This window comes from Juglans regia, chromosome 7 (assembly GCF_001411555.2).
Source record: "Juglans regia cultivar Chandler chromosome 7, Walnut 2.0, whole genome shotgun sequence".
Taxonomy (NCBI): domain Eukaryota; kingdom Viridiplantae; phylum Streptophyta; class Magnoliopsida; order Fagales; family Juglandaceae; genus Juglans; species Juglans regia.
In genome coordinates, this window is record NC_049907.1 from 14703717 (window position 1) to 14775805 (window position 72089).

The 72089-nt window shown below is 38.0% G+C and overlaps 2 protein-coding genes across 4 annotated transcripts; one reads left to right on the plus strand and one right to left on the minus strand.

The window, feature by feature from the left end:
• Positions 1–16913: 16913 nt before the first annotated feature.
• LOC109004244 (mediator of RNA polymerase II transcription subunit 8) lies at positions 16914–55712 on the plus strand. 3 transcript variants are annotated; one of them, XM_018982727.2, is made up of 12 exons: positions 16914–17336; positions 21127–21251; positions 24063–24187; positions 24291–24474; positions 35117–35224; positions 35324–35388; positions 43750–44028; positions 45070–45126; positions 45689–45895; positions 50792–50845; positions 54968–55028; positions 55128–55712. In XM_018982727.2, exons 1-12 carry the CDS (start codon positions 17122–17124, stop codon positions 55331–55333), a joined length of 1686 nt encoding a protein of 561 aa, XP_018838272.1. In that variant the 5' UTR covers positions 16914–17121; the 3' UTR covers positions 55334–55712. The 3 variants fall into 3 exon arrangements, with proteins under 3 accessions (XP_018838272.1, XP_018838273.1, XP_018838275.1); XM_018982728.2 differs by having other exon boundaries at positions 16951–17336; positions 45707–45895; XM_018982730.2 differs by lacking the exon at positions 54968–55028 and having other exon boundaries at positions 16951–17336; positions 55128–55282.
• A 375-nt stretch (positions 55713–56087) lies between these two features.
• On the minus strand, positions 56088–57298 carry LOC109004245. Its single transcript, XM_018982732.2, has 2 exons — positions 56905–57298; positions 56088–56409 (listed from the first exon to the last, which is right to left on the minus strand). The coding sequence occupies exons 1-2, from the start codon at positions 57198–57200 to the stop codon at positions 56358–56360; spliced, it is 348 nt and encodes a 115-aa protein (XP_018838277.1). The 5' UTR covers positions 57201–57298; the 3' UTR covers positions 56088–56357.
• Between the last annotated feature and the right edge of the window lie 14791 nt (positions 57299–72089).

A 72089-nucleotide genomic window follows, 5' to 3' on the forward strand; every position in this document is an offset into this window, starting at 1 on the left:
TCTTATCTATCTATCAATGTTTATCGAAAACACATAATCGAATCACAAATTACAACGTCTCAATTTTAATTTTTCTTAAAAATATTTACTTAAGTTCTTTTACTGAAAATAAGAAATAAAATTCTATTATAAAAATTTGTTTCTATCTAAAAATGTTAATGAAAAAAAAAAGTTAATGCTTTCAATGGTGGTTGCCCAAACAACCACCAATATTGTGGACGGGTTCTGGCCACCACAAGTGGCCTAGTTTAAGTCATCATGTGCTCTAAGAATTTTGATCACTTATGGTGGCAACACCACCACGATGGCCACACCACCACGGTGGCCTTTGACTGATTTATTGTTTTTCATGTTCTTTATTTTTTAACATAAAAGCAATTTTATTATAAATATCAATATTTTTAAAAAGCATTTTAATTAAAGGTAGAGAATAAAAGATAAAATTGACGAGATTGTATATGATTCAACATTTTTTAGTTAATGTTAAATAGATTGAAGAATTAAACAGAGGATCCTGTTTACGACAAGCTCATACTATAAAAGAAATTATTAATAAAAAATGAATAATTGGCCAACAACCCTATTGTGCTTTACCTTATTTCAAATTCGCCCTTACACATTTTTTTAAAGGAATAACGCCTCATGCGATTTGTTATTTTGAATTAGATTATTTTCTTCACTGACTAACGAATTGCTGATGTGGCCTATGACATGTGGATGTACTTATGCCATATATATCAATGTACACCGTGGATTTGATCCTCAATATAAAAAATATCCTGATGTATCATTAACACGTACAACATAACTAGAGTTGAACAATTAAATTGAGCTTCGTACCTTGCTTGACTTTTTGAACCGACCCGACCCAATTTAGCCGACCTGAAACAAAAAACCGGTGAAGGGTTCCGCTTCCAATTTGTTCTATTTGAAAGGGGTTCAGGATCGGGTAATTGCAAGATACCCGTAAAATGGTAAATATACGGTATACCTATTTGCAACGGCGCCGTTTTGGATGTTTCTTTGAACTTAACCTTCATTTTTTCATAATCGGGTCTCCTTTTGGTGTCTCTCAACTCTCAAGTCCAATGTTTGTTTTTCAATTCTTCACTGTCTCCCAAGTCCCAACTCCGTTGCTCTCTCAAACTCAGTCTCAACTCTCGCAGCTCCAACTTTGGCCGTTGTAACACCTTGCCTAAAAGGACCCTTAAGACCTAGCCATTAGCTCCCTTAATCTTGATTAGTGTTTTGGGTTATATATATATATATATATTTTGAATTATTCTTAGCATTAGAGTCATACTTCAAACTTAATTAGAAGTGTTTGAAAGGTTTTTAATACGTTATTATGGTTTAATTACCATAGGACCACAAGTGAAGTGACATTTGACATTAATTTTGGGCTAAAAAAGAGGTTACATATAGGCGGTTTTAGTAATAAGCTCAGAGTGTCTTAGGAGTTGTACTTGGGTCGAGAGTAGGAGCCTTAAAGCCTAGACCCATTAGAATTTATGATATAAGAGGCCTTTCTTGAGGAGAATTAGGATTTGGGCCCAAGTGTGAGAAGGACTTGAAGCCTTTAGGCCTAAGTTGGTGTTAGTAAAGACCTTAGGCCCAACCTTAGAAAGACATACTTTTTTGGCCCATTCTTGGTTAATCCTTGAAACCTTATTAAGATCTCAAATCTGGACCTAAGACCCATACTTTAACCCACACCAAAATTCCACATCAAAGTATTTACACAAAAAGGCCCTTCAAGCCCAACAAGGCCCAAAAACCTTTTCTTCCAATTTTTACACTTCTATTTGAAACCCACATACACCACATCATTGGCTTACCTCAAGCGTATATTGTACTTCACGCCCTTAAGAATTTCTTTGGACCTAAATAAGTTTTGAACTTGAGTTAAGAGCATTAATCAACTTACACATGATTAGTGATCTCTAAACCATCTTTTAACCTTAATTTCATTTTTAATTATTTCTCACTTTTTTCTATCCGAATCCTATTATTTTTATTATTTTTTTCATCACTAGAAGTTTAGTCTTGATCCAATACATGTCATTAGAGACAAAGACATGTGATGAGTGTAAGAAAGTGCACTCTAAATACCCTATTATATGACTAAAATGCTAAAATGTTAATAAAAATCATTGGAATTAATGTATATTCTTGAATAGAGTTACTTTGGAATACTCCTAAGCAGATTTTTATGTTTAATTTTAGAGTCTATAAAAGAGCAAATCCAAACCCATTTAAATTCAAAAGACTTTCAAGTGGGCAAGACGTTGGAACAACCTAAGAACTTTCAACGAGTGTAGGACTCTTCAAATAAGGATAATGATGGGATTTGAGAGTAAATCGGATCAGAGTCTAAAATGCGCTAGGAGACTGAATGGACATATTTTAGTATTTTAATAATAATTTTCTGCTCAGATTTCGGATTGTTGCAAGTATTAATGCGTTGAAAAGCTATTTTAAATGACTACAAATTTTTCTCTAATAAGGATTTGCAAATTCGAATTCTTGAAGAGCGTACTTGGCTGCCAAGTTAAGTCCTAAAATTTAGGCGATTTTGTATGCGAGAATATGAAGGCATTGTGATTTCTTTCCTACCCTATTTAAGCACATTATTAGCACGAAATTGAGGAGTTCAGAGGAGGGGAGACGACTCAGTTTGAAGGAGGGAGATCTGAAATTAATTTCTATGGCCGCCGCTTGCTCTATTTTTCTCTTGAGATTTTTATTGTCCATTATATTTATGGGTAACTAAATTCTTAAGTAGGGCTAGAGATGAACTTGCACATTAGATGGTATTTTTAATTTATTTTTTATTTATGTATTTGATTTTCAATTACTAAAACTCTTTTTGTTTTATCATTCTCAATTCATTGTTGATATTTTCTTCTCTGAATAATTATATAATTTATTATGTTTATGGATTCAGTCATGCTTTTTTTATTGAATGGATTAGCTCTTTGATTATGTTTGGATAAATTATTTATCTATATTGATTTAATTCTTTGCTGCAATATCACTTCCTGAGTATATTGTCGTCGTTGGATTTTTTTAATAGTGCTAATAATTTACGTATTTTAAAAATGGTGAATGATTTTTCATAGGGTTACATTTGGTTTAATCTTGGTTTATAAATCTATACATTCCGATTGAGAATTGAGTTCCTAATTGAGTTATTAAATGAATTGAGCATAATTAAAATATCAGATTTGTGCAAGGGATTCCCGACGTTTTACTATTTGTCAAACTTGAGTACTTTTTTTGTTGATCACTTTAATTTACTTTAATTTACATTTAAAATTAATGTTTGTCCTCCATTAATCATATAATATTTTTCTTTAGTTATTTGTTCTTTATACTATTCTTTTAATTTGTCTCTTTGTGAAATCAACACCCTAAAGTTATACTACAACTACCGCGTTATTCTTTGGGTGTAATCAACATGTCATTACCCAAAAATCACAATTGGCACTTTGATACATCACTTGGTACATTATACAAATTCAACTCATTGCCCATGCCAATTACACCATTTTTCTCAATGGCATATTTGTCTTTTAACCCCTCACATTAGCTCCTTTAGTTTAGTTGGAGTGTTGGTCATTGTGGCTCCAATGAACCAAACCACAAAGACTCAATCGGTTCCATTGGAAGTCTAGATGAAGTCAAACCAAATGGCTTGTGTTTAGTTGCATTTCTGCACTTGGCCGAACCACTACCACACGCCACCTCCCTCCTCCTCCAATCCTCAATAGCCCCTCCAGTCATCATGGTGAGTCTTGACTCAAGCCACCCTAAGTGGAGCCAAAAATCTATTGGCTTTTGTGCAATGCATCACTCCACCACCCCACATCACCCTCTTCCATGGATTGCATACTCATCATCAATTGGCAGCCAATCCCTCTACCTTCCACCACCTAAAAATGACATTAAAGAGTGTCATTATATGTGACAACCTGGACTTAGTCAAGTCCTCGCTTATTACTTTCATTATGTTTAGTCTTAGCCCACTTAGTTATCTGTCCAAGTTTTGCAACAGGGGCTTTGCCCATCTTAGAGAAGATGCACTCAGGCCCACTAAGAAGCCCATCATGGGCTAGGGAAAGTCGGCCACTAAGGGCCTTGGGCTTAGGGAAAAATCCTAATTAGGGTTTTGGCATGAGAGACATCTATTTGGAAGAGGAAAACACTTTTAGCTTTCCCTAAAATTCTCATCATTAGAAACCTAGGGAAGAAGCACATTGGTTAGCACATTGATGCCACATGGCAAACATACTTGAAGATTTCTAAAATAAGCTAAGGAGATGGAAGATGATGTAGGGTTCGGCACACACCTAGGGCACACGCATATTTTACCTACCCACATGTCACATGCACATCTCACCTCTGGACACATTGAACCCAAATGTAAAAATGGATGAGGAAAATGAGGGGACATAGGGATTTCGGTAACCCCAATAGACTACACAAGCCGCCCACAAGAATTTTGTGAGTTCCAAGGAGTTGTGCATGCCAACCATGAAAAGGTCACATACTTTTTACACTTGTCACACACAAGAATAGGTGTGAGACTTTCTAGAAGAAACCAATCATGGGTAATAGGAAGGGACACCCAGAACCAAAACAATTCTTAGTCTCTAGATGCCTTGGATAACACCCTCACCACACACAATCACCATTTTCCTTTGCCACTTGTCATGGATTGAGAGTTTCTAGATGGAGAGGCACATGAGAGATGTTAAGAGTCAAATGCACAAGTTCCCAAGAGGCCTTAGAATTTCGGTCTAGGAGCTTCAAGGAAGACCAACCAACACTTAGCCAGGGGTCATGCATGCACACGGATTGAGACTTTCTAGAAACAAACAGCGCATGGAAAAAGGAAAAGATGCATGAAAAAAGGAGAAGGCGCTCGGGAAAAGGGAAGGACATATGGGGATCACACGCGCACACACCCTACATGCCACTTGCCAAATGGCAAGCATGCACACGTCTACAAGGCTCAAGGCTACGTTTAGGATTTATCAAATGACGATTTTGCCCCATAAATTCATTGAACCTGGACCACATGAAGGAGCACGCCCAATGAACCTTTTAGGATTTCAGATTTTGACAAGATACCACGCCATACGTCAATCATGCAAAGGATCTTTTGGACTTCCTAAGGAGAGACAATGATATAGAAGAAATAATATAAGGACTTTAACACATGGTGCCCATGCAAGGATATTCTTAAATTTTCTAGGAAAGCAATGATGATGAAGATGAAGAAGATTTCGAATATCAAGGACCCATGTCACTTGGCAACATAATTCTTTCCAAGAACACTTTTCATATTTGTGTACCCTATATCCTAGCCTAGTGCGCCACTTGTCCCACATGCATCAACTAGTGTGCCACTTGTCCCAAAAGCATCAGCTAAGCGCCACTTGTCCAACATGCACCAGCTAAAGACCTACCATACGCCACTTGTCCAACATAAAATAGTCAAAATCTAAGACCATCTACTTGGCAATAAAGCTAAAGTAAGAAGAAATAGAGTTTGAGTTATTTTTAGTATAAACATACCCATTTATCTTATGATTTGAGGGTTTTACATGAAAATCACTCACTCACTCTTCTCTTCTTTTCCTTTCTATTTACGCAGACACGCAACGTTTCGGCTACACCACATTCGAATCAAGAGCATAACACATAACAATGGTGAAAACCAAGAGCAGTTGATTAGAACAATGCAAACCGAGCCTCATCTTCAAGATTTTCAACTTGGTGAGTAATCTTCCTCTGTATATTTTCTTAATAGATGTTAGAGGGTTGTGTTAGTGTTCTAGTGGAAGTTTTTTCTAAAAGAAAGAAGTCGATTTATGATGTCTTTGATGACTATGAGTTTTGGGTGACAACAATGCATTTTGTATTGTTTGCCAAGTTTAAGCTTGACAAAAGTTGGATTTTTATGACTTACATGATATATACAAATCTTGTATAAGCTTGGAACAAAGTTGTTGGTTGGATGAAATATTCTTGCACAAAATTCAAGGTATTAGAGTTTATAATGCCATCTAGAGTCAATAATACATGTCATGCTTAGTATCTTGATGATTGAATATTAATTTGAAGTTAACCTCCTAATGATCGTATTTTTATGGATAATGTGATACTCAAGGACTTATAATAGGCTTGGAAATGATTTTATTGGTTCTGATATATGAGAAAATCAAGATGTAAGAATTTCATACGTTCAAAAATATCAAAATGCATGTCGGTTTTCTCTCTAAAGGTATGTCGGTTTATGTGGACTCGATATCCTAGGATGTGATCTTGATCATAACCAAGTTTAGAAAAACTTTAGATCCTTTGATGTTTTAAGAATCACAAGTACAAAGGAAGCAAGATACCTTCAATAAAGTCTCAGTTTTTAAGGATTGATGACCAAACATGTGTTGGAAGGTGTTTTCCCTTAGATTTGGTCATATGTCATGTGAATCAAAAGGATGAACACACATTGGAGTTCTATCCTAGAGTTAGATCGAGTACTTAATTTCTGGTAAGGTGATTTCAAGTATGACATTAGGCCAAGTGCAGTGAATGATTTTGAGTTTCTTCTAATGAGATATTTTCTGTGGTAAGATGATTGAGAAAACATATTTTAAGGTTGGAAACAGGTCTAGAATGGATACCATACGAAGTTTTTAAGCTTGAAGAAATTCGAGATTTGATGGCGATTGATAAAAAGGAAATAATGCGGTTTTAAGTACTCTTATTACACTTATTAAATAAGTTTTATTTGCAAAAAGAGTATTTAATAAACAATGCATAATAATTGGGCTATTGACATGTGTAAAGACTGATTACACATTAAAAATTTATTCAATAAACAATGGTAATTTTATGCAATTTCAGTATTTAATGTTCTTATGTAAATGAAAAGAAAATGACTTAAAATGTTTTTTATGCATGTAGGTTGCTATTTGACACGCATATGAATGAACTGCATGTAATGAAAATGGCATGAGTTTATGTAAGTATTATATTCATACTCTTCTAGAGTTTTCTAAATGATATGAAATGCTTTATGAGAAAATGTCTTTTTATGCAATCAAAGAAAATGAAGATATTTTAAAAATGAAATGATGTTTTATGAATCTATACTAATGTAATAATGTTTTAAGGTATATGTATGTAATGACATTTCTTTAACAACCCATTTTTATGCACCATGAGAATAATTGAATGCATGATGAAATAGATGTTATATATAGTACTTATTTTCTTTATGCTCCGTGTGATGATGTTTATATTTAATGTTACAAAATTCTATTTCAAGAAATGAAATGGTCCGATGAATAAAAACAATAAAAATGAAAGGATTGAAAGGAATGAATGAAAATGAAAAGAAATGAATGTTTTAATGTATGGAGTTACATATCGACCATTATTGAATGAATGGTGGTTTTAATGGACTGGGCAGATTGCAATGCTAAATAAGTAATACTGGTAGTGCACTCAGTATAGTCCCCTGACTGAAAGGGGATTCCGAACCTGTGGCTATAGGCAAAATTTGAGTTTAAAATACTGCTAACCTTAACACACGGGGTGTAATAGTGTGTACTAACAAATGGAAAGTGATAACAGTTAATTGGATATTATGGAATGGTTTAGCTCTTTATGAAGAAATGTACAAGGTGTGAGAAATTTTTTTTTATGAGGAATGAAAACATTTTTAAAGAAAAATCCCTCATTGTGATGTTCTCAATGGAAAGAAATGCTCTATGTAATGTAAGCAAGTAATGATGAATGCACGAATGAAAACTTATATTAATATATGTTTATAATATGAAATAATATTTACTGAGTATTCGACTCATTTTGTTTTTATTGTATGCCCTCCCAAGAAATGAAATGAGGACAGACATGGCTCAAGGAAAATGTGACAGAAACCTAGGCATGTTTTATCTAATGTATGAATTTATATTCTGTAAAAAAAATGATTTTGTAATTTAATATAATGAATTTCGTTGTAAACCCTGTTTTAAATTTATAAATCAAGTTTCGTCTTAGTGCTATTTGAAGGTGCTTATACCACACATCATCCAAATGACATAATTTGATTTTGAAGATTTCAATTTTAAAATTTATCTTCTAAATCAAATTATGTCATGTGGATGATGTGTGTTGTAAAGATATTCAAATAAAAGTATTCTTTAACTATATAATCTTTTATATCCTGGAAGGTAAGGAAAAAATTGTAAATAGTTTAGTAATTCCATTTCATTTTCTAAAATCATTTCTTAAAAGTCTTACTATAAGGACCGGCGTTACAATACTGAATAAACGACAAATTATTTTTTAATTCTTTTTATGAATAAAAAATAGTTTTATAATTGATTTTTAATTAAAAATTCAAAAAGTAAAGAAATCTTGATAAAAAAGAAAATTTTGGTTATAAAACGTGGTCCAAGCAACACCATGATGTGAGAGCTTTGATAATTTAGGGGTTGTTTTGGAGATGGGATGGTTTCATCTCATATTATCCCATCTCATTTCCTTTTTAAAATATTCAAATACAAATATTTTTCAATTACGGATTTTTAATTTTTTAATCTAATCATTATCTAATTATTATAACTATTCTAAAATTCTAAATAAAATACAAAATATAATTTTTCAAATTCTAAAATAAAAATTATATTATAACAATAATTTAACTGTATAATATTTTTCTTCAACTTTTTCTCTCTCATTTTTTAAAATCTCATAAAATATCATAACTCAAACTATTTTATTAATATTCACAAACTATTTTACTACTATTCATAGTTTTCTTATCTCATCACATTCTCTAAACATTCTTAAGACCTGTTTGGATACAGCAATGGTTTCATCTCATCTCATTATTACAAATTTTTTAAATTTTCACACAAAATATAATAAATAATTTAACTTTTTCAAATTCTAAAATAATAATAATATTAAAAAATAATATTATAATAATATTTTATTCAACTTTAACTTTTATCTAAAACCATCTCATCTCATTTTACTATCCAAATGAGACATAATGTTCCAAATATAAAAGATTTAATAATTATAAAGTTGAAAGGATATTCATCTCTTTTAATAATAACTACGTTTGGATGTTGAGTTGAGTTGAGTTGAGCTGAATTCTTTATGAATAGTAATGAGTTGAGTATGTGGAGTGAGAGTTATGTGGGGCCATCTAAAATGAGTTTAGATGTGTTTGGATATTAAGACGAGTTTAATATTATGAAAAATTGAAAAAGGTTGTGAGTCCCACGTATAAAGATGTGTTGAGTTAAAAAATATTGTGGATCCTACGTGTAAAGAGATTTTGAATTGAGAAGAGTTTAATAATTTGAGAGTTGAGTATTTGGATGTTAGACTTAGCTCAAAATTAGACTGAACTGAATTGATTTTAGCTGAGTCTTGCAACCAAATAGGGACTAAAAGGTCACCATTTGGGCAGCCATTGGGCTTTTTTTATTTCCTTAAAAGTCTTTCCTTTAATTTTTTAGTTTAGTATTTTGTAAAACTATCTTCTTCTTTTTTCAAATTTTATAGTTTTTCAAAATTTTTTTATTCCTTATTTTTACTTTTAACATGATTTTAGATTTTAAACTACTTTTTTATACTTACTGGATTTTTTTTTTTTTTACAAATGATTAGTCATATGGCACGCAATATTAGAATAATTAAAATTTTCTAACTTGTTCTTTTTGAATTTGCCAAACAACATTTACAAGTACACGTTACATTGTGATAATTATATCTCTTTTTATTATTTTTCTACGAAAATATGACATTTCTATTGTGTTTAGAATAGACGACCTTATATCATTTTTTTTTTATTAATATAAAGAGAGGACATATGCCAATTAACAAATCTTCAACCGTACTTTTAATAAGAAACAATTTGATCAATCTTAAACTTGTACGGAATAAAATGATACTTCTATATTTAACTAAAACATATATATAGAACAATTTGACTTTTAGATTAATCCAAAGGAATAATCCTATATTTACCTTATTTGTCAACGCAATATATCTAAAATATTCTTAAATATTTACAGATATTTTCTTCACAAACACAATTCAAGCACAATAATTTTCAATTGCAAAATTTTAATATAATCATTACTTAATTATTATAATTTTTTTAAAATTTTAAATAAAATATAAAAAATAATACTTTTCGAAGATAGCAAGAAAAATAACATAGGTTAAAAAAGAAGGAAAATAATAAAGTCAACACTACTGCTCTGATCTAGACCAGGTGTCGTTGGTTGAGTTGAGCCAACTTATTTCACTATTGTCGATACCAGTTAGTTACGTGTACTACTGTATACTCTCATCTTGTGCAGGATGGGTATTTTTTAAAATTTAAAAATAAAAATTATATAAAAAAAATTATATTCAAATAATTTTTTAATTTTTTAATATCTTTATTCAATTTTTTTCTTATTTTATAAAAATTAATAAAACATCTTAATTTAAATAATCTTACTATTATTTACAGATTTAATGAGATATTTTAAATATGCAAACGGGTGTAAAAGTCAATTGCATACTCTAAGGCCCCATTTGAATGTTGAGATATTCTCAATCTCTTCTTATTCCATTACATCTCAACATCTAAACATTACTCAAACATACTTTTAAATTTTAAATTTTAAATTTTTTCATTTAATAATTACAATCTCTTAATCTTTATATAATAATTATAATGTTTCTAAACTTTTAAACAAAACATAAAATATAAATAATTTTTTTAAATTAAAAAAAATTATATTAAAACATTATATTTTAACATCTCATTATTATTAAAACATTATAATATTTTATTTAATTGTTTTTTTCTTAAATCTCATAAAAAAAAACTTAATTCAAATCATTTCATTATCACTTCTTCTAGGGGCAGTTGTGAACTGCAAACGGCGTACAGTCGGCGTCTAAAATAATACTTTTTAATTCCCATGTGGATTAATTTTAATAAAAAAAAACGAACGAAAAGACAAAGAAGAGAAATGCGGGAAAGTGAGCTTTTTCTTCAACAAGCCAGTTTTCAAACTTCGAATGTTTTGAGATAGCCGTACGGAGAAAGTGGAAAAAAGTTTCTTTGCTTGTTGAAATAAAGTGGAAAAAAAATGGAATCATCGTCAGTTTGAATATTTTCTTCCGAAAATGACAGTGTGGGTCTTCGGCATCGTCGTCTAACGGTGTGGGTCTTCGACATCTTCGTCTCACGGTCTTCATCTTCTTCTTCACTCTACTGTGTGGATTTTCATCTTCTTCTTGACTGTGTGGTAAGAAATCATAGTTTGGATTACGCTTTGAATGTATTGGATGAATATCCTCTGTTTTGAAGCTATTTTTTCAAGTTTGAAACCATGTCTAAAAATGCTTGAAACCATGACTTTGAACTCAAATAACATGCACAGTAATTTCGAACCACAAAGAATGATAAAAACTGGAAATCGTTTTGCACATTGGTTGACGCTATTACTCTCTGATTACCACTGTAAATTGAAGAATGGAAAACTTTTGTTACTTGTTTGTAAAGCGAGTACGCCTCCTCTGGTTTGCCACATTTGGCATATGCATCTCTTTGACTTATATATTATTATTTTTTTGTTGGGAAATGCAGAACAGCTGCAAAGATTTATTGGGTTTTTTTCAACTTGTGTTGCTTTGCATATAAACTAACCAGCAGATATAGAAAAGTCAACAAGCTTTTACTCTTAGGCCCTTGTGCAAAACAATTATAATTTTATCATTACAAGAAACATTAATCAACCTTACTTGCCTTCTCTAATGAAGTTGTTAATAAGCTAGTTCACAATTGACAAGTAACCAGCAGTTGCAAGCAACAACTTCAGATGTTTATTTTTCTCATTTTGTTTTAGATTTTACAAGTCTGAACATGAGCTACTTTCTTACTCCTCACATAGGAAATGCAATATTGCATGACATCTTATTAAAGAATATTTACATGTTTTTATCAGATTTGTTGCTTGCATTTTTCTTTACATGCTCATCCAGTGTTCTCTAGTTCAAGACCGATAAACTGAACCAAGTCCAATAGATACATGCAGTACTCGGTGGTGTCCCACAGCACATACTGTGGTCATCAATTTGCTCAACTTGAAGACCAATAAACCATGAACCAAGTGACACGTCTTCATTGGCATACTTATGCAATATAGGCCTGCAATAAAAACCAGTTTCCAAAGATCAGCATCTATGTTTCAAAATGAGAAGTACATGTATGTTTAAGTCTAAAGCCTATGACGTCCAAAGATCAGCATCTTGTTTTTGTTTTTTGAAAACAAGGAAAAAAAAAATAGTGCCTTATGTTTGATTTTTTATTTTTTTATTTTTTTTGATAAGTAAGTGCCTTATGTTTGATTTGATCCAACTCAAGGTTTTCTTAACATAGTTTTCGGTCAATTTCACCTAATGCACATAATATAGATTTTTTACTTGTTACTTGACTATTAGCGAGATGGAGGGGATATACTATCTCAAAACACGTGTAGGAATTTATTTGGCCAATCTGAGATAGATCTTGATTCTGAAGGAAACGTGCACGTATACATATTTTTGTTAGAAAATTTCTGCCTTATATTTGGACAAGTATTTGCCACATACGTGCAATAGACTTATATGGGTTCATAATTTTTGTTTTTATCTATATATTTTTAGACTATTCCAGTCAACTCAGCTTTTGACATTAGTGGATTCTAAAATATGGTTGGGAGTCAAGAAAGTGTAATATTTCTAAACCCAAGGTATTTTTAATATTAATAAATTGATGTCACATTAATATTTGCTATTTATTCTTTACAGATGCAACTTGGTTTGGACGGATCACAACCTTTGCCCAAATGATATGGTTCGGACTTGTTGCAACATTGAGCGTACCTCTAACTTCAACTTCTTCTAATGCCATAACGATAGCATTTTTCACTTCAAAATGTGATCTCTTGTTGAATATGCTTGCCTTGAATGTCGATAATTTTTACTCTAGCACACCTATAGGCAGTTGAATATGCTTACCTTGAATGTCGATAATTTTAAAAAAAATTGGTAGAAAAAATACTTATTATGGCTATTAATAAAGCCAGCTTTGAATACGATGGTTGGTGGTAGGGAATGTAATGATTGGTAGAAGTTTGAACTACAAAACTCCATTAAGCTCTTGTCATTTGGCATGTCTAATATGAACTAAATCAATTGAAATCTGGGCATAAGATTGGCATTTGGAAAAAGATTAGCAACTTGTTGTAGAATGGTTATAGCTATTGTTATTTTCTATTTATACAATTTTCTATTTACAATTGTTTTATTGTCTAATTTTTTTTTTTTTTTGATTTCCCTACAGTTGCAAGTTCAAAGCCATTACAACCAAGATAACCAAACACAATGATTTCTGGGATTCCATAGCTGCCCCTGTATATTTTTAGAAGAATTCTTGCAAGTTGTAGTTTTTGTAAATATATTGGTGGGAAGAAAGAATGGAGGTCGTGGAAGTTGTAATTATTTTGGTGGCAAGGATAGCTTGGCAAGTTATATTTTTTGTAAGTACATTTTTTTTTGGGAAGAAAGCATTCCAAGTTGAAAATTGTAATTTTTTGTTTTCCTTGTGAAGGAAGCTGGCAAGAGGACTATTTAAATTGTTGTAATTACTTTTGTGGGAAGAAAGCATGGCACACAAATAAAATTGTAATTTATTTGTGTGGGAAGAAACATATGCTAGTTATAGGTTCATTTTGAGTTGTGATAATTAAGTTTTGTAAGTTTGTAAGCTTGGTTTTCAGGATAGTTGTAATTATTTTGTGGGATATGGACGTGAGTTAGTCTTTCAGTTTTGGCTTTTGGTGTACATGAGTTAAGTCTACCAGTTTTGGCTTTTGGTGTACGTGAGTTAAGTCTGCATGTTTTGGCTCTTCATTTCAATTTGTTTTGAAGGAAATGAATTCTGAATGTGGGTGATGGACGCGAGTTACTCTATCAGTTTTGGGTGGTTGGTGTACGTGAGTTAGTCCTCTAATAATAGGCAGCGGGTTCATGAGTTCGTTTGGCATGTTTTAGGTTTTACATTTTATTTGTTTTTAAACTGAACCTGAACAGACGAGTAAATCCATCATAATGACCAAAAACTAGACATTCTAGAAGTATCTAAATTTACATCAAACTGGAATTTATACATTCTGTACATAGAACTGGAAATCAGGTTCCAAAAGCTATTTTACACTTCAACTACAAACTCAGTTTACAAGTATCTAAATTCACAGCAAACTGGAATTTAATCATTCTGTACATAGAAACTGGACTCTAAATTTCCAAAAGCTATTTTGCACTTCAACTACAAAATTCAGTTTACAAGTATCTAAATTCACAGCAAATGGAAATTTATACATTCTGTACATATAAACTGGACATCAGGTTCCAAAAGTTATTTTACACTTCAACTACAAATTCAATTCTCTAAGCTTTTTACAACACTTACACTACAAATTCAGACTATGATTTATAACATAAACCACTACCAATTCAACAAGTAACAACAAACAATTATCACAAAACTCCAATATAGTCGGGGTAGCATGCGTGAACGCCTTAGGAGAGCTTCTCTCTCAAGAAGGACCAACTCCTTTTTTCGAACCTCCTTATTTTTACTGGATAGCACCATCTCTCTCTTCTCGATCTCATCTACTATTTTACGGAGCTGAATCTCCCTTCTTTCGACATCGATGAGTCTCTTCTCGAGCTCTTCCTCCTTCCTTAAGAGTTGAATTTCTTTTTCTTGTAACTCCGAGTCTGTGTGTTGATTACTATCAACTCACTTGAAATATTTGCAATATGGTAATCCCTAATATTTAACACACATATAAAAAATTGTTAGGTACGTAATATTAATCAATATATTATTTCAACCTTACATTAGAAGAGTACTATTTACCTTTGTGTTGTACTTTGGACACCTTAAGAAGGGTCGTCCTGGATTTCTTTTAGTATTTGAATATCTCATTGTAGTTTCAATATTATAGAAGCACGATGGTTTTGCTGACGGTGAAGAAGACAGTGATGATGAGGACATTCTCATGCAGTAGTTTTTAGTTTCTTGTATCAAGAATGTGAAACAGTCTGCTGCTAAGAAACTCTCTTTGACTACTCACAAGAAGTTAAGGAGGTTGACAGCTATAAGTTTTGATGCATTTGAAAACATATCAAGTATTCTTTTTCTTTCCAAGGATAAACAAACAGGGAAATCTAAGATTTTCAAGCACCTAAACAAGCACTTACATAACGAGCACAAGCCTGAGCAGCTAGTGAGTCAAATAGAAGACAAAATTGGCAGCTACTTTTATAGCTTACCAATTGATAGTTTACAATAAGGAAAATGGCTTCATTTAGAAGGTAAAGAGGCAATAGGCACCAACTACCACCAATCAACAACCTATCTTGATTTTTAATTTCACAATCTACATAGTGTACTAGAAACTTTAAACTAGAGCTGAAATGTTGTCAACCTTTCATAGAATCCAGCTTCAATCTCCAACCATTTCAGCAAACTATAGGATTTGATTTTTCTGAACCCACAAACCATTCACATCTTCAAAAGAAAACCCAGAACCTCAACATTCAAGGTCAAAACAACCGTGAGTCCGTGACTTATTCCGAGTGAATAAGCATAGAGCACAAATCAACCCCACAAAGAGCAACAAATAGCAAAGTTGAAAGTCAAAAGCAGAAAAACATAGCCTTCTCTACCAGATATTTGTAACCAACGAAATACAGATTCAATAACCTTATTAGAACCTGAAAAGATTCTTCAAATCTCAAGCAACCGATACTTGTATTATACCAAATTAAAAATCTAAAATCTGGCACAATACACTACTTGACAGAACCCAAACCCACAAAATTAGGCCGAAAGGTGAACCGCCAAAATTCTCAAAGATCAATTCGAAGTTTCCCAACAATAAATCCTCTTAAGGGGTGTATAAACTTCGACAGGAAATAAACAAAAAAGAAAAAGAAAATAGCAATCAGTAATACAAAGACAAAGAACTTGAAAACCCTAACAGTTTGTAGATAAAAAAAATCACACATTTCGTAGATAAAAAAATCCTAAGGAAAAATTATGGAATGTTAAAAGGAAATATACCCATTTAAATAGGACCTTAGATTTGTGGTAGTAGACGTTAGGGTTTGAAGCTGCGTGCCGGAAGTGGAGCTGTGTGCCAGAAGTGGAGCTGTGTTCCCAAACTAAATGAAAGTTTGGGTTTTTCGCGATGAAGGGGAAGGAAAGTTAGGATTTTTCGGGATAAAGGGATATGAAACGAATCACTTAGGGTTTCGAGAGATGAAGGGGAAGGGGCTGAGGGAAGGAGGTATCGAAGGGAGGCCGTAACAGGCGGCTTTGAGTGGAGGGACGTGGCTTCAAGGGGTCAAAGAAAGAGGCCTCGTGAGGAGCAGAGAGGGAGCAGAGAAGGAGGGAGGAAAAAGAATGGCAGAGACGGGTTTCATGTTTCGGCTGGATGAGGGAAACGAGGCTGAAAGAAGAGAAATGAGGGAAATGATAAATTGAGGACTTCAAAAAGCAGCGTTTCATTTAATTGCCACATCAGTAGCCGCTTGTGCGGCGCTTCCCTAGGCGACTGAGTATAGTATTTTTCTCATTATTGATGGTTATTTATTTGGATTCAAAAATAATTTTAACTTATCTTATCGCTATATTTATTTTAAATTTTTATATAAAATATAATAAATAATTTAAAATTTTTAAATATTAAAATAATAATAATATTAAAAAATTAATATTTTAATAATATTTTATTCAACTTAAAAAAAAAAAACTGGTGTCTTTCACCATGCTATCCAAACCGTCGGTTAGAAATTTATAATCTCATCTCTTCGCACAACCGGCGCAGGGACTCCTTCACCATCGGCTAAAACCGTTTTGACATGAAAAACGAAACCGAACCCCGAAATTTTAATCCGAAACATTGTCAGATTTGTAGAACTTAGTATCAGTTCCTCCCAGTCCTCTCTCTTCCTCTTGAGCCTGGGATTTCAGCCATGGAGGGTGTAGTGGTACAGAACCAGTCACAGCAACAGCAACAGCAACAGCAACAACAACAACAGCAGCAGCAGCCGGAGAGGTTGAACCAAGCGGTGCAGCAGCAGCTGAACCTGGAAGCTGTGAAGACCCGAGCCATCAGTCTCTTCAAAGCCATATCTCGCATCCTCGAAGACTTCGACGCCTATGCTCGCACCAACACCACCCCCAAATGGTCCTTCCCCCTTCCCTTGTCTCTTTCATTTCTAAATCGTTATTCCTTAATTTCTCCCAGTTAATAATGGTTGCTCGCACTAATTATTCTTTCTGCGGTTGCTGGGCATCTGTGTAAATTTGCTGCATTATAGGTAATCTCGAATTTAATTTAAAATTTGTAGATTGATCGGCTGCTTGGTTATTGGGAAAGTTACGGAATCCCGGTTTTCATGAAATTGATATTTTAGAAGATGGATGTTGAGGTCATGTTGGTAATTGCTGGTAATAACTTTTGTCGAGGTTGTTATATAAATAAAAAAAAGAGCCAGATTTTATGCGGGTATAGCTGTGATCTGAAGTGTTTTTTTCCCCTTTCTACTTAAGTGTTTTTTTTCTTGCAAAAAACAAAACACTATAGTTAGGAATTAATAGGGTGGATGGTTGTGAAACATGCCAGTTTGGATACTTTTTCTCTACTTATTATGGAAATGTTCGATGATTTTTAATAATTTGTTGCATGTTTGTGAATGTAAGGCCTCAAAGAAATATCTTCACTCATTTTTCTGGTAATTGATGAAATGAAAGTCATTACCCTCCCTGTATAGTCTGCAATGGTAATTCATAAGGGTTTGGCTAATAGTTTTCGTGATTTTGAGTATGGTGCACCCTGGACATTTTTTCCCCATATTCCTTTGACTTTTCAAGTGGTGGAAGTCTTGTTGCCAGCATGTTTGTTAGGAGTATGATTGCTTGATGCTGCCCCTTTTTAAAACTTGGAAAAATATAACTAGGAATCTCAAGCGTCAACGAGGAAAACACTAATTTTAGTAACCATGGTGCAAGACCTTGGATTCTAGGTAAGAGAGTGGTGAATTGAATCCTACATTGCTAGGGAAGGAGAAGAAGTGTTTTTTCCCCTTGCTACTAAGTTGTTTGAGTTTTTTGTTTCATTTTATTATTGTAACACCCCGTCCCTCTAGGGTTTTAAAGCTAGAAGAAGTGAATGCTACTAACCTTAAAATGTTTATATTTTTATCAAGATTTACTAACATTTATGAAAACTCAAAGTGTTGTATTGAAATAAAATCTCTCCAAAATAAACTTTTCAATAGCACTTATTATAGGAGAACACAACAGTCATGTGCTACAATATCACTCAAACTGTAAATAAATCAGAATTTTCCTCAGTGCCTCAAGCCTCAATGTCATCCCCCAAAACAACATCTTGTCAGGCAGCATCCTCATAATCTTCCTCACCTGGAGTTGGAAAAACATAAAAAAACAAAATGAATCGAATACTTATTAAGAACTACGTCATATGGTAAACATAATAACAATCTAGATTTCAGTTAACATCAACATTCTCAAGAAAGCATTAACTTCATAGTATTCGTAAATGTTAACCTCAAATCATAAAAGAAACATTCATTTCTTAACCTCATATTCTTAATGGCCGTTACACACTAACCCTTGCGGTCATGGCTCTATCCGTGCCTAGCGGATAAGAACCTAGCCTCCTCAGGAATGGGTCATCACTAGGTGCACTGCTAGTGATGCATTCTGGCATTGCAATTCGCCCCAACCTCATGGTATCACCTTCACTTTCATGGTCAATACATTAACCTCAACGATCACATGCAGTCATACCTTTTCATTTTCCTTTCTTTCCTTTAACCTTATCTTACCTTGCCTTTCATTCATTAAAATGATATAGTCATACTATAATATTCAGTCACATCATCATTCATGAAGTTTCACAATCACATGTAATTACCTTCATCATAAATAGGGTTCATGAAAAGGGGCTACCAATGAAGGCTCGTACAAATACATAAAACATGGTTGTACATAAAATGTATAGTTGCAAAAAACATTTCAGTCACATCATAAATGTTGTACACATACTGTCCCATAATCGTTGCACACTCACGCCCGAACATGCACTCGCATACATGTACGGTTCATGCCTAACCGAGTTGCACCCATCATGAGACCTCAATACCTATATTTTTACATGTCCAACATTCCCATCCGAGATACTCTTGCACTACGGTGACCTCCCTAACACGTATACTCCGTTATTCCCACGGTTTCGACCGCTATTCATTAACCCGTACACAACACATTACACACACCGTCTGCTCCTCCCTGGCTCACGATTATAAGTCTAAACACACATGTCAGGAACAAGGAAGAGACTTGTACCTAGAGAAAACGAGTCTTAGCTATTGCGGTGGGTGTGACCGAGAGTTGAAACCAAGACCTCTCCCCTGTTTTGGTTAACAAAAACAGAGTATATATCTCATGTAAGGAAATCGACCCACTATGAAGTTAGGGATTGGCTGTAGGTGTGGAGGATATTGGGCTCACCTGGTGGATTCATCTGGTGGTTGGTGGTGGCTGAGAGTGGTAGTGACTCTAGCACGGTCTGTGTGCATCGGGAGAGTGTCTGTGAGTGCATTGAGAGTGATTGAGCTCCTTCTCTTGGTCTGGTTTAGATGGTTGGCGATACACGACGGCAAAAAGGTGGTGCTATGGAGGGGCAAGCATGAGGTAGGGTATAACTCACAGTGGTGGCTGAGTGGTGCATTACGGTTTTCGTTACGATTTCGCAAAATCGATGCTTGTCATGGCTGGTGTTGCTCCCAGTGGCATGAGCCTGTTTCCAACGTTGCCTAGGGGTAAATGAGGGCGTTAGTTGGTGGTTATCGGCTAAGCCGAAAGAAAGTGGTGTGTTTTATGTTTGCTTTGAGTGTTTGCATAGTGCTGCGATGTGGGGATCACCTTGTTTCTTGGGCGGCACATAGGGTAGGTCTGGTGATGCTTGCCGGTGTGGTGGTGAGGACTGGAACTGACCAAGAGGAAGAAACTAGGGCAACGGCTGGAAGGGTAGGTGATCTCACGTTCGTTACACATGTGCATATATATGCATGTCAAACCAGGTGGGGTCTTCACCTATGGTGTGGGTCTTGGGTCTTAGGTTGTACATGGGCATGGGTTGGGCCTTCCAAAGGATCTGGGTCTTATTTCCTTGACACACAATTCTAATGGGTTTGTGTCCTAGACTACATCCTAACCCATTTCCATTTCCAACCAAGTTCTAATCCCGAGAACTTAAACCCTAAAATCCATTAAGGTCCAAAATCCAACCCCTTTCTATTTAACCTAACTAAAAAAATTAAAGTCTAATAAAATATCCAATCCAAGCTAGGCTCCCAAACATAATACCTTAATAAAAAGACCGAAACTTCCAAAAACATTTAAATTTACTAGCATAGAATAATGACTTAAATCATACATAAAATAATGGCATAAAATAATACCATCAACTGCAATAAATAATAATACAATATAATAATGAAATAATTAATTTATAAATCATACTGTGGGTTACAATTATTCTCCTGTTCTTTTGTTTGTACTAGTTGCCCTGTTTTCCTTTAGCCTATTCTTTTTATGCTCTGAACTTCTCAAACTGTCATTTAAAACCAAAGTTTGATTGAATTTTTTGAGAAATGATGCGGATGTTATTATATCCAATCCTCATATGTGAAGTACTAGTAAGAGAAGGAATCCAAAACAACCAAAATACTGGGTTTGTGTGGGTAGAAACCTCGTGTAGTTGAAAAAAAAGACATGGAAACATAATTAACTTGTTTTGATCAGTAAACCAATTTTATTGATAGAAATAGGCATATAAATTGTGGTTTATTCATTACTGCTGATTATTTTTATAGTAAATTATGCTGGCATACTTTTTTTTTTTTTTTTTAAAGTATTTGCCTTAACACACATTTGTTGTGCACCAGGCAAGACATTTTGGGGCAATATTCTATGGTGAATCTTGAGCTTTTCAACATCGTTGATGAAATTAAGAAGGTTTCCAAGGCTTTTGTAGTAAATCCAAAGAACGTGAATGCAGAGAATTCTACAAGTATGCATTTTTCATCTTAACATGAGTATGGTGCATATAATTAATTCTTTGCTAGAAGCCTATTCATCTTAAAGTAGTACACCTTACATATAATGATCTTCACACCCTTAAATCTGATGAAATATAAAAAATGAAGAGGCAATTGTGCACATAGATATGGATGGTTTAAAGTATTATTGTTACTGATAAAAAAAAAAGTATTATTGTCACCATTCCATTTAAAGTTTTCATGTTATTTTATCTATAATCATGAACAGTTTTGAACTTGCTATTCCTGTAATCATAATTCTAAACTATAATAAAAGCCTGCTCTACTTGGATAAAAATCCTCACTTCGTCTAATATGCAGCCTTACTAACCCCCATCTCTAATGGGGTTTCGTAGTTTTAAGGGATTGTTGGGGGTTCGTATATGGAATAAAGTTTACTCTCCCATCTCTAATGGAGGTTTGGGGGTTTTTAATTTGATGATTTATAATAAAACTTTGTTGGATAAATGGTTATGGAGATATCAATCGGAAGGGAAGTCGCTTTGGAGGGAGGTTATTGATTGTAAATATGGAAGTGCTTGGGGGGCTGGTGTTCTAATGAGGTAAGGGGGACGTATGGTGTAGGTTTATGGAAATTCATTAGAAAGGGCTGTGAGAGTTTTGCAAGCCACATAATTGGAGAGGGTTCTAGGATCCGATTTTGGCTTGACATTTGATGTGGTGAAAATGCTCTCACTAGGGTGTTTCTGGTCATCTATCGTCTGGTTTCTGATTGGCGTGCCTCTGTTTTAGATCTGTTAGTCTGTTCTAATTGCTCTTTCCAGTGGGATGTTTGTTTTACTAGAGGTATACACGATTGGGAAATTGATGAACTCTTAGCCTTTTTTAGTTTTTTATACTCTTTGAGGCTTGGTAGCAATGATGTTGTGGAGGCCCAAAGGGAGCAATAAGTTTACAGTTTGATCGTATTATAAGCTTTTGACATCTCATGTGCCTTCCAAAGTTGTTTTTTTTTTTTCATATGGTCTGCTTCTCTTTGGAAAATTTTGATGACGGACAATTTAAGGAAGCACGGTTTCATTGTTATGGACTGGTGTTACATGTGTAAGAAGTGTGGGAAATCAGTGTATCATTTACTTTTGCATTCTAAGGTGGCAAAGGCACTGAGGATGGAGTTTTTGTAGAACCAGTATGGCTTGGGTAATGCCTTTGAGAGCGGTAGACCTTCTAGCTAGTTGGAACGGTCTTCACGGTTGTTCTCAAGTGGCTGCGGTTTTGAGGATGGTTCCTTTGTGTCTTATGTGATGTATCTGGATGAAAATGAATGATCGGTGTTTTAATGATAAGGAGTGCACTTTGGAGGAACTACGGAATTTTTTTGTGCACACCTTATTGCTTTGGTTTTTTGCTTTGGTGTTTAACGGAGCTAATGCTCATGATTTTTTGTTGTCGTTTTTTGGTTCTTAGAATGTATTTAGGTGTTTCTTTTGTATACTCCCAGTATACATGGGCTTTGCCTATTTCATTCGTATTAATGAAACTGTCTTTCTTACTTATAAAAAACAAAAACGTTACATAAGAAAGTGAGAACCTTACGTTGGGGATATTAGCTTCCATATGTGCTCTCTTTTGAAAAAATGTTGCTTCTATATAGACCTACATGCAGCTTCATACAGCCTAGTCTTAGCTTTAATTCAAATTTCATTGATTATACGGATACCTTAGATTTAATTAATTCAACAATTAGATAGGTGGAAGGTCAACGTATGTTGTAGGAGTATGTAAATATTATTAGGAATTGTTGAACTGTGTGTTTGGAAAGTAATTGGTTTTGATATAATTGCTTGTTCTAATTCACTTTGCTTTGTTTCATGGTGAAAGAACATTACTATTCAGTCATAATACGTGAAACATGTGCAACGTATTGTGACAGTGTTGTATGGGCGAATGTGCAGTCTCACATTTGAGTCTGTCTTTTAGGTTGAACTGGGTTATGTAAATTGTTAGCCAGAAGTTACTAATCCTTTTAGTGGTGCATATACAGTTGGTGCTTTATGTTTGTGACACGAGATAGCAATTTAACCTTATTACTCTCTTGCTGCATTTGTATGGATATTATCATATCGTTGTATGAGCTAGACTTACTTTTGAGGTGCCAATGTGAATTAAACCTCTTCTACACGTGAATTTTAACAGTTATGTATAATTTTAGTCTGCTTTTAGTGTAATATCGCGTATTGAGTATAATGAGTAGAAGAAGGTGGTGAATGAGATCACACATTACTAGGGAGGGAGAAGTTCTTTCCTTTTATAATGATTTCAAGGAGCACCAATTGCAATATTGACTCGTCTTTATGGATATAGGCCCAAATGAGGCTTGGGTCCCCCTTGGGCTATTACAAATGGTATAAAAGGCAAGCGCAATCACAAGTGTGGGACTTGAGTCATGCCACTTAAAATGCAATGCCTAATGTGGGCATTGGGGGTTTAATGGGGGAGATTGTAATACCTCGTATGAGTATAATTAGAATATAGGAAGGTGGTGATTGAGATCCCACATTACTTGGGAGGGAGAAGTTCTTACATTTTATAATAATTTAAAGGAACTCCAATTGTAATATTGATTAGTTTTTTTGGAGTATAAGTCAAGATGTGGCTTGGGACTTCCTTGGGTTGTTATATTAAGGACTTCCTTGGGACCTCCTTGGAGTATAAGTCAACATGTGATAAAAGTCAACTTGTAATTTTAGAGTATTTTCAAGTAAATAGATGGTGTAGCTATAAAAAAATTAAAATCAATTTGTGGGATTTTGTGATTACAGTACTACCAGTTATGTTGTCTTCGAAACTGCTGCCCGAGATGGAAATGGATGATAACTCCAAAAGAGAGCAGTTGCTTCATGGGATGCAAAACTTGCCAATATCCTCACAAATCGAGAAGTTAAAGGTGTTGCAAAGTTCACTGAGCATCCAATTTTTTGTTCTTGGCTTTTGATGATTTTTTTGCATCATACATCTAACTAACACATTTAGACATCTCCATTTTACAGGCTAGGATTGATATGATTGGAGCAGCCTGTGAAAGTGCTGAAAAAGTACTAGCTGACACTCGTAAGGCCTATTGTTTTGGAACTCGTCAAGGGCCATCGATTGCCCCAACTTTGGATAAGGGCCAGGCTGCAAAAATTCACGAACAAGAGAATTTACTCCGAGCTGCTGTACATCTAGGCGAAGGCATTACTCTCAACTGCCACTTAATACTCAATGCTGTTACAGATAATATATGTTTTTCATCCAGCTCTAACTCTATTTAGGTTATTAGTCTTATTTGTTATTTTTGAGATGAAAAAAGTCCATGAAAATTCACAGGCCTCTAATCTTCTGATTTGTTTCAGCATTTTGTGGTCAAATAAAGAAGAAGGAAAACAAAAAATTGACTCTATGATAAATAAAAGTTCAACTGAAATCATATATTATATGTTGCTTTACGCTAATAAGAGTTCTCACAGATATTTTTTCCATGTTAGAGTGGCCGCTACCAGATTTGCTCTTACTTTTTTCTGCAGTGTTGTCTTATATCCCTTGTTGCTGTGACACAGACATTATTAAACATCATATTTCTTTGACACATTGCTTCTTCCAGTTCCTTGATAAATAGGTTTTTCTTCCCTCTCAAACACTAGCTAGTTTTTTTGGAATAGTCAATCACACTAATGCAAAAAGATTTAGAACTATGAGGGTCTCATTTTTGTTTTGTTTTGTTTAAGTACATTCTTTTATTGCACCAGCTCTATATCTTAGTTTTGGGGTCACATTGAGGTGTATATAATTGAATGATTGGGTTCCTGGATTTTTAAGTTCCTCAAAATTTCCAGCTGCCAATTATTGATGGTTCAGTCCCTTTCCCTTTGTCAAAGATTTGTGTCCTCCTCGTTAGTGTCCTTGATAGGTCGAGACCTGCTTGGAACGACCTTAACCATTGATGCAGACTCCAGGTTTCTTGAAACAATCTTAATCATTTATGCAGACTCTAGGTTTCACATTACTCTTTCATCACATGAAATGTGGGTTTGCTCTTATAGTTTTCCAGATGATCGTCCTTTTACATTTTTTGTTAAGTAATAATTTTGTTGAGAAGTGCAAACATCGGGAGTTAGGTACACAAGATGTATACAAGAGAAACACCAATCTAGAAGTAGAAAAAGATAAAAGAGAATTACGAAGGCTAAGCCCATTGAAGTAAATAGCATCTGTCAAAAGGGAGAGAGTAATTTTGTTTTTTAAAAATTACAAAAGCTTTCTTTGTTGCGCTTTAAGCTCACACAAAAGCGCCAAAGACCGCGCTTTTGTATAAATGCTTCGTTTTTGGTAAGCACATTTACAGTGAAGAATAATAGACTGTGGACTAGCTTATCAGGTGGAATTTACCTCTTCTTCTAGGGAATTTACAGGTGGAATTTACAGTGAAGAATAGACTGTGGACTAGCTTATCAGGTGGTAACCCACCCACCCTAAAGGAAGTCCTATTGTAGCTTTTCTAGCAGGTTAACCACACTAAAAGGAAGCGGAAAAAGAAACATGATATGTGGGCAGATTAGAAAGAGTACTTTTAGGGGAGGTTTGGATAGTGAATTGAGATGAGATGAGATGAGATGAAAGTTGAAAGTTGAATAAACTATTGTTAGAATATTATTTTTTAATATTATTATTATTTTGAGATTTGAAAAAGTTGAATTGTTTATTGTATTTTGTATGGGAATTTGGGAAAGTTGTAATAATGAGATGAGATTAGTTAAAAGGCTTTTTGTATCCAAACCTCCCCTTAATCAAAGTAATCCTACCACCTTGGGATAAATACATTCTATTTCAGCTAGCCAACCATACTTTATCTTCTCGTAAACCTCATCCCAAATAGCCTTGGCCTTGAAAGTGGCTCCCAAAGGGAGGCTAGGTAATTCATAGGTGTAGTTTTTGGGAAGAAGAATAATCATTCTTATTATTTTCCAACAGAAACGTTTACAATATAAATAGAAGAGGAAGGCCACCAAATCAGGAGGGCCACCTAATAAGGAAATCAAATCAGCAAATTCCTAGGCTATAAAACAGGAAACAGAAATATCTAAAATCTGAAATAACTATTTCAGATTTTATCTAAAATAGAACTTCCTAATTTATCTCCTAGAAATCTGACATATTTAAAACAAAGTTTCCTAACTTATTTCCTAAAAATCTTTCCCAAATTATTTCCTAGAAATCCGACAATAGGTAAAGAGGACACCTTGCGGCTTGCACGCCATAATGCCAACTAGATTGTCTACATTCATTACTCGATCCATTGAGACCAACTTAAATCCATCCATTTGGAATGTCGTGATTGAAAAGGTAGAGCGTTGATTGGCTACTTGGTAGAGATTATACTTGTCTAAAGGGGGTAGGCCTACTCTAATCAAAAGCACCCTTTCTAACCTTCCCATATATTTCCTGTCCTTGTTCCCGCTCTCTACAAAGGTTGCGAACTGTCTTGAAAAGCTACAGCGGGATTTCTTGTGGAGTGGGATGGGGGATGAGTTCAAATTTCACTTGATGAATTGGTTAGTTGTTTGCATACCAATATTTGGGGGTGAATTGGGGATTCGTAACTTGATGAAGTTCAGCCAAGCTCATTTGGGTACATGGGTGTACCGCAACAAGGGGGGCCCTATGGAAGACAATTATAGATTCAAAGTTTGGGGAAGTTTGGGGACGATAGTGTTCGAATGAGGTACGCGGACCATATGGGATGAGTTTGTGGAAACACATTAGAAAAGGATGGGAGATTTTCTAAGACGTGCACGTCTTGAGGTGGGTGATGATTTTCGAGTCAAATTTTGGCATGGCAAATGGTGTGGTGAACAGAGCCTTAAAAGGCACATTCCCTGCCATTTTGGAGCTTGTATGGGTAAATGATGCCTCAGTAGCTAATCTCTGTCTTCTCTAGTGGCTCCTAAATGAAATGTAGATTTCATTAGGGTAGCACAAGATTGGGAGTTGGATTGGTGTTGCATGTGTAAGAAGAATGGGGGAATCAGTGGGTCACCTGCTTTTACATTGTGAGTTGGCTAGGACCATGTGGGATGACTTTTTTGCGGGAATTAGAATATCATGAGTCATTCCTCATAGGCTGGTAGATTTCCTAGCAAGCTGGAGGTGCCTCCAGGGCAATCCCCAAGTGGCGGCAATCTGCAAGGTGGCCCCTATATGTATGTGTTGATGCATTTGACGGGAGAGAAATGATAGAAGCTTCAAGCATGGCGAGAGGACAATGGATGAGCTTAAAGTTCTTTTTTTTTAAAACCTTGTTCCTATGGGCGGAGGTCATTGATCATAATGGGCTAAATGTCCATGATTTTCTATTTTCGGTTGTAAACTCTAGTTAGGTACTCCTTATGTATACATCTTGTGTACTTGGGCATGCTTCTTTTCTTATGAATAAAACTTCTTGATTACCTATTAAAAAAAACCAGATTAACCTTCAAACCAGAAACTACTTTATAGTGTAAGTATTAAGCACGCAAGCACCGAAAATAATTTGGGTTTGCCTCACAAAACAACAAAGTACCATCAGCATACGTGCGATGTGCTAAATTAAGGACGTTTGAATCCCTAGACCCCAAAGAGAAACTAGATAGAAAACCTCCATTAGTAGAGGCAAATATCATTTTGCTGAGTGCCTCAATAATAATGACAAATGGTAAAGGAGGCAAAGGATCTCCTTATCTCAGATCACATGAGCTTCTGAAGAAACTGGAAGCGGTCCCATTCATGAAAATAGAAAAGCACATTGTAGAGATACGATGCTCAATCCAAGATTGCCATTTCCCCAAAACCACATCTCCTCAATAGGTTTCGAAGGAAACCCCAATTGACATGAATGCCTCTATAGGTTTTGTGCAGCCGTTACCCTCTTTTAGCCAAAGAGCCTTAGACTTTTGCCTCCAATATATCTCCTCTGATAATGTAGCCCATTCTTTAACACTTACTTGATTTGTTCTTAATTTATCTTCAACATATATTACTCTCATGTCTTTCACACTATAAATAACTTCGAGCGCTTCCACAAGGGACTTTCTCTGATCATCAAGATTGCCAAATGTTTGTTTCAAAGCTTTTAAATTTGCTTTCAATGCCCTAAGTTTATGGGCTGGAATGAATCTTGGGGTGCCTCAAAATTATAAGAAGACCACCATTCTCCTACCCTCACAACAAAACCTTCAGCATTTAGTCTCATATTCTTAAACTTGAAATATCTGTTCTCAATATTAATACCTCCACAATCAAGAATGGGGAATGATCTGAAAGAAGTCGGAACAACCTCTTTTGACTCATTTGGAAAATGAGCTTCCCACTTCTAGGGATACAAAGAATATATTAATTATACACCAGGAAGGGATGCCCCGACTATTTGACCGTGTGAAAGAACCTCCAACAATTGGCATGTCCATAAGATACTACTCAAAGATCAAGTCTAAAAAATCCACTTTAGCAGAACAAGAATGAGATCCACCCAATCTTTCACTCATATGTCGAGTGACATTAAAGTCCTCACTGATGCATGATGGCACTTCCCACCAACAACTAGGGCTGTACATTTAAACGCGTACCCGGCCCGGATTTTCCAGCCTGGTCGACCCGAAATAACCGACCCGAAACAAAGTGGGTCGGAATCGGAAATTTCTTATTCATTTCCGATCTTGATCGAGTTGGGTTGGGTAATTACTTGATACCCGAACATGACAACTGAGATATTCTTACATCATCACGACTTCCCAGATGGGTCATCTGGCTATCTACTAATCTATCTGATCAGGGTTGTCACAGACCCTAGCTAGCTATATATCTCTCTGCTCCTGATTGGACGGTTACCCAGTGGCATTAATGTTCCTGGCAGACCCACCAGAGTTGCAATTTTTGCCCAACCTTCAATCCTTTTGGTTTCACTGAGGAATGTCTTTTATCTGCTACTCCACACGAATATCTACCTTTTAGGCTTTTTGTCTTATGTATATTCTGTGCCTTGCTCCAAGCCATGGGATTTTAGACATGGAAGAAGTGGTTAAACGGTGAGGATCATAATTGCTAATGGGAATAGCGACGCATGCATGCAGGCATATCCTTTTATTTTTTTTATAGGTTGTCGGAATCAATACAAAAGCTGGGAAAAACCAAATCAAATCAAAAGATCTCCAAAATCATACAAATCAAAGCATAGATCTGGCGGGGAACAAATCAAAGAGAAGAGCGTTAAACCCACATGATATGAAAATTCTGCACTTTTTTTGTGTAGTGTTTCTATCATCGTCGGTATCCTCCTCTAGAGACTAGAAAAGATTGCTGGTGTTGGATTGGAAAATCAGAATCAGGTTGGAAAGCCTGAATTTTTGGAATTATATTTGGGTTGGGAATTCGGGTAATATGTTCGGAACGGAATTGTTCATTCAGGAGTCTGCATTTTTCAGGTTGGGTCGGAAGAGTGCTTTTCCGGGTTGGGTGAACAGTCCTACCAACAACAAAGACGAGACAACTCATCTCACAAGTACCTTTCGTCACTATCTGAGTTTGACACTTGAGCTCATGTGAAAGCCCATGAGAAGCCTTCTACTACATTTTTAAAAGAACATGCCCCATATAGTTCCCCACTGATTTCAATTTCTCCTCCACCCTATTATCCCATATTTGCATGATTCTTCCGGATGTGTCTATTGAGGCTGAATAGCTCAGTTCCACATGATGGCATCCCCATTGGCTCCGAGCAATGCTTCTAGAGATGATTTCCAGCTGGGTTTACTGTAGCCCCTGTCTCCATCCTCCTAGCCCCAATTCTGACATTATCCCTGATTGGGTTCTCAAGAAAGTGGATGAATTGCAATTATGTACTGGGGTGTCTTGTACAGGTTTTGAAGAGCAGTTTTGGGCTCTCATTATAGCCATTGAAGAGAGTAGATTGAAGTCGGCTACAAAGAGAGAAAGGGAGCTTAAAAGATTACAATGTTCTATAAATTATGAAGGGAAGGAGGGTAGTTGTAGTAGGGATAGAACGAAAGGGAGGGGTATGACCATTGTCCATGAAACCTAAAATTCTATCTTGGAACGTGAGGGGGCTTAATGTGCGCATCAAACGCGCCCGCATCAAAACTTTGTTGAGAATGTGGAAGGTGGATATAGTGTGCCTTCAAGAAACAAAATTAAGATATGTTGAGCGAAGTCTTATTCGTAGTATTTGGGGATGTCCTTATGTGGGATGGTCATATTTGGCTTCGGAAGGAGCTTCTGGGGGGGTGCTCTTGATGTGGGATAAAAGAATTGTGGAGGTGATGGAAGAGTGTGTTGGGACTTGCTCGGTGGCTTGTTTATTTAGAAATGTAATTGATGGGTGGGAATGGGCATTTGCAGGCATTTATGGACCTAATCGATATAGAGAAAGAAGAAGGTTGTGGGAGGAGTTAGCGGGTGTATATCATCTTTGGGATGTGCCGTGGTGTATGGGTGGGGATTTCAATATCATTCGTTTCCCAAGCGAGCGATCAGGGAATAATGGCCACTCAATAGCAATGGAAGAGTTCTCCGAGTTCATGTTTGATCTGAATCTTATGGATCTCCCCCTTGCAGGGGGGGAGTTCACATGGTCTAATAATAGGGGGTGGTCAAGACTGGATAGGTTTCTTGTTTCTCCTTCTTGGGAAACCCACTATTCGGAGCTGTATCAGAAGAGGTTGGCCCGGGTTTGCTCGGACCATTTCCCAATTATGTTAGATTGTGGAGGTATTAATAGGGGTCGTCAGTATTTCAAGTTCGAAAATATGTGGTTAGCAGTGGATGGCTTTGTTGAGAAAGTTCGTTCTTGGTGGTCTTCTTATCAGATCTCGGGTACCCCTAGTTTCATTCTTGCTGGGAAACTTAAGGCATTAAAGCAAGATTTAAGGAGATGGAACATAGAAGTTTTTGGCAATATTGAAAATCAGAAAACTAGTCTATTAGAGGAGCTTCAGGTCTTGGAGGAACAGGCGTTAAGGGGAAATGCTTCGGAAGAGGCACTTCTACGGAAAAGGGTAGTGGTGACTGAATTAGAGAGGGTCTTGTTGATGGAGGAAACATCGTGGCGCCAAAAATCCAGGGCTCTTTGGTTAAAAGAAGGGGATAAATGTACGAAGTTTTTTCATAGAGTGGCCAATTCTCATAGGCGTAACAACACTATTGAGTCCCTTCAGTCAGGTAATCAAGTTCTATCTTCTCCTACTGATTTAGAGCATCATATTGTGAACTACTATGAGAATCTGCTAACAGAGCCGACTGGTTGGAGGCCAAAGCTCGATGGTTTGCCATTTCAGTCCATTGACATGCAAAGTGCAAGTTGGTTGGAAAGACCTTTTGAAGAAGAAGAGGTACAGAAGATCATTAGTAGCATGGCCAAAGACAAAGCACCTGGACCGGATGGGTTTTCGATGGGGTTTTTTCAACATTGTTGGGAGATAGTGAAATGTGATGTTATGCGGGTATTTTCTGAATTCCACACTTTCCAAAAATTCGAAAAATGCTTCAATGCGACGTTCATAGCTCTTGTTCCGAAGAAACAGGGAGTGCTGGAAATTGAAGATTTTCGCCCCATTAGTTTAGTGAGTGGGATTTATAAAATTATTTCAAAGGTGCTGGCTAATCGTTTAAGTGTGGTTATGGAACAAATCATTTCAAAGTCTCAAAATGCCTTTGTACGGGGGAGGCAGATACTTGATTCAGTTCTTATTGCTAATGAGTGTCTAGATCAGAGGTTAAAGGAAGGTAAATCAGGTATACTTTGTAAACTGGATATGGAAAAAGCCTATGATCATGTAAACTGGGATTTCCTCCTTTACCTACTTGGGAGATGTGGTTTCGGTAACAAGTGGATCTCATGGATACGATATTGCATAACTACTGTGCGTTTCTCAGTGCTTGTTAATGGTAATCCGGTGGGTTTCTTTCGTAGTTCACGTGGTCTGAGGCAAGGGGATCCATTGTCTCCATTTCTTTTCGTTATTGTTATGGAGGCACTAGGCCGGATGGTGAAGGCAGCTGTTGAAGGAGGCTATATAGCGGGTTTTGTGGCAGGCAATGGTACTTTTGGCTCTGTCATGATATCACACCTTTTATTTGCAGATGATACACTTCTCTTGTGTGAAGCGGAGGTGGATCAAATACAAGCCTAAGGGCACTCTTGTTGTGCTTCGAGGCGGTGACGGGTCTAAAGGTCAATTTGGGCAAATCCGAGATGGTGGCGGTAGGAGTGGTGCCTCATATCAATACACTAGCAGAAACGTTGGGATGCGTAGTGGGTTCTTTGCCAATGAAATATTTGGGCCTTCCTTTGGGTGCCACTTTCAAAGCTAGAGGTATATGGGAAGGGGTTATTGAGAGAATAGAGAAACGATTGGCAGGGTGGAAACGGTTGTATTTATCGAAGGGAGGGCGGCTCACTTTGATCAATAGCACTTTATCCAATCTACCAACTTATTTCTTATCATTATTCCCGTTGCCGGTAGGGGTGGCGCATCGTATCGAGAAATTATTCCGGGAGTTCTTGTGGGGTGGTCTGGGGGAAGAAACTAAATTCCATCTTGCTAGTTGGAACAAAGTTTGCTCTCCAGTTTCGGGTGGTGGTTTAGGTGTGCGCAATTTGAGAACTTTCAATAAAGCGCTTTTGGGAAAATGGTTATGGAGGTATCAAGAAGAAGGGGAGTCATTATGGAAGGAAGTGGTAGTTTCGAGACATGGAGGTGCTTGGGGGGGATGGTGCACTAATGAAGTAAGGGGGGGGTATGGTGTGGGTCTATGGAGATATATAAGGGGGGGATGGCAGTGCTTTGAAAATAATGTTAGATTTGTAGTTGGTCAGGGCACTCGCATCAAGTTTTGGCAGAATGTTTGGTGTGGAGAGCGTTCTTTGGAGAGAGCCTTTCCAGCTCTATACAATATTGCGATTAATAGGGAGGCTTCTATAGCAGATCTATGTGTGATTGCCCAAGACTCTTTTCAGTGGAACATTTTATTCACTCGGGCTAATCATGATTGGGAGCTGTCTATTGTTTCAGAATTTTTTAGCATGATATATTCCTCAGAAAGATTAACGACACAAGATGATAGGCTACAATGGAGGGGCAAAGACAGTAAGAAGTTCTCAGTCAAGACATACTATAAAATTCTGGTATCACAAGGTAATGAATATTTTCCGTGGAAAAGTATTTGGAAGTCACGCGTACCTTCCAAAGTGGCTTTTTTTGTGTGGACTGCGGCACTTGGGAAAATTCTAACCACGGATAATTTAAGAAAGAGGGGACTCATAGTAACGGACTGGTGTTATTTGTGCAAAAAAAATGGAGAATCAGTGGACCATCTATTATTGCATTGTGAGGTGACGAGAGAGTTGTGGAATGGAAAATTTCGTAGGGTAGATGTCGCATGGGTTATGCCGGCAAAGGTGGTGGACTTGCTTGCTTGTTGGAAGGGTCTAAAAGGTGGTACACAAGTAGCTGCAGCTTGGAAGATGATCCCGCTGTGCATTATGTGGTGTATTTGGTTGGAAAGGAACGCACGCTGCTTTGAAGATAGGGAGCGATCGATGGAGGAGCTTCAGAATTTTTTTCTACACACTTTACTATTATGGTTTTCAGCCATTGTTCTTAATGGAAACAGTGTACATGAGTTCCTAGCTCAAATTTAGTTTTTGAAGAATGTATTTAGGTGTTTTCTATTGTATACTCCCTGTGTACATAGGCCTTGCCTATCTTCATTCATATTAATGAAAATTCACTTTTTACTGATCAAAAAAAAAATTATGAGGGATGTTTTTAATTCTAAGTCCTTTTCTGGTTTCATTCAGCCCTCTAATATTCCAGATATTAATTTAGGCTTCATAAAGAATTCAAATGTGCCTTTCCCTTTGTTTGGCCTTGACATCCCTTGAGTCGTAGTTGATCTTACATTTGCATTTAGTTGAATTTCTTTACTCTTAGTTCGGAGCTAGTTGTACTGAATTTATTTATGTTTAATAAGTAATAAAACTTTGTTAAAAAGTGCAAAAGGCACAACCCAAGTACACTGGATGTGTAGAAGAGAGACACCTATGTAAAAGGTGAAAGGATGCTAGAAAATCATGATAGTTAACCTTATTAAAGTCTATAGAAGCTGTTCAAAGGAAGAGAGTATTGAAAAATAATGTTGTAAACTCTCCTAGCGAATGTTCACGGTCCTCAAAATGTAATTTTGTCCCCTCTGCATACACCATATGAGGCAAATAAGAACAATTTTCCACATTTTTTGCAATTTGTGGTCTGCCACCAAACCCTCTCCATGAGTCAAAAAGTTCACCATTCATGTGGGCATGACCCAGGCCAAAAAAACCTGATTGAAAAAGTCACTCCACGAGGTACTAGCAATCTCGCAATGGAGACAGACTCCCTACTCTTATACCTGCAATGCTAATCAATCACAAACAAAGTGTTTTTTCCTTAGATTATTCGTGGTGGAATCTTTCTTATTAGAGATGCAGTCTAAGAAAAAATGCAGCTCTCAAAGGGACGTTAGCATACCGAATTTAGTAATTATTAATTGCTGATTATGGCTGCATGCCAAAATGGATGTTTGAGGTTCAAGATCAGATGCTATCAGTTAGAGTTGTTCATTAGTAGTGTTTTCTATCTGACTAGCACAGATTCATTAATTTGGTTGTAGCAATAAGCCATGCAAGAATGGCTTAAAAGCTAGATAAGTTCTAATAAAAGCAACAAGTTTGTATGTCAGACAAATGCTACCTGAGCTTAGCATGCTTGTAGATTTTACATTTGAATTGATTGTCATATGGGTGTAGGATTACGAATGTCTGGAGAGCAGAGGCAAATCACGCCTGCACTTCCATTGCATTTGGTAGATGTAGTCACTGGAGGTGATGGAATGCAAAGTTTTGCTGATACCTCAGGTAATAATTAGTTGTTCTTCAAGCTCATTTTTTGGTAGTTTGTGTATTTGATGGAATGCTGATTCTATTTAGTTGGCTTTCGCAAAAAAACACATGCAGGTATGTATTTGAAGAATAATCCTATGTCATCAAGTAACATCAGTGGACAGGGAACTTTGTTATCGGTAAGATCTTTGACTTTGTTCTAGGAGTGTCACCTCATCAAGCTTTACATGATTTAGTCAGTTTTCCTTGAATTGTGAATCAGTAAGATTGGTTTAATAATCCTAAAGCCTAAGCATTATTTGTGTGGTTGTCCTGTGATTCCATTTTTCTCTTCTTCCATTGATATCCTGCTATTATATCTTTAATTTTGAATCCACCATCAGATTTAATATCCTCTTTAGACTAACATTTTTTATACAAGTAAGATAACTTTTATTGATGATCAAAAGGGTATTATTCTACCTACAAAAGGAGTAAACATCTGATAAACCTAGCTAGAGAATGCAAAGAGGTCAAGAAAATTATGAAAGCTAAAACTAGAGAAACATAATTGTGCCACCGTCTAGTAGTAGAGATTGTTATAAGAAGAAAGATTTGAGTTCCTCCATTTTCCTTGTACTGTCTTCAAAAGTTTGATTGTTGCTTTCATGCCATATAACCTACATTAGACAGATCAAAATCATTCTCCACAAGAGCCTGTTGTAATCATTCTCAGATCTGCCTATCCAGCATGCTAATAAACCCATCACTAATCTCTCTGTCACCCAATCCAACTTGAAGAGACCAAAAACTGCCATGGAGGACATTTGCCAATTTTGAAATTTTGCATGTGCAATAAGCCTATTTGGGACATTTATATACATAATGTTTGAAAAATTCATTGTCATAAAATTAACTATGGCTTAAACATAACACTGTGTGTGTGTGTGTGTGTATGAAGCATGCGTGTGGTGCTCACTGCTCCGTATTATTCTATGTTTGTCTTAACAAGTTGCAGATAAAGGGGTTGGGTAAGGAGATCTCTACTTCTTTTACTGCCTAGCCCTACTTCATTTTTCCCATTTCTACAGAAAAGTATATAGGGCAGATAGTTTGTCTTTATTAGCCTGTTCTATCTAAATCTCTAAACATTTGGAGAAACAAGGCTGGTTACAAAAGCTACCATCATTGTGGCTGGCTATTTTAAGTGTTCATGAGGATTTGGTCAACCCCAAGTTGGACAGGGAAGCCTGAGTTCTGCCCATTCAGAATTTATACAGGTGATGGCTAATTCTGACTCTTCCCGTCGGGAATTATCCCCTCCTTTTTCAAACCCCCTATTTCTGGGCGCTTCTCGTCAGAAATTTCTCTCTTTCTTTTTGGTGTTCTTATCATTTTTATTTTTTTGTTATGGGTTCTTTGCGGAGGTTATTTGTAACGCCTCAATGGAAGGCTCAAATCATATGACCTATACTCCAAAAGGACTAGTTAATAATACAATTGGAGCCCTATTGGAACCTTATAAAGAGCAAGAACTTCTCATTCCAAAGCAATGTGGGATCCCATGCACCACCTACCCTTATCCTTATCATATGGGGTGTCACAATCTCCCCCCCTTTAAATTCCCGACGTCCTAGTCTGGCTAATCCATTATAGGTGGCACAGCTCAAGTCTCACATTTCTGGTTGAGATAGACTCTGATACCATTTGTAACGCCTCAATAGAAGGCCTAAACCACATGGCCTATACTCCAAAATGACTAGTCAATGATACAATTAGAGTCTCATTGGAATCTTATAAAGAGCAAGAACTTCTTATTTCCAAGTATGTGGGATCTCATACACCACCTACCTTTATTCTTATCATATGGGGTGTCACATTATTGTTGGATTTGAAGATTCTTCTTAACAAGAGAGGATGATAAGTCTCTTAGAATCACATAGAGTAGAAAAGTCAGTAAATATATCTCTTTGGGTGGGGCAATGGTGGAGTGGCTGGTGGATATATTAGAGGCTTGTGCATATTCCAGAAATGGTAAGGAATTTTATAAATCGATGAGGGATAGTTTTTTTGATAGGTAAACGATTATATTAATAAGAATAGACATAATTGTTCACATAAAAATATATCTACAAGTGCACATAATTGTAACAAGTAATAAAGTATTTTAAAGAAAATGGTTATTGAACCCATAGGGAATAATTATGCTATTGAGTATTAAAATTGACTAAATTAATTACTATTTGGAAAATTGAAATTTGAAAAATGATTTATCTAAATTAAACTAAAGAAAAGAATTAAAATTAAGATTTTAAAAATAATAAGAATAGATCTAGATCATTTGACTTCATCTAGCAAATCCCACACAATTTATTCTTCGTTGTTATAAAATCCCAATTATCCCAAGTTGATGATAAAAATCCCTTAACTATTCAATATTTTCTCTCGAACAATACCAAAAATATCTTTAACTAATAACTTCATATCTCAATATGAATTTAACTAATTGAAGACTCGTTAAGTTCTTTGGATTTTTCTTGAAAATACACTAGTCATGGTAAAACATCTCTGCTTTCGCTCAACTAATGGTGTTTAATCCTAGAGTTTTAATCACAAATCACATCTCGGTCTCATTGCAATCCAAAAGATCAAACAATAGTTAGCTAGAAAATTGTAAGCATTAAGAAAAAAAATAAACACTCAATCATGTAAATATTGAAAATAAAATAATTTGGAATATAAACTGTGTGTTCAATACTAGGCTACATCAAAGGTCTAGAAAATAAAATTAGTTCATAATGATATAAAAAGAAAAAGAATAAAACTGGTGTTCTTCTTTGGAGTCAGCTGATGAAACATGCTGCTCTCGCCTTTGCTTTCCCAGATCTGCCTCCTTGAAAAAACACTTCAAGAATAAATTCTAGAACTCTAAACTTAGACTCTCTAAAACTCAAAACTAAAACTAAAATTAAGAACCAAGACCCCTTATTCATCCCACAAGATGAGATTAAATAGATGTCAAAACTTAAATCCGGAAACAAAATAAATGTGGCTACAATCTAGCCTAAAAATTTGGAAAATAGTTTCTAAAGATAGATGTTAACATAAAAGGAAATTATCCCAAGAATATCGGAATTATCTAAAATAGAAAAGTCAGTGATATGTGGCTTGATTTGCGGAATTCGGGAGGATTTGGTCGTCAATAGATTGATTGCGGAACTCGGAAGGATAGAGGCGAGTAGATGCTGTGTGCGTTGAATATAACTAGCGGGCGTGGAGATTACAAATGAACGGGTGTAGAGGTCACAAATGAACGAGCCTCTCCTCGCCTACTGAGTGGAAAGACTTCCGACCGGGATGAAAGACTCCTCTTGCCTTTTCTAGTTGTTGCCCACGATGTCGTTTAACTTGGTCTTTTAAGTTGGTCGTTTAGACTAGTCGCCCAATCTAACTGCCTAGAGCCTTGTCGCCAAGTCTTCGCACCTTTTGGTCGTGCCTTCTGGTTGTGAGTCTCCTCGCCTACTGAGAGGTAAATCTTTTAGCCTTTGGGTTCCCGTTTCCCGAGTAAGAGGTTGGGGGATTCTAGTATTACCCCGGCTATGGTAGATTTTTCTGATCTCATCTTTGATCTGGACTTAGTTGATTTACCTTTGGCAGGGGGGAATTCACATGGTCAAATGGAAGAGTCTGGTCAAGATTGGATAGATTTATAGTATCTTCGTCTTGGGAGTCCCATTTTTCTGATATATGTCGAAAGAGACTTCTGAGACTATTTTTTTTTTTTTTTGATAATCAATAAGAATTTTATTACCATGAATAGGCATAGCCTAATTACACAGGAAGTATACAAGAGTAAATACCTACATACAACGACTAAAAAGATAGAAAAAACTAGAATAGCTCCAACACATCATCACCATTAATTACATTAGCCTTGGCCCATAGACATAGAGTTTTAAAGAAAAATTCCGTAATTTCTTCCATCAATCGTTCTTTGTCTTCAAAACATCTCCCATTCGTTTCTAGCCATAGTCACCACATCAAGCATGAAGGATCATTTTCAATAGGTAGACTCCGCCTAGCATACCTCCAACAAGCTAGTAAATTCACCACATGCTTTGGCATCAGCCAAGAAATACCCATCCTTCCAAAAATGACATTCCACAAACTGTTAGCCAATTCACAATGGAGAAACAAGTGATTAACTGATTCTCCATCTTTATTGCACATAGAACACCAATCAACAATACAAAGACCACACTTTCTTAGATTTTCTGTAGTCAGAATTTTATCATGAGACACTAGCCAACAGAAGAACGCTACCTTACTCGGCACTCTAACTTTCCAAATACTTTTTCAGGGATAATCACTTACACCTTGGCAGGTTAAAGCATTATAATAGGAGTGAACTAAGAATCTGAAATTTCTTTCATGAATCCACAACAATCTGTCTACACTTACTTGGACAATCTTCAACTCATATAATCTGCTGAGAAAATCTGAAATTACATTAACTTCCCAATCATTTATATTTCTCACAAAGTCAACAGTCCATTGAATGCTATTATTCAAAAAAGAGAATGAATCAGCCACAGTTGCATCTTGCTGCCTTGCAATCTGAAAAAGTGAAGGAAAATGGTCCGAACATTTGTGATTGTGGGGGCCTTCATGGTCCGAACATTTGTGATTAATGATTGTGAAGGAAAATGGGTGTAGGAGCAAGGCTCGGGCGAACATGGTCCGAACATTTGTGATTAATGAAACTTAAGATGGGAAAATGGTTAGAGAGGATGTTTGAAGAGGAAGAGGTGTATAATGTGTTGAAAGGTATGGAAGGCGATAAAGCACTGGGACTTGATGGTTTTTCAATGGATTTTTTTGATTTGTTGGGACATTATAAAGGAGGATGTTATGAAAGTTTTTGTCGAATTTCACTCTCATATGAAATTTGAGAAAAGCCTTAATTCAACTTTCATAGCCCTTATTCCGAAGAAGGCCGAGTCGGTGGAGGTGAAGGACTTTCGCCCCATTAGTCTTGTGAGTGGAGTCTACAAGATTTCTAATCGTATGAGCACTATCATGGAAAAGATTATTTTGAAGCCGCAAAATGCTTTTATTAAGGGCAGACAGATTCTGGATTTGGTCCTTATCACCAATGAATGTTTGGATAGTAGAATTGGATCAGGCATCCCAAGTATACTTTGCAAACTTCACTTGGAGAAGGCCTTTGATCATGTTAACTAGGATTTATTACTTTACATTCTTGGCAGATTTGGTTTTGGGGAGAAGTGGTGCAATTAGATGAAGCATTGTATCACTACCGCTAGATTTTTAGTGATGGTCAATGGCACTCCCAAGGGTTTTTTCAACAGCTCTCATGGTTTGAGACAAGGAGATCCTCTATCTCCTTTTCTCTTTGTTTAATTATGGATGTTTTGAGTAGAATGTTGAAGGTAGCAGTGAATGGATCTTTCTTGTCTGGTTTTTGAGCGGGCAGTTCATCATTTGGGAGCATCATTGTATCTCACCTTCTCTTCGCTGGTGATATTTTAATTTTTTGTGAGCCGGATCCTAACCATATTCAATCATTGAGAGCTCTCTTGGTTTGTTTTGAAGCTGTTTTCAGCCTTAAGGTGAACTTATCTAAATCTGAATTGTTACCGGTTGGCTTGGTTAATTCTATTGGAGACTTGGCTGACATCTTGGGTTGTAAGGTCTCTTCTTTGCCTTTGAAGTACCTTGGTCTTCTATTGGGGCCCCCTTATAAATCCAATTCAATATGGGACGGTGTTATCGAAAAAATTGAGAATAGATTGGCTGGTTGGAAAAAGGATGTATCACTCCAAAGGGGGTAGAATCACTCTTATTAAAAGTACGTTATCCAATCTTCCTATGTATTTTCTTTGTTTATTCCTGATTCCTCTTGGAGTGGCTAATAGAATGGAAAAAATATTCCGTAATTTTTTTGTGGGGTGGACTTGGAGATGAGAAAAAGTTCCATTTAATTAAATGGGCTAAGATTTGTTCCCCCCTTTCTTGTGGTTGGTTTGGGGACGAGAAAACTGAGTATTTTCAATAAGGCCTTACTCGGGGAATGACTTTGGCGGTAGCATCAAGAAAGTGATGCTCTATGGAGGACCGTGGTTGATGCTAAATTTGGGGGCACCTGGGGTAGCTGGATATCTATTAAGTGTGTGGTTCATATGGTGTGGGTGTCTGGAAATTTATTAGGAATGAGAGGATTTCTTTTGCAATTTCAGATTTTTGGTGGGTCGAGGCACTAGGGTCAGATTTTGGTTTGATGTTTGGTGCGGTGAAATTGCTCTCAAGGAGGCTTTTCCTTATCTTTAGAATAGCGTTGTACAAGGAAGCTTCAGTTGCTGATCATATGGACATTTCAAATGGCTTGCTGCAGTAGAATGTGCCATTTATAAGAGCATTACAAGATTGGGAACTGGGAGATATTTCTGATTTATAGAGCAAGCTGCACGCATTGACTTTGCAGCATGGTGTAGAGGACAAACTGTTGTGGATTCATCCGGGAAACAAGAACTTCTCAGCAAGGTCCTTTTATAATGTGTTACTTCTCAATCTTCTACTGTTTTCCCTTGGAAGCGTAGGAAAAGCAAAGTGCCTCTAAAAGTTGCTTTTTTAGGCTGGTTAGCCTCATGGAAAATTCTGACAATTGACAAGCTTAGGAAGCGCGGTATTTTCATAATGGATTGGTGCTTTATGTGCAAAAGGAATGGAGAATCAACAGACCATCTTCTTCTCCATTGTGATGTGGCGAAGGCTCTTTGGGATGATATATTTGTTGCATGGGTGATGTCTAAGAGGGTGGTGGATCTATTGTCTTGTTGAAATAGAGTTAGGAGAAATGGTCAAGTAGCAGAGGTTTGGAAGATGGTGCCTATGTCCTATGTGGTGTATATGGAATGAGAGAAATGGTCATTTTTTTGAAAATAGAGAACGTTCTTTCGCGGGGGGTGTAATTAAGAGTTTTATTTTATCAATCTTTGTTACTTTGGGCTAAGGCCATTGTATTAGAGGGGGCTAATCTTAATGACTTGTATGCTTCTTTCTTTGCTAATACGCTGTAATTAGGTATATTTCTCTTGTATACTACCTGTGTACTTGGGCTTTGCCTAATCATGAGGTTTAATAAATTTTTCTTACTTCTAAAAAATAAAAAAAAATTTTACCTATAAAAAAAAAAATTAGTGTTTCCTAAGCACTACAATAGTAGTTGTTAAGATGGGAGCTTTCTTGGTGTACCTTTCATCGGTTGGGAGTAGCTTTCCCCATGTCACCTCATTGGCTCAATTCCAAGTGTTGGCTTCCCACCCAACTCGAGTTTTAGCAGGAGGCTAGATGTAGGAATGTCCTTGAGAAGTTCTTCACAACGGGGTCCAGTAGTTGAATTTTGGTGGTTTGGCAAGGGAATTGGGGGAGTAGGTTATGGGTAAGTTTTAAGCACTGAAGATTTTTCTTTCCCATCCCCCATCAAGATTTGCAACCTGCATTCAAGTCCATAAAGTTTGTGCAATTTGCCTGTGAAGCGGAGAGCTGCCACATTTGCCTCCTTCATATTGTAATTGAGATGGAATATCTCTAGGTTTGCTAACTTATGAAGTGACCGAGTAGCATTACAGAAAATTTTTTATTGTCAAGGAATAAGGATTGATTTTCTGCATCGTGATAGACTTGGGTGTCGGTATTAGCTCCTAATCATAAATTTGTTTGGATGCTGATTATCATAGGGGATACTTGTTAGTTTTTCTTTTTCCTCTTATTTTTTTGGTGCTTTCTTAACCTGAAAGTAGATACACATACTTTTGTTGCAACAACTGGGAAACAAAGGTATGGAAACTAAATGGATTCATGACTGTTCCTTTTTTTTTTTGTTTTATTTGCATTATTTGAATATTCAAGAACTAAGGCCAAGCCTGGATCTTTTTGTCTATCAATAAAGATAAAATCTAATTGATATTATAAGGACCATAAAGACATATTTGATGTCCCTTTTTTACATGTTTAGAGGTCCTGCCTTGGAACCAGCCAAATCAAAATGGACATTAAGCCATTATGGTTGGGGCCAGCCCAAGGCCCACCTGAGAAGGATTCCTGAGTGCACTCATTGGCTAATCTTGCCTGGCCCAAACCAACTGAACATGTAAATGGAAGCCTCCTTGCCAAGTATTTCTTATGTGTCTTTCTCTTAATTTAATTTGCAGATTTGCCTATGAACTTGATTTACTTACTCTTGCTTGTTTTTGTCTGTATAGTGCTATGATGTTTGTATTTGTAATTTAGGCAGCTTAAGCCCTTTCCAACCCAGGCCTGATCCAACTGGAGATCTTTGGCCAAGGATTTTGGTCTTAGGTTTTGACTTTGGACTGAATATTCCCAATTAGCTCATTTTCCTGTCCAACTTTCTCCATATTGATGTTTGACATTGTATGAATCTGTTGTGGCGTGATATTCTGCATCCATGTGAGAAAATTAGGGTCTCTTCTTTTCTGAAGGTGTGTTTAGTCCATTACCAAAAACTTTTTAATCAGGCTTCTGCATCACAACTTATTGGAAGATCAGCTGCATCTCCTGGTGCCACAAGTGCTACTTCCTTTGATAACACAGCTGCATCTCCGCTGCAATATGCAAATTCTCCTAGGTCAGGTACAAACATGATGAACACACCATCTCCTCAGCCACAAACCCCTCAACAGCAGCAGCAGCAGCAGCAGCAGCAAAGGCAGAAACTGATGCAGATACCTCAACATCAGCCGCAAATCCTTGCCCAGCAACAGTTCAGGCAATCTGCAATGCAAGGACTGGCACAGGTGGGAATTATACTAAAATGAATTAATTTGAATTGGTTTTGTTGATTGAAAGGGCAGTACTAAACACTAGTTTTGTTTATGCTTCTAATGTTTTTTCCCCCCCGGGGAAGTAATGCTTCCAGTGCTGCATCCAGAGCTTATACCATTTGATGGCACGGTTGAACATTTTGATTTATACATATTTTTGGAAAAGGAGCTTCAGTGCAAACTTTGGTTCTTTTTAGGATAAAACGTAAAATTTTGGAAATCTGAAGGTTTTTCAGGGCTTTGTGGACATAGGGAGAGATTATATTGAAAATGTGTGAAACTTATGAATGTAAACTAATTTGAAATGGCTAAAGATTAAGAATGAGAAGGGTGGCAAAGAGAGTGCAGATATTTTGTATTGCGACGTGCTCCATACTTTTGGGATTGAGTGGGTCATGTTCTGATGGAGGTAGTAGATTCGTTGCTTCTAGGGGACGGCTTGGTAGCCATAGCAACGCAGAGGTTTGAGGGATAGTCCCGTTGTGTTTGATGTGGTGTATTTGGTGGGAATGTAATGTTCAGACCTTCGAAGGTTGTGAGTGTGCGGTGTTAGAATTAAGAACCATTATGTTTCATCCTCCTTGTGCATGGCCTTGCCTACAATAATTTCTGTTCCCTTAGCTTTCTAGAATTTATGGAATTGTGCTCTTTCTTCATCCTTTTAGTTCGGCGTTTCCTATTGTATACTTGGGTTGCACCCCCTTTGTGCTTTGAATAAATTTATGTTACTTATAAAAGAAAGAGTATGCGTATAAGATCACCATTCAAAACCTTAATTACTTAATGATTCATCTTGCTTTCTTGCTTGCTCACTCATCACAATCTGTTTTTGGGAGCCTTGAATTTTGTCTTATGTTAATCTCTCTGAAAGTTTTCCATTTTAGGAATTCCTGCTGTATTGTTTGATTTGGAATGGTTTGAATCTGCATCTGACATTGATAATTATGTTAGATGATTTTTTGTTTCCACCCACTATAAATGGATAGCATTTGACTATTTATATTCCTCATGCAGAACCAGCTGCCACAACTGCATGATTTGCAGGGCCAGGCTCAGCAGAAGTTTCAGTCGGTAACTTTACATAAGCTACTCTTTTCAACCCCCAATTAGTTATTTTGGCGAAAAAGTCTGTTGCAAAGGCTGCCCCCCCCCCGCCGTGCCCCCACCACCATATCGAATTGCTTATACATTCATTTTTTTTTACTGTTGTTCTTGCCACCAAAGTCTTCCGAGAAATTTAGGGTCCACTATATGGAGGAGGATAAGGGGTGGGGAGTTCTCTCTGTTTGGATGTACCTTTTTTCTCTGTTTGTAAGTATGTATGTGTGGTTTAAATTGAATAATCATGTGCATTTAACTGACATAAATAGAACTTACATGGCTTTAACATTCTGGTTTTGTTAAGTATGATAAAATTCTTAAATGCAGAAGAAAGGTTTGTTACTTATCTTGGTTGTGAATTGACTTTCATTCAAGTTCTTTATGATTTTTTTTCTTGATATTATTTGAGTTCTAACCAACACACAGGCACTTTGCACCAATAATGCATCAAGAAGCACTTAGAACTGTCTTTTTGCGATTCTCCAAATATTTTTTTATTGGTTTCGCAGCTAAAAAAATGATTTATTCTCAGTTACATGGCCAAAATCAGATGCAATTTTCTCAAGCAATGGGGCACCAGCAGTTTCAGAGGCAGTTGCCTTCAGGACATGTTCAGCATGGCATTGGTCAAAGCCAACTTAACCAGGGAAATCAGATGAATCGCCACTTAAGTCAGTTTTCTGGCAATGCTAATAGTGCATTGTTTAATGCAGCTCAGGCGACATCAAATACGCAAATGGTTGGATATTCAAGTCTTTTCATTTTAACTATAATTTTATTTAATTTCATGTTGTAGCTCTTATAATGTACTACAGCAGACAGCATGGAGAACATGTCTTTGGATTAATCTAAAGTGGCTGAGACGCTTAGGCCATGTTTGGACTTGGATGAGATGAGAAACATCTCATCTTAAAACTTTTCATAATTTTCTTTCCAAACATCACTCAACACAAAACACTTTTCAATTTAAAATCTTCAACTTTTTTATCTAATCATTACAACTTTCCCAAACTTTCAAACAAAACACAAAAAATAATACATCTTTTTCAAATTTTAAAACAAAAATAATATTAAAAAAATAATATTCTTACAATATTTTAACTTTATAATATTTTTATTCAACTTTTTCTCTCTCATTTCCCAAAACCTAATAAAACATCTTAACTCAAACCATTTCACCCCTATTCACAAACCATTTCACTACTATTCACAAAATTTTCATCTCATCTCATTACTTAAACTTGGGCTTAGTTCCCTCTCCTATTCATCTCTTGGCAATTGCATTGTTGGAGAAGTGACCGTTTGAGTCTGTTCCATCATAGGGGAAAGACTCTTAGCAGTATTACATGCCCTATGCTGTTGGTTAAATTTTGTTTTCTTTCATATTTCATGGTCTGCTTCACTGCCAGCTGCCATCCACACGACATTTCTTGACCTGTATTTTCTTTTTCTATGATATTTTCCTCTCTATTCAAGAAGCACATTTTAGTTTTGCTTCTCGGTAGATTTTTGCCCATTTTCTAGGCTAAAAAATCTTATATCTCTATTAAGATTTTATTTTCAATTTTTTTTTATTGTATAGGTAAGAACCAATTTTATTAATATGAGAAAAATGTACTCACACTAGAAGTATACAAGAGATCTATCTAACTAGCAAAATAAAAGAGCTCTTAAAAATTCTTTTAAAGAGATACAAAAAGCTGTACTATTTTGGGCCACTATCCAACGATAAAAGGTATAAGTTACCTATAAAAAAAATAATAAATAAATAAATAAAAGGTATAAGAAATGATGACTTGAGTTTGAAATACGTTGGCCTTCCGCTAGGGCCGTCTTAAGGGCTACATCAATCAGGGATACGGTGATCGAGAAGATAGAACGTAGATTGACAGGTTGGAAGATGCTGTATTTGTCGAAAGGTGGTAGGATCACCTTAATCAAGAGTACCTTGTCTAATTTACCAATGTATTTTCTATCTCTATTCCCAATTCCAGCAAGTGTGGCAACCAAGAGTGAGAAACTTTATCGTGACTTCCTTTGGAGCGGCATGGGAGATGACTTTAAATTCAATCTAGTCAGTTGGGACAAGATATGCTCTCCATTATCCACTGGAGGGTTGGGAATTAGAAACCTAAGGATTTTCAATCGGGCTATACTCGGGAAATGCTTGTGGCAATATAATATGGATCTGGAAGCCCTATGGAAATCGGTGATTGGCTGTAAATATGAAGATTTGTGGGGGGATTGGTGCACTAGAGAGATAAGTGAGGCTAATGGGGTGGGAGTTTGGAAGCATATTAGACTAGGTGGGAGGTCTTTAATCGTCATACAAGACTAGTGGGGGGAGATGGCACTAGAATTAAATTCTGGAGTGATCTATGGTGTGGGAATAATGCCCTAAAAGACTCGTTCCCTTCAGTTTTCCGGCTTACATGTGAGAAAGAAGCTTTAATGCTGATCTTATGACGATATCTAGGGATCAAATCCAATGGAACATCAACTTCACTAGGGCGGCCCAGGATTGGGAAATTGGCAGCTTTAAGGACTTTTTTAGTCTCTTGTACTCCATGAAACCGAGCACTCAAGTCGCTGATACGTTGTGGTGGATACCCGCAAGTAAATGTACATTCTTGGTATGCTTTTTCTATAAGTCTCTCACACAATCGCAGAGCAATCAGTTTCCATGTAGAAGGATTTGGCGAAGTAAGGCGCCTCCCAAAGTGGCATTCTTTGCTTGGACAGCTTCTCTGTGTAAGATTTTGACGACGGATGATTTGCGGAAACGCAGGGTGATCATAGTAGATTGGTTCTGCATATGTAAGAAAAATGGCGAGGCTCTGGATCACCTCTTATTGCATGGTGAGGTTGCTAGAGCATTATGGGATGAAGTGTTCTGCAGAATAGGGCTTTGCTTGGGTAATGCTTGCCACAGTGGCTGCGTTGTTGGCCAGCTGGACAAACTTAGGAGGTATTCCACAGATTAAAGCTGTGTGGAAGATGGTTCCTATCTGTATTCTGTGGTGCTTGTGGAAGGAGTGAAATGACCGGATGTTCGAAGACAGAGTGCACGTTAGAGGAACTTAGATCTTTTTTTATTAGGACTTTATTTCTATGGGTCATAGCTATTGATTTTAATGGCCTCAATGTTCATGCTTTTCTTGTTTCTATTGCACCCTTCTAAATAGGTGTTACGTCTTGTATACCATCTTGTATACTTGTGCTATGCCTATTCTGATCAATACAATTGTTTACTTATAAAAAAAAAAAAAAATATGATGACTTGAGTTCCATCACTGATTCGTTAGTCATTAAAACTGTGCATTTCTTTTCCTCCAAATACATTACAAGAAGCAAGAATTCTCCATAATAGTGTGCACTGATGTCTACAACTGCCTTTTCCAACATACTAGAAGTTCCACCACTCAGGGAGGCATAATCCAATCTTTCTGAACAAGCCAAAGGCTATGTTCCATAAAATGCTAGCTACCTCATTATGAAATAGAAAATGATACACTTTCTTCACTGTTCTTACTCATGCAACACTGATTGATCACTGTAACCTCCTCTTCCTCACACTATCCAAATTAAGAACTCACTTAAAGCCGCTGTCTGAATGAAGAAATTCACTCTATGGGGAGTCTTATCCTCACAATGAGCTTCTAGGGTAAAGGGAACATATCACAGGCACACAACACATTATAAAATGACTTTACTTTGATAACTCCTTTTTCAGATTTGCCTCACCATTTTATCTGACTAGATTTTGACCCACCCCACTTGAGTACAATTGGTCAAATTTTGAATAGCTCCAGGAAGGCATCTTTAAAGGATTGATCAATACGCCACACATCATGCCAAAAGCAAATCTTTGACCCATTGCCCAACATTAATATAGTAAAATGAGAGAAAACTCCTCAAGCCCTCCCAATCCCTCCCAAGCAGGATACTTTGTGTCCACTAGCACTCTCAAAAGGCTTTCTTGTACATTCTTCACTGAATAATTTATATTTTATTTTGATGTGATGTTTTCTGGTGGTGAATGTGCTGGTTGCATAAAACATTATCAGATTTGTAGTGTTTCATTCTATCACCGTTATAGGGCAAATACTCTTTGGATCTATCACCGTTATAGGGCAAATACTCTTTGGATCTCTCAGCTTTACAGGACAAATGCCCATTTCAGAACGACTGGGTTGTATTTTTTATATTTATTTAAATGTTTACTCATGTTTTATATTTCTTTATTTATGCTCGAGACTATATTCTGTTAAAGGGCTACTCATTATGGAGATTTTCTTTGGATCTAATGTGTTCTTGGCATAAATTTTGTACTCCATCCATGTGGGGTTGTCACAGTATGACTTTCATAAATGGTCCCAATCTTAACATAGAGAAGTATTAATAATATCACCTTTATTGTTTTGGACGGTAGATTTGGAAGGCAATGGCTATTTAAATGTGAAATAATTAATTTGTGTGTCATTAAAAGAGTAGAGTTGATGAAAATAGAAAGAAAATGGCATGGAGTAAATATTTACCAATTGGTCTAAATCTTTTTTGTTTCATGCTAAAAAGTTGGGAACTGTTGTGTTATACTTCAGCTGGAGGATATGTTAATGAGTAATGCTATACAGTCCTAGGGTGTGCAAGCCCCGTGTGCTCATTTTTAAAAAAATTGGGTCCACCATTAAAAAAATAATTTTTTCTTGTGTTCCAGATTGACCTACTTTTTTCAAAAGGAGTGTGCGAGTCTTGCACACCTTAGGATTGCAAATATCATTTTTCTATGTTAATAACTTAATGATATCTCTTGAACAAAATATCATACACTATAGTAGCACTATTGCATTAGGTTAAAACCCAAATAAGTAACTGAGTTATGCTTGCTGTTGGACGTTGGGGGGTGAGAGGAGTTGTAGTGTTGAGAGCATACCCCCTCATGTCTCTTGTAGTATGTGCATTTGGTTGGAGAAATCAGAGGACTTTTGGAGGTTTAGAGAAAGAAGTCCCTGGGAGAATTCAAGTTGAATTTCCTTTTAAGTTTCCTTCAGATGGGTTACAGATCCCTTTTTATTTACATTTTTTATTTCTTTCTTTGACTTTTTAGATTATCTTAATTTTGGTTTTTGAGCTGTATTTGCCGACTGATTTTTTTGATTTCTTATTCCAAAAATCTATTTTTGTTCATTTATAGAAACAAGAAAAAAAGTAGCACTACCCCCAAATACTTTTACTTCTCTCCATGCAGTGGTTGATATCATGTGCTTTCTGGTTTCTATGTCTCTGTTTTCTTCAAGACGTTATTATCAGTTATAGAGAATGTTTAGTATTAGTTCCTCGAAATAAATAGGGTTGCTGGTGAAGCATGTACTGTAATGATGTAGGCGAATAGAAGAAAAGGAAAGATATATTGCTTATTGAAAATCATATTTTTTACTCTTACTCATGATCTATAGCATCATGCATCTGTATTGCTTGTTCACTCACATTGTGCATTTATTTGTATATTTTGAAGCTCAACTATTTCCCTGTTTCGCGGTGTTCTTTTGTTCTCCCTTGGCTGAAGCTGTTTTCTTTTATACTCTATGACAGCATCTTTGACACCTTGACTTTCATTTTGTATGTCCTGTTTCAGATTCCAAACATTTCGGCGACTATGTCATCGCAATCACTTATACCACGGATGCAGGTGTGCTTCCAAATTGCTTAGCCAATATTGTTTCCCTTTTTGTTTTCTTGATTTGCAAATGGGGAGGTTTCGTTGCTCGTTTCTCCATGCCTAGCTACCGTTCTTGGAGTTTGGAACCATATATAATCACTTTTGACATATTGAGTTTTGACATACTGACTTATAAAAAAGAAGTTTTGACATACTGAATATGTTGGAACCATATATACTCAGTTTTGCTAAAACAGAAAATGATTACTGTACCATTTATCATAGACATGACCATGACTTCTGTGATTTTGTTGTGTTGATGTACGCACATACCCAATCTGCTTTTCTTCCCTGATGAATTTTTGGTAGTTCATTCATTAACTAGAGGCAGGTGGCCTGTCAGTGCATGGCTGATGCAAGATGAATCTTAGAATCAGTTGACTTTTAGTTTATTTAGGTTAGGTTGTTAATTTATCTTATTATTTTGTATTTTAATAAATGAGCATATTAGAAGAACAAAAAATCTATACAACCTCCTACTATTCACACCAAAGTTTTTAATTTCGTACCGTACCGGCCGGTACGGCCGAAATTTTTCGTTTCGGCTGTCCGGCCGGTACAGGTACTATATATATTCCGTACCGGCCAAAATACCGGCCGTACCGGACGGTACCGGCCGTTTCGGCCTGTACCGGCCTATATTTCGGCCTGTGTTTTTTTTTTTTTTCGTTTTTTCAAATTACAAGTTTATTTTTTGACCCCCAATTTAGACTAGACTATTTATAATTTATATGTATGTATGTATTTATATATAATTTATTCATATATAAACTATTATTTTAGAATATAATTGTTATATATATTTATATATATAATTTATTCATATATCGACTATCCCGAAACGGTACACGAAACGGTACCGGTACCGAAATATTTCATTCCAGTGTCTTGACCGGTACGCCATCCGGTACGGTATTCAAAACATTGATTCACACAACCTCCACACACCACACTTTTTTTAATTTTTATTATTTTTTTCTTTTATCAAATATTTAATATATGAATAATAAATAGAAAAATTAAATTAGTTTAAAAAGAATAAACTCAAAAAAAAATTAAAAAAAAATATTAAAAATTTTAAAAATTTTAAAAAAATGTGGTGTGTGTGTGGAGGATGAGAGGTTGTGTAGCATTGCTTTTAGAAGAAACTCTTTGCCGAGGGCCTGTGCGCACTCAGGATTAGTCAGGACTTTGATCTTGGACACCTGGTGCCAATAAAAAAACATATTAGAATTCAATTAGGATTAGGGTTTATTCAGAGTCTAGTTTAGATTGGGAGTTTATTTGAATTTTTATCTTTTATTTGAATTTTTTTTTCTATTTATATGATTTATGATAAAGTCCTAATTATATTAGGACACCTTTTAATCTAAATAAACCTCTCTTTGTTTTTTTTTTTTGTTTTTGTTTTTTGATCTTAATCTAAATAAACCTTTTTTTGTACTCGCAATGGATTCAGATTTTGAATGGAATAAAACTTTTTTAAAAAGTGGCTCTCTCCCTCTCCCTCAATTCTCTCTTTCCTGAGCTTCTTCTCTCCTCCCTAGTTTGGCTTCTTCACCCTTGCCTTCTTCTCTTCTTCCAACTTTCTTCTCACTTATTAGTAGGGGTGTCAAATCGTGTTAACGGGTCGTGTTCGTGTCGTCTCAAGACATGTATATTATACTATATAGGTCAACTTTAACCCGACCCGTTAAGCTTATCGTATCAAAATCTCAAACCCTAACACGACCCAATAGCATAACGGGTCGTGTTGTGTCAGCCCGTTTTGACCTATTTATGTAAATGGATTAAAACAAACCCAAAATTAACCTCTTTAATCTAGTTAAGTTTAGCATAATTTTATATAAATGTTAAAATCATAATATCTATAAAAAAAATATAAAACTAACTACAAGTCCAAAATTACAATCTAAACAATAAAAATATCGAAATTAAAATCCCAACAATTTTATTTTTTAAGTATAAGGGTATAATTGTAATTTTAACTTTCTTAACGGGTCATAACGGGTTGACCCGTTATCAACCCGTTAAGCTATCGTGTCTTAACGGGTCAACCCGTTTTGACCCGAACCCGTTAAGGGTAAACCTTAATCCGCTTTTATCGTGTCGTGCTCGTGTTGGGTTAATGAGTCGTGTCACATATTGACACCCCTACTTATTAGTTTTGGTGTGAGAGCATTGCTGTTGCTTTCTATCAGCAGTGGCGAGATCCCAAGGTCTACAGCATTCAATTTTCTCACGCACCACAGAATTTCACTACCACCACCCACACGGCTCTCCAGATTTCTGCATGTCTGAATCACCCTCTCATACCCTCTGTTAACCCATCCACCATCCAAACAGCTGCAACAACACTCAACCACCATGATCCATCCAACATCCGCCACAGAAAACGTATCTTTTGCACCTCCAGAGAGCATCACCCACACCCAAAACACTAATCGATAAAACCCCACAAGCCACACTTAAAATAAACAAATCCCCGTTTTTTTAAAAAAATAACCCAATTGGCAACCATCATGACTCATCTGATATTCAATTGGTATCCACCACAATATCCCTGCCACCCAAATCTACAAAAAAAAAAAAAAAAAAAGAAAAGACCAGCAAAACCCATGTGCCACCCAAGCACTGCCAACCTATCAGAATTCAGCAATATGAACCACACTGAAATTAAAAAAGAAGAAGAAGAAGAAGAAACTAACAAAAAAAAAAAAAAAAAAAAATTCCCAACAGACTATTGTGCTTCCATCCAGCTGCTACTACCATGTACCCACAGAAACCCTTTCACAACTCAATCCAAATCCTCTTTCCCACAAACAAACAGATACAGGTTCCAAAAATACCAGAAGCATAAGAGATACAATCCCACATAGAAATCAGGATTTGCCTAGATTCACAATCGACTCACTGGCTGCCACTGCATCTACATTACCGAAACTCAAGCACCTCAACTGTTCTCTCCTTTATGCTGCCATCAATCATGAAAGTGCCTCCACACACATTGCCTAGCATTTTCTTAGCAGCACCAGAGACGTTACAGAGCATCAGCTTTCCATTGAAGAAGCAGAGATTTTTTTTTGGAGAAACCAATTGCATCTCACAAGGGGAGGAATTTCACTAGGTGCCAAATATGGTGGTTTTTGTTTTTGCATGAAAGCTTTAGAGAAGAAGAAAAGTTGAAGAAGTGGTTCACTTGTTCTGTGACAGAGAAGAATAAAGGAAGAAAGGTCTTGCTTTATGGGCAGCAGGTCACATAAAACAAAGCAATTCAGGGTGCCAGTATTCACGTCATTTCCCTTTCGTTTTGGCAAAATTTTTATGGGTTTTAATGGACGTCCAATAACAAGCACAAGACCAGTTTTGTGGAAGGTCCAAAGAATCATCCAGCCTGTGTCCATTCATGGTCCAGGCCTAGCGTTTTTCTCAAAGCTGTGATGCCATGGGCGTTATTTTCCACCTTTTGGGATTTCAGAACTCAAGGACAAGTTTTTTCAAAGCAGGGGAGAATAATGGGGGATGAATTTTAGAGTAAAGTGACTTTTGGTTTATTTAGATTAGGTTGTTATTAAACTTATCGTTTTACTTTGTAATTCAATAAATAAGCCTGATAGAATCCAATTAAGATTAGGGTTCAGTTAGGGTCTAGCTAGATTATGAGTTTATTTAAAATTTTCTGTTATTCGAATTCTTATTTTAGGAGTCTATTGAGAATAAATAAAAGTCCTAATTATATTAGGACACATATTAGTCTATTTGAAAATTTTAAACATCCCTTGTGCTCCAGATTCAATTTTGAATGGAATTAAATTTATTGAGAAATTTTTTTTCTTTCCCTCCCCCGTTTCTCTCTTTTCCCCCTTTCTTCTCTCTCATTCCCAAGCGCTTCTCCTCTCCAACCTCTTTGACTTTTATTTTCTCTTTCTTCCTAGTCTTCTCATTTCTTGTCCTGCATCAGTGGCAATGAGTAGCTGACCTTTATCATGCCTGTTCTAGATAGGTGTACTAAATATGTCTATGTTTGCTTTGTATCGTTAATTTTCATTCAATTATGTTATGATGACTTCTCTTCTGCTTAATTACTGTCAGTTTGGATTATCTGGTAGCAATCCCCAGCGAAGTCATGCTTCCCAAATTTTGAGTGATCAGAGTATGAATTATGTCCTTAGTTATGTTTCTATGTGAATATTCGTGTCAATATGGATGTAGACTAAGTAGCTTAAAATGCAAACTGGGGTTTTTCTTGTAGTGTTTAATATGGGAGCAGCCAATCCTAGTGGTATGATGCCAATACAACAGCAGCAGCAGCAGCAACAACAGCAACATGGTTCACAAACTGCATTTGGTAATATGCAACCGAATGCGCAGAATCTACAACCTGGTATGGTAGCACTTCAGAACACGCAACAGAATCTTTCCAATTTTTCCCAACAAAGACAGCAAAACCCACAGTGATGCAATAATGCTGTCTGTTTTATCTAATTCTTCTTATCGCTTCTATCTCTTTTCGGTGGCCATTGGTGCATCCAAATATATGATTGGGGCAGTAATTCTCATATTTTTGGGTGAGAACTCGTACATGTTGTCTAATTTTTACTTCAAAAGTACAATGTTGTTTTTTGTTTTTTAAAATTGGCAGTATGCTTTTCCATTTTGTCTCTCTAAATAAGTTCTGCACTTGATGTCATTCCAGCTCACGGTCTATGTGATACATGACTATGCCTTTCTTGTCCCAGTGTCTTGAGACTTCCGAAATGACCATGATGTCATTACATCTTCATATCGGAAGTTGCCAATTGGCAAACTATTCAGTTGAAAAAAGGAAAGTTTTGAATATGGGGGAATTGGTTCAGTGTATTGAAAATTGGGTTACCTTATCAATTATGCCACAATCCCTCTATTATTACACTTGGTTGATGTGCCAGAGCTTAATGACCATTGGATTTTTATCTTTGTTTTGACAAAAAATTATCAAAGGGTTACTAAACGTTGTCACGCCAGGAAAGTGAGATGATGGTGGAATAATGATATATAGCATCTAGCATTTTCATTACTAATAATGGTAAGAAAATTGAAAATTGTGTTATGCTCTAAATAAAAAAACCTTATAAACATAGTTCCAGTTACATTTGAGGGTACTGGATAGGTTGGAATCAGGAGAGAGAGAGAGAGAGAGAGAGAGAGAGAGAGAGAGAGAGAGAGAGAGAGAGTATGGTTAAATCAATATGATTCCCAAGCATTTGGGACGTCTCAATAAAAATTTCACATTGCTTCATCCATTAAATGGAGCTAACAAAGATCCTCTAAAATGGAGACAAAATCAATTGAGGTTTGTATACCAAAAAAAACAAAGAAAGAAAACAGGATTTGTAATGCGTTAGAATTTACGTTAGTGTTCTATATATCCTGGCATGGGGACGAACTTTGCGTTGTGTACTGCTTCCAAATTTTCAACAATTTGCGTGGGATTTGAAAATTTTCAGAGAGGCCTGGAACAGCATCTGCAGCATTTCTCTATAAACCATTTGAGCCTGTTTCCATGGAGATGTGTAGCAATCAATACGTGGTCAATATGCATATATAGCTATGCTACCTTGTAATGATCTGTCCTACACAACATTCATTGTCTTTTTCTGTTTGGTCTACATTTGACTGTTTGGTGCATGCTTTGGACGTCTAAAAGGAAGTTCAAATGCAATACCTAACAGTCAAAAAGCTTCCAAAAACATCCTATGTAATGACCCATCTTATGCTCCGCGCGGGTGAAATTCTCGGGTCATCAAAATCTTTACGAAATTAATGAGTTAATTTGATTTGTTTGAGAAGTCTAAACTGTAATCGGTGCAAATCCAAGCTCAATTTGAAATAGGGACACTGATCTGAAACCTTATGAGGGGCTGGAAAAAGAGAGAGATTTGATAACGAAAAATGGAGATGCATGCAACGGGAAAAAAAGATGAGATTTTCTAGCTGAAATTCTGTACATAATGCATTGGAAAGATTTAAAATGAGACCGAAAGGCTTACATGTCTTCAAGGCAAGAGGTCTTGGAATCCAAATCATCCGGGTCTCGACGACGATCCAATGAGAATGTCAATGCCAGTGGCAGTGCAGTAGCGGACAGTTTAGCATGCAAAAGAGGGAGATTCTCTGCCGATGTATGGCTTGAAGAATGGGGCGAGAAGGGAGGGGAAGGTGATGGAGATGAAGAGAAGATGTATTTTTGGTTGCCTGGTCCTACACTGATGGGAAGTGGTGAGGGAGGTGTTGGAGGTGATGATGATGGAGAAGGATAACCAATACCATTGTTCGTTTGCTCCATTGAAACTCAAGCACAAAAAGGCAAAACATATGCACAACACTGATCTCACTTTTGAAAGATGGGTGCATGGGTTTGCTTGTTTTTAGGATCATCAAATCCTTTTACCGAAAGTACTTTCCCGGGAGTTTTATTAGTTTGATTCTTAGGTATAACCTAACGGTCATATGTCATGCGCCAACCCCTCTCATCTGCTTCTTATTCTTCACTTGGCTACCTGACAATTTTTCAAGCTTCTCAAATTACCATTTTGGGCTCTCTCTCTTGGGTTTGACTTTATGATTTTAACGAAAGTCCAGGACTTTTTTTTTGCCCCTTTATGTCAATAAAAAAAGGGGGGGAACTAAAGGAGATGATAAAATCCCAACAATTACCCTTGTACAGTCATGAATATATACAATGCTGGATGGAAGAAACATTAAAAAACAGAGAAATGGACACAAAAATTGGGGCGGTTCATGAATGTCTTCTTGGCCAACTGGGTCACGAAGGGGATCGTGGGAACAACAATATTTCATATTTGGATTAGACCCACAGATGGATGGATTGCTTTGAGAAATAAGATCTCAGGTTGAGATCTTGATAACACTAATTTACCATCATAACAAACAGTCAATGATAGACTACAATGTAGGAAGAGCCGCTACTTTCTGGCTTGATATGAAGGAGGCCAGGCTTCTATCATGTAGCAGGAGTGAAGGAAAATTGATACCACACTTGGAAAAATGGCATTGCATGTAGTTAGTGATTGGATTTGTAACCCTAAAAAACATGGTCGTTCAGGTAGAAACATGTTGTAAAGGGGTTAACATTTGTGAAGGTGGGTGTTGCTTGTTGGTTCGCGAGAGAGGTCAGGCAGTCAGTCAAGTAGCTTGTCCCACCAGTTGGGCGTGAGAGAGGTCGTGCAGCCAAGTGACTTGTTGTCTCACCTATTGTGCGCGAGAGAGGTTGTGCAATCAAGTGGCTTGTCCCACCTGTTGGGCGCGAGAGAGGTCGGGTTGTCAAGTGACTTAATCTTGCCTGTTGGTTCATGGTGAGTCCAGTGACTCGGCTTTTAATGAAGGAGATGCTTAATTGTGTTAAAAAGCCAAACCAGCTACCATGGATAATTTGCACAAGTGTGAGATTTCCAAACCTGAATCGTTTTGCTAGAGTGTGACGAAGGTTTGAGGTGCGCCGACGAGGCTTGTGGGCAGCCATGCTTTGGCAATAATGAAGGTCTGGGGCGCCTACGGTACCAAGCAGTCTATTATGATGATAACAAATTAAAATGCCCGAGATGGACTTTGTGGTTGGTGTTTTGCATCATGCAAATGATTTCCGGGGAAGTAGGTTCCTGAGGCATGTAGCCACTAGGACTCTCGTAGAACCAGGGTCATTCAATTGATGCTTTCATTTCCTCCTTGACCAAAATTGTTCGTTGTTGAATGATTTTTGCATAGCGGAACCTGTTCGTCATTGGATGATTTTTGTTGAGACTTGTCCCACTCACTATCCTCTTCATTTTGTTTGCATGCATTGGGACTAGGCGTCTGAGCAGTGTTAATTATGTAGGACTGGTGAGCAAAATGGTCATTTATCTACTTGTCCAACTCCATGTTCTCGTGGCTCAATTTTTGAGTTTATGTCTCCGGTGTGAGCTGGAAGGAAGCCAAGTGGAGCTTGTCGCCTACTTATCATCATGTCCTACAGAGTAGCCGTCCTCTACCGACTCCATGCAGAGGAGGTGGCAGGTTCTCATGCTCGCCAACGTGCTCCACTAGGTGCATGGTGCCCACTGTGCATTGCATGCACAATGTGTGCCTTATGTGCACAGTCCACGATGTGTCCTACACATGTTTTTATTTATTTATATTTTTTATTGACAATTTTATTGAATTAAAACCCACGTGAAAGATAACACAGTAAGAAACGGGACACTTATCTGCTTCTTTAGAGACGTATCATAAGTCAGGGAATCTCCTTCTCTCACTTCTGGTGCCAACTGTTAATGTCAAAAATCACACAACAGGCAGGAATGGAGGAAAGAGTCATCCCAGCCCACGAAGATGATTCGGGAGTCGATATGGTTGGGGCATCAATAAATAAAAATAAATAAAGAGAGACACAAAAATTTACGTAGTTCGGTGTAATGCCTACCCCCATGGATTGTTTGGAGCGAAATCCATTATAACAAACAATTTTATAATCTCTCATGGCCTTACATATCTCACAACACAATAGAGGAATAAAGGGTTTCGGGAGGTTAAAGACGATACCTCCCTTGAGAGAAGATCATTTGGAATCATTGTGTGTGGTAGAGTTTGTACGTAGAGAGCCAATTGATTTGTAGAGATCTCCTCTTTTATAGAGATCTATTTCCTTCTTTGGAGTAATTGAATACAACTTGCATTGTGAACCTATTTTTTTTTTTTAAAAGTCTGAGTCAATTTGCCTTATCCCTTATTGGCTTTATCTCTGGGCTAGATTCTTGGCTTTATCTCTTCTTTTATTTTTAGTGATGGGCTGGACCTAGTCGACTTTATCCTCAACAATGGGTCTAAGTAGGAAGGTAGGTAACAACAGAGGATAAAGAGATCGAGCGGCTGTTCAGAGAGTGGCAAAGCCACATACTCACCAATGGGTGCAATTTAAAAAATGTACCGGTATGTGTAAAGTTTTAGGAAGTTATGATTTTTTTAATATATATATATATATATATTTCACATATTTAACATTTGTGAGTCGATATGTGTAAATTTTGTTAATCTAAGGTGCACATTCACTTATACAATACATTTTAAGAGTCAATTGTTTTAATTTATAGCGATATTTTTTATTTTGAGTTTGAATTATGGGGATTTGATAAAGCAAAACTATTCCATTTTTGCATTAACAATACATTTTAACAGTTAATTTTTTTAACTTATAGCGATCGATGTTTTTATTTATGACTTAATTTATCGTAATATGTTCTACATCATGTATAAAGATATATGAATAGTATTTTAGTTTGTCCAAGTATAGAAGAAAAGAAGAAAAAAATTAATATTTCAGTTTGTATGCAATTTCAAATGAACATGTATGTTTGTGTTTAGTTTGATCATTTTAGGGTGAGGTTTTAAACTATAACTTACGATTTTTTAAAAGAAAAAAATAAGATGGGATTTTATTAAAATCCATCACTTGTGGTTGAGGAATACCAACAACCTCAAAACATCCAATCTTATTTCTATACATTACCAAAGTCATTTACTACAAATATGAGGAATTCTAGCCCTATCAAGTAGTACTGTCTTGTTTGTTTCCACAACACATCTCATCTCATATAATCATTATAATTTTTTCAAATTCTCACATGAAATAATAATAATATTAAAAAAATATACATTCTAATAATATTTGATTCAATTTTTAACTTTTATTTCAACTCATATTGTAAGGGGTTTTGCCCTTGTCTTAGCGGGCCTGAGAAGGGCAATTGAGGGAATAAGAAGCGAAGGCCCAGCCTAGAATGAGTAGACTCTTCGGTCTAGCCCACGGGTAGACTCTCATGGACACAACCTCCATGAAGGAGCGTACTGCAAGGGGATGAGACTCGCTGACCTGGAGACCCCTTAAAACAATGTCTAGACCTTGGGTGCCTATCCGCGTAATGGGTGGAAAATAAGAGGGACCCTTGATCTTCTAACATGGAAGACATCGACAGAACACTAAGGATGCCAGTGGGGTGAGGCAAATCGAGGAACCAGCATTAATGTCGCCACTACCCGAGCTACATGCCACTTTAATTACGTCGTCACAGAGCCACGCCGCATTGAAGAACTCTGACAAAAGGAATAGTACAAAGGACACAGACTCCATGGGGGCAGACATGATCTGTCCTCCCCAGACTCCTGGTATAAATAGCAGCTCCTAGGTACAAGAAACTCTTTTTGATCCCTAGACTCTTTCACTTATTTATAAACTTCCAAAAGACGATACTAACTTTGGCATCGAAGACTCCTCAGCCCCAAGGCCACCCTCTCCTAGCTACTTTCTTCTTTATTTTCGTAGGCCTAGTTAGGAAGACCTGAGTTGTTGGGACCAGGCCCAAAGGCATATGAAATACGACGTTAACAATGGCGCCATCTGTGGGATCATTATAGATCTTGCGTGTACTTCATATGCCTGTGACAAACCGTTTCGGACAGCTTAGAAGAGACATAGAGGAAGCCATGGAAGCAAGGCTGAAAGCTATAGAGGATTGGGTGACAAAGTTGACTAACGAGGTGTAAACACTTCGCAAAGAGAATTAGGAGCTTAGAAAGCCTCAACTAGGGCAGGATAAGGAGGCGGAGCCCAGCGATAGCTAGAACGTGGGGTCCAAAAACAAGGGAGCTAGAGCAAACAGGGAGGAGGAGAGGATGAAGATGCAAGACGAGCTCCGCAATCTCAAGGGAAAGTATGAAGAGATTTCAAGGAAGGTGGGCACGTCGTTGTTGGTAGACCAACTGCTCACAAGCATTAGTCTACCCTACATGGAGGAGGTGATCACTGTGCCCTTACCACCAAAGTTCATGGTCCCCACCATGGAGATGTACGATGGAGGGAGGGACCCCTTGCAGCACCTGGAAACCTTCAAGGCTCACATTACATTGCATGGCTTCTCGGGGGAGGTGGCATGCAGAGTGTTCCCGCTGACCCTAAAAGGGCTAGCATGAGTATGGCTTGGATTTCTGGCACCCGGCTCTGTAGACAGTTTTGGTGACCTAGCTCGGCTATTTTTGACCAAGTTAATGTCAAGTCAACAAAGGCGACGCCCAACAGCTTACCTCCTCACCATCAAGCAGGGAGAGGAGGAAAGCCTGAAGACATACCTATCCCGGTTTAACAGGGAGGACATGACCACCAACGACCAGGATGAGAAGATAACCCTGGCGTCACTTCTGGGAAAGGTCTGGCCATGATCCTAGTTCATGGCCGAGTTGGCGAGATGGACTCTCGTGACGCTGTGAGAGTTTATGGACTAGGTCGATAACTTCATCCACTCTGAAAACACTCTTCGGGCCCTGACAGAGCCGAGGAAGAAGGAGCTGGAAAGAGTGGAGAGGAAGGCAAGGGCCCCAGCCAAGGCCTAAGAGAAGCCGGAAAAGAGCTTCCACGACAAAAGTAGCTTCCACAGACCTGCTTTCACCATCCACGAGGCTGACCCCTCCACCGCCTGCGAAGATGATGACCGAGGCATCATCTGCCGCTCCTGCACATACCACAGGTCTACCTCGCATAACACTGAAGACTGCTTCTCTGAATAAGAGAGGAGGGAGCATGTGGAACGGACAAGGCAACACTATCCCCCCGCCCATAGACTAGTGCAAAAAAGGAGGGGAAGGTCGAGGAAAAGGAGCATGGATCAAGTCAACCAACAGAGAAGAGAGGAAAGCCCATGGCAACAACCACCAGCTCAAGGGTCGTAGCAAGATCGCCCTCGCTCACCATTGCAGGGGACACCCACTGTGAAAAATTCAGACAATAGCGAAAGGATTTGTCGGCGGGGGCACTTCCTCCTCTAGTAGGAAGGCACAAGCCAGGCGAGCTCGGTTCCACAAAGTGTATTCTGCGGAATACCACCCCGCCAATAGAAGGGGCCAGCCGACTCCAGTCATCTCCTTTGGGGAGGCAGATGAAGAAGTGGTCCTATACCCCCATGATTGGTTGGTGGTGACCATGTTGGTCGCCAACTTCACCACTCGCAGAATCCTTAGTGACAATGGAAGCTTCATGGACATCCTGTTCTGGAAAGCCTTCACAGGATGGGAATAGATGTTGTCTGGCTACATCCAGCCCCCACATCATTGAAGGGCTTCTCTGGGAACATGGTTCACCCTGTAGGTCCTCGCAAGCAACGCCCCTACACAGCCTTAATCATGGTCGACTTTCTGGTGGTGAGAACCCTGTCGTCCTACAACGCCTTCGTCGAAAGGCCCACTCTCAACAGCTTGCGGGCCATCACGTCGATCTACCACCTCAAGATGAAGTTCCTGACTCCCCTTGGAGTGGGAGCAATCTGATGTGAACAGGTCTTGGTGAGGGAATGCTACGTCCAGGTACTGAAGAAGAAGGATGGTAGGGTTACCCCAGACGTCATCTCCAGGAGGGAAAAGGTCATGCACCGCTTGGAGAGCCCTGACAGGCCTTAGTGTATGACTTACCCAATTGGGTTCGAGGAGGGACATGAAGGTTCATGGTCCTAAAGGTAGAGGTAGAATGACCAAAAGCTCCCCAGCAGAAGGCTTCATCTTCCCTTATTTCGTAATGCATTATTTTAATACTGTAAATGCTTGTTGTTTAATGGAAGGCATGATTTTCCAGGACAATGCAACACATTTACTTTGAACTTTCGCGTTATCAACAAAACACCGACAAGATGACCTCCAATTAACGTAATCTGCAATGACGAAATCGTCTCCAAATCAATGCCTAACTTCCCTGCAATGTCAACAGGCAGGAGCAGGTCCAATCCCAAGTTGCCCAAACAACATACCTCCCACGGGTTCAAGGGGAAAGTTAGGCCGAAGCCACTCTACCCCTCCCGCGTTGGAGAGCGGGTCCTACTCCCCAGCGGCCCAAGCAATTTACCATGACCCCTATTACAACGAAGAGCGGACTAGCCACATCACTGTCCGAAAAAGTTACCTCCCTTGCGGGGTACCAAAAGAAGGAGTACGCCAAAGGTTGCTTCATCCTTCCCATGGCAAAGTGCAGGTTAGCCCTCGGTGGCCTGAAGACAAAGGCTTACTTTCCTTGCGAGCATCAACAGGTGGGAGAGTCTAGTCTCAAATTGCCCGAACATCGGACCTCCTACGAGATCAAGGGGAGAGCTAGGTTGAAGGCCACTTTAACTCCTCCCGCGTTGGAGAGCAGGTCCTGCTCCCTCGGTGGCCCGAACAGCTTACCCCAACCTTTGCCGCATTGAAGAGTGGGCTCAACGCCAGCCTGATCCAATACTTACCTTCCCTACGATATCAATAGGCGGGAGTGAGTGCAGTATCAAACTACCCGAACAACATACCTCATGCAGGACCAAATGGGGGAACTAGGCAGAAGGCCTTCCTACCCCTCTTGCGATGGAAAGTAGGTCATGCCCCCTGTGGCCCAAACAACTTACCCCAATTCCTATCGCGGCGAAGAGCAGACTAGCTATATCATTGCTCGAATTACCTCCCCAGTGGGGTACCAAAGGGATGGGTGTAATGCCTAAGGTTGCTTTATCCCTCTCACGGCGGAGTGCGGGTCAGTCCCCAGCTGCCCGAAGACAAAGACTTACCTTCTTCGTAAGCGTCAACAGGCGGGAGTTGGTCCGGTTGCAAATTGCTCGAAAACTTACCTCTCTGCTGGGTTCAAAAGGGTGAGTCACGCCAAAGGTTGCTTTAACCCTCTCGCGGAGGAATGCAGATCCAGCCCCTGGCAATCTGAGTACTTACCCAGACCTCGGCCGCGAACAAAGAGTGGGTTCAGCATCAGCCTAACCCAAATCTTACCTTTCCTTGCGATGTAGTAGGGACGGAAGTTACCTCCTCAGGGAATCAAAGGGGTGGGTTTGACTTAAGGCATCCCGACCTCTCCCTGATGGAGTGCGGGCCTAGTTTTTCGGCTACTCGACGTGAACAAAGTCTCCAAAGATGAAATGTAGAAGTAAAGGGCTACACGATGTCAACGAGCGGGTGTGGGTTTAACATCAAACTACCTGAACAAATTACCTCCCGGCGAGGTCGCTGGGGCGAGTTCAGTCGAAGGCGGCTCACACCCTCCCATGGAGGAGAGCGGGTCCAGCTTTTTGGTTGCCCAAATACTTACCCCGACACTCCCATCACAATAAAGAACTAGCTGGCCTGCGGCCGCCCAAAAAAATTACCTCTTTGGGAGCTAAAAGGGCAGGTTGGCCTAAGGCATCCTAACCTCTCCCCGGTGGAGAATGGGTCAGGTCCTTCGACCGCTCGAATACATCACCAAGGAATGCATACATCAACAACCAGACAAAAATGGCAAGCAAATTGCGTCATAGGCCAGAGGGCCCAGGTTTGATGACATTCTTATCTTCCAACCAGGGATTAAATGCACAATGCCAAAGGACGAGAGCGGGTCTAGTTCCAAACTGCCTAGACAACCTACCCCCTCTAACCAAGGAGACGGGTCGAGCCAAAGGCCACCTTGTATCCCCGTGGTGGAGAGTGGGATCTGCCCCATGACTACCCGAATAACCTACACCGGCCCCTAATGTAGCAAAAAGCAGCCCGATCTATTTATATTCAAACTCCACGGCCATGGAGCCACTTGGGGAATGGCTCAGAGGCGGGTTAGCAGAACACTTCCCGACCTTTCCCCCCAAGGAGGCAACCAAAATCTCCTTGACGAGGCTTAACTTTAAGGGGGGTTTTTCCATCCTCTCCGAGTCGACGACAGGGAGTAAGGGCCAACACACACTAATGACACTTCTCTCTTCTTTCAGTTATGTACCAGAATAAAGCACATCAATGCAAAAAAGAAGAGCGAAGGGACTAGGCGGGGTAAAGCACCTCCAAGAGATGGACGACAAAACAAGAGGAAATCGATGAAGAGACATCGGCCTTGTCAAACAAAGTCGCTAAAGGCTCTAGGGGACGACTACGTAATAAGGGCGGTTGAAGGCAGTGCAAGCAAAAGAATAGTTAGCCAGTGGGGTAGTCAGGAATAGGTTAGGCGCTAGTGGGGTGGACCGTAATCTCTAAATGACGGCAATTCCCCTACCTAACACCTATAACACCAAGCCCATAATTTCCTGCGACAAAACTCCCCAGGCCAACTATAATTTGAAAAAAAAAAAGGGAAGAATAAGGGAAAGCATTGAAGGAAACATCAGGGAAGAGCAAAATGACAAAAAGGAAACATTGTAAAGACATGCAACCTGGCACAACAAAATACTAGGCAATTTCAATAATGATAAAAAGTTACATACAAGCTGCATGGCCACGGCACACAGGTATATACATTTACAAAAGGAAAAGAAAGGGAAATAAGAGCAAAATAAAAGAACAACAGCGGCACCAAAAAGCTAGGACGTATCGACATCAGGCACCATGACTGGAGGCCTCGGCATCGGGAGAGCCAGCCTCAGGGACGTTGGGATCAGGAAATCCAGACTCAAAAGCAGCATGCTCGAACATGACTGGGAAGACAGAACCCATAAAAGCATCGGGGATCTCTTTCATCCCCAACTTGCAGCTGAACGCGAAAGCTTCTTTGTCGACAGCAACCTGGTTCAGGTCAATGTCTCTTAAATATTTCACAAGAGTCCGTGAACATAGCTGTGGTCTCTCCAAGATGTGGTCCCACATCGACCTAAGAACTTTAGCGCACTCGTGCCCCCATGCAATATCGCGAATGCCCACGACCGACTTTAGCTGCCTGTCTAGGCGGAAGCTGACTTCTTGCACCTAGGACAAGTCACCCTGAACATCTGCAATAAGTCGCTCCATCCATTGGGCGTCTTCCCTCACTTTCTTCTTTAGCCTCTTCCGATGGTGGTTAAGCTTATCGGTTTTCCTGCTCTCCTCGTCCAAGGCAAGTCGTACCCTTCTCAGCTCTTACTCCAACCACTCCCTCTCTTCCTTCTCGCCACGAGTGCATCGAAAGGCAGTCTGGGTCATCGTGCAAAGGTCCTGGTTTTCCTACTCAACGACCTCATGAAAAAGGGAATTTAAGAAATATCGAAGGAAAGGAAAAAAACCGAAAAAGAAGTCACCAAACCTCATGGAAAAAGGCAGACAAACACTTGGTGACCTGGCTGATAGCATCCATGCGGCAGTCCCCTATTTCTAGTCGAGCCAAAGGGCAGATAATCAGCATCAAACGCTTGTGCATTTGCCTCGGTCCGATGAGCCCTGTCGACAACCTCTTCGACACGCATAGATTTATGATATTTATTTAATATTCGATTACTACTTAAAATATTTATGTTGACAATAATAAAAATTGTGTGGTAGACCTTATGTATCTATCTTCATCTCATTTTTGGATATTAGAGTTTTAGGAGATCTTGATTCAAATCAAACAAGAGTTTTGAAGTATTTGATCTATTATTTATTTGATTAGTGAAACGAATTGTAGACCTAGAAGCATATAGTACCCAAGCGCGGCACTGTTGGGGTCAGCGGCTTCGAATCTCTTAGATCCGAGTGTTCTCTTCTTCCTTATCGTGGTGCATGCCCCACACATGCCACTACCGTCAGTGGTGGTTCTACGCCGATGTATCGGGTCATCTACACGTTGCTGTTCTCCTATGTTCTGGCTTTTCCTAACCAACGATCAAGATGAAGTGGTTGAAAGTCTCCTTCAGCCGGACCAGATCAGCAAAATGGAGCACACCCCCCTCACCTACGGCTTTTAGTCATAGGTTTGTAGTTTGTTTATCAGACTATGTTAAAACCCTTTTAAAGTAGCTTCCCCTTGTGGGAATGGGTTGGAGTCAGTCTTTTGGCTTAATAACCTTTTTTTTTTCTTTAATTTTTCTCTTTGTTTTTATTTTCATGTTGGTGTTGCTTTTACTTTCTCTGGGATGATTGTTTGGGACTCCCACCCCACTGACTCTTGTGTTTTTGTAACCACTTAGTTTTAATCTATGCTATGCTTATCTTGTTAAGAAAAAAAAAAGAAAAAAGAAAAAAAGAAAAATAGAAGAAGCATATAGTACTCTTTGTTATATCCATGCATTAGTCCTTGAAAAGTGGAGAGGTAAGTTATAATGATAGGATTATCAATTCTAAGCATATAGTTTCAGTACTTTCTGTTCTGAAAGACGAGGACAATAAAGTAAAAGTAAACACGAAAGAGACAATCAAACAATCACACACGATATAAGATTTACGTGGTTCGGCAAATTGCTTACGTTCATGGGAGCTGTAGAGGATTTTTATTACTTGAGGAATCACAATACACTTTGGGGCGTCTACAGTTCACACAGACATATGCCACAAGTCAAAACATTAGGCATTTATACTCCAAGCGGCAGAAACCCTAAAATTTTAGTAATAGCGATGTTCGCTTGAGTGGCGTGTCGAGCCCCCATCGAGCGAACCTATTTCCCGCAACTACTCGAGCCATGTGTTGAGCAGCTCTTCGAGTGAACTCTCTTACTTGCCTCCTCTCAATCGGTATGTTGAGCGGTGTCGAGTGAACTCTCTGACTTGCATTTACTCGAGCTCACTGTCGAGTTGTCTTAAGCGAACTCTCTGACTTGCCTCCGCTCGAGCAGCTAAGGACTCCGCTGAAGCTGTGTGGACCAAACTCCACAATACTCAACAATTCTCTCACTTGGAGATTGGAACACCCACTGCATATCCCTCTGCCTCAAACATGATATCCTCCACCTCTGTAACTCACTGCCCCTATTGCCTCTATCTTCATGCTAGAAGACCGATTGAAGTTGCGCACAACTTCAGTTTCTCAAGTGTAACACCCTTTGTCAACATATCTGCAGGGTTCTTACTTCTACAAATTTTCTCAAGTAACAATTGTCCATCATCTAGCAATGATCGTATAAAGTGATACCTGATCTGAGTGTGCTTAGTCCTGGAATGAAATTCTGGATTCTTGGCAAGGAATATGGCACTTTGACTATTGTTTTAGAGAGTGCCCTTCTGATTTTACCCAATTACTCCAAGAAACCTTGTAGCCAAATCATCTCCTTTGCAGCTTCTGACACTGTAATGTACTTAGCTTCTGTAGTAGACAAAGAAATTGTTTTCTGCAAATTAGAACCCCATGACATTGCAGTACCACCCAAAGTGTAAACAAATCCTATGGTACTCTTTTTGCTATCAGTATCTCTAACTAAAACAACATCAACATAGCCTTGTACCTCTAAACTCTCTCCTGAGAAGCATAGACACATTTCTGAGGAACCTTTTAGGTACCTCAGAATCCACTTCGTAGCTTCCCAATGTTGTTTTCTTATGTAATCTTGTTCCTTTTTGACTTTGGTGATTGATTCTTACTGAGTCTGAAGTGACTGCCCAAGGGTGTGCCAACTGGTTAGGCCTTGTCCATATTTTACCTGTTGAGTGCCTTTTTCACATACTTAGCCTGCGAGAGTCTCAACGTGCGTCTGACTCTGTTTCTGACAATTCTCATGCCAATGATTTGTTTTGTAGCTCCCAAATCCTTCATTGCAAAGTGCTTTGACATCTGCTTTTTCAGATTATTGATCTCATCAATACTAGACCCTGCAATAAGCATGTCATTCACATACGGAATCAAAATAATGTAAGAATTGTCAAAATGCTTGACATAGCAACAATGATCTGCTTGACATCTAATGTACCCTGCACTGCACATTAAGCTGTCAAATTTCTTGTACCACTGTTTAGGAGCTTGCTTCAGGCCATACAAGCTCTTCTTCAGTCTGCAAACTGAACTTTCCTTTCCCTGTACTACAAACCCCTCAGGTTGGTGCATGTAGATGTCTTCTTCAAGGTCTCCATGAAGAAAAGTTATCTTCACATCTAACTGCTCAAGAAATAAATTTTCAGTAGCAACCATAAATAGTACTAACCTGATGGTTGTGATCATCACCACAAGAGAAAAGATCTCAGAGGAATCAATACCCTGCTTCTGTTGAAAGCCTTTTACAACAAGCCTGGCCTTGTACCTTTTACTGCCATCATGCTCAGTTTTCACCCCAGTACACCTACTTGTTATGCAATGCCTTTTTCCCTAATAGAAGTTCTGTCAACTCCCATGTCTAATTCCCTAACATGGAATCCATCTCATCTTTCATGACCAGCTCACACTTGCTAGAATTTTCATCTTGCAAGGTTTCTTTGTAATTATGCGGTTTTCCAACTTCTGTCAACAAAATATAATTTAAAGTAGGTGAGAAACATTGTGGAGGACAAATAGTCCTAATTGACCTGCGAACTGTAGTTGTAGGAGTGGACGGCTCTGGATTTGATTGCGGAATAATAGGAATGGGTGCACCGGACCCACTCTCCCTGTCACTCACATCTCTGCACTGCACTGTAGCCTCTGGTAGGTCGTCCAATCTCACGAACTCGGACTCCTGAAGCTGCTATATTGGACTTGTCCTTGTATACAATCTTCTCATTGAAAATCACATTCCTGCTTCTTATAATCTTCCGACCCTGATCATCCCAGAAATGATAGCCAAATGCCTCGTCTCCATAGCCAATGAAATAGCATTTCTTTGACTTAGCCTTAAGTTTACTACGAGCATCATAATCAACAAGAACATAAGAAAGACAACCAAAAGTTTTAAGGTGAGAAAATTTAACATCTTTCCAACTCCAAGCTTCCTCAGGCAATCCACAATCCAACTGAACTGATGGCCCTCTGTTTATCAAGTAGACGGCAGTGCCGACTGGATCTGCCTAGAAAGTAAGTGGTTGTAACACCCGAGTCCAACAACAAGTTACTTTCTAAAATTTTTGCTTTTTGGATTTATACGTATGAAGAGCCCAGTTAATTTTCGAGTATTTTTTTTATATACTGGTAGCGGGTCCAAATTGTATTTTTGACCGATAACGAAGTTTTCTTTTTCAATAGGCTTGTAATAACTTCCTTGAATATTTTTGAGTCAGATGGAAAATTTTTTTTATGGGCCGATGATTTTACGAAACAAGTATTGTTTTTTAAGATGAATCGAGGCCCAAAATTCAGAAAGAAATCCATTTATTAATAGTTTGCTTTTTTTTTCTTTCACTATGAAACATGGGCCAAATATTTGAAATGACCTAGTTTGTTTTTGTCATCAAGCCCAAGCCCATGAGAACTAGAATAGAACCCACGTCGTGCACGGTTCCTTCTACTAGGGTTTTCAGCAGCTACTATTTATACCACACGTTAGAATTTTACACAACCGTCTCATCCCAGAAGTAGCCGCAGCCTATTATTTTCAGTGAATCACCTCCTTCACATAACTGCTATTGTCTTCCTATTTCACGCCTCTTTCCACCGTAGAAACAACCCCAAAATAGCATCTGCACCTCCACAAGCCATCAGTCCACTCACCGTTGAACCATTCTCTGCCACAGCAACCCACGCATAACTCTCTCTCGTTCACTGCCATCAGCACGTTCACATCCAACCTCTAGCCTTGAGCTGCCTGGCCGTGACCACCACGCTGCCGCTTAACTCCAGGCCGCATCCTCCCACCACCATAACCCATCGTGGGAGAACAACAGCCGCTTCAGCTTTTCTCCATTTTTTTTTCTCGGTTTCTCATTGCTGCCGCACCACCAGTTTAACCTTCTCGGACCCTTTCCTCCACCCCACAGCGCAACAGCCTGAGCAATGTGACAATACCTCCCTCGCAGGATAGAAGTCACCTTCCCACTACTCAACTCCATGCTCGTGTCCCTCTGTTGTTAGCCAAAATAGTTTGCTTGGCCACCATATGCACCTCTGTTTTTATTTCTAAAAACAAAGCACTTCTAAAAGAAACAAGACCCCACTTATCTCTAGTGACAGTCACAATTCTCGACAGGAACAGCCACAACCCGGCCTTGCTACACCACACACCACAGGACTACACTGCCTCCGCTTCAAACCACCACCCTCTCTCTCGGTGACATCCATCCCGCACGCAGTGGCCCTCGCTCTCTCACTCTCCGTTTTCTCTTTCTCTCGTGCTTAGCCCAGTTGGACGACATCTCCGCTGCATGCCTGCTCTCCAGCCGTGTCGCCACTGCCTACCCAGCCCAGCCGTCGCACGCTACCGCATGATTTTCTCCTTGAGTAAGCCCCTGCCATGCAAAGCTATTTTCACGCAAGTTATATTTTGTTTTCAAAGAATTTGGTTTTACAAAAGTATCATTACATTCTTCTAAGCTATATTTTACATTAATATTGTTAATTACCTTTTTACCCTTTGAACTGCAA

What these genes read in the sequence shown, in the direction of transcription:
- LOC109004244 (XM_018982727.2), top strand. Translation starts at nt 17,122, where the DNA reads ATGGAGGGTGTAGTGGTACAGAACCAGTCACAGCAACAGCAACAGCAA. An exon ending in CACAAATCGAGAAGTTAAAG is followed by an intron (nt 24,188 to 24,290) that starts GTGTTGCAAAGT and finishes TCCATTTTACAG; the next exon opens with GCTAGGATTGATATGATTGG. An exon ending in CAATGCAAGGACTGGCACAG is followed by an intron (nt 44,029 to 45,069) that starts GTGGGAATTATA and finishes TTCCTCATGCAG; the next exon opens with AACCAGCTGCCACAACTGCA.
- LOC109004245 (XM_018982732.2), bottom strand. Translation starts at nt 57,200, where the DNA reads ATGGAGCAAACGAACAATGGTATTGGTTATCCTTCTCCATCATCATCA. An exon ending in ACCTCTTGCCTTGAAGACAT is followed by an intron (nt 56,410 to 56,904) that starts GTAAGCCTTTCG and finishes CCATGGAAACAG; the next exon opens with GCTCAAATGGTTTATAGAGA.